Here is a 70,983-nt window from a genome sequence, read left to right on the forward strand (position 1 = left end):
TCTTTTTTAATGCCTGAATGATTGACAGGTCAGGGTAAGCGTCTAAGCAAACAAAGAGATAAACAAACTCCTTGGTAGTGGCTTAAAACTTTTTTATGTTAAATCCTGATCATAAAGCAGCCACGCTCATCTATCTCCACTTTCAGTTTGTAATAAAGACAAGTATAAGAAGCCAGAAAAAGACATCATTCAGGTTGTGTAATTTGGGTGGAGTGTCTACTTTAATAAGGCTGCAACGACTGAATGTTTTAGCAGTGTGTTAAACCATTCGGTGAACTTCCTGGTGAACGGCTCAATGAATTCTTTTGCTTGTTTGCCTATTACAGCGAGCTGAAGCCCATCCTCGCTGTCAGAGGATGGGTACAGCGGAAGCCACTTTACGCATGGACAGCATGGAGGTTAAGGACGAGTGGCAGGATGAAGACTTCCCCAGGTACGAGACAGAGAAACAAACAGTCTGTGTTTGTGCGTGCAGTTTGTCCGATTTGTGCAGAAGCTTTTTCAAAGAGATCAAGCTTCGATGGAAAGTCTGTCACATGTTGTGTGAGTGCGCGGAGGGCCGAAAGGAAGCAGGTGTGTACTTTCCATGATGTAGTCATCAGGTGTTATGTGATGAGGCTGTAGCAAGTCAGCGAACAAAATAGCAACCAGCAGATGGAAAAAGAGGAGCAGTCAAATACCTCGCAGTGTCCAAGCTATGGGAGACTAGCCACTCGCTCTACTGCTGGCCAAAATCTTTCTTTGACAGCAGGGGAAATATGCTTTTAGAAGCTGATCAGAAAAACCTTCATTACCTTCCAAAAACATCCACACACAGTACATGCAGCAAAGTCCTGTGACTGTCTGAAAAATGCTTTTGTGTCAGAATCACTAATGCGTGTGTTTAATGCATTTAACAAGGCTAAAAATATCTCAGGATGACTTCACATGAATTATGGTGGTGGAATATTAGGTAAGAGAAGTGGAATATTGTCATTCATCTGGGGGGATTTCAGACCTGGAGGTCTGCGTTAGAAGCAAATTATTTAACACTGAAAATTGTTTTTTCTTCCCTACTGCTTAATTTGCTCTTGAATACTTGTCGGTGCAGTCTTAACCTTGCTTCTACATAGCTACTGACAATTTAATAACAGCAATTATCCAGCAGCTCCATCAGTCCATACTTGTGGTGTTTCAGGGTGTGTTTGTCTGTGTATGCAAGTTTGTGTTATTGCCTGTCTGCATATGTGTGTGCACTCATAATAGGACAGCTGAAACCTCGGTGAGGGACTGAGCAGGCTAGATTAAAATCAGAGGGGAGTTGGTAATTGCTGGTGTTGCTTTCTCAAACGACAAGGTGAAATATATTTAAATCAGGTCTCGCATCGCAGCCTCTCTAAAAACAAAGGGCAAAGAGCAAAATGCTGAGACTGACTGTTAGTGGTTTCCATCATCGCAGATTATTTAGTTTAACAGTTGTGCTTATAATATACAATTATATAACAGCCAAAACAATCATTACTTGGCAGCAGGAAGACATTAAGCCAGATATAATTCCTATGTATGTACAATTATTTCCAATTTAACTGTTTATTTATGCTGCGTTCTTGTCTTTCCCTGCAGGCCACTGCCAGAGGATGGAGATGCATGTGGCCTCTCTGACAGCAGGACCAGTAAGTGGACTAAATAGACACCATTATATTTTTTATACAGACACACACATGTTTATACGTATAAGGCGTATCCATACTTTCCTAACCTTTTGTCTTAGATCCTCCCACCACTCTGAATGTCGGCGAATCCATGACCCAACGTAAGCGTCGCACGCTGGTCGCCCCCGACATGAACCTGTCTCTGGATCAGAGCGAGGGGTCGGTGCTCTCTGATGACTTCCTGGAAACGCCCGACGACCTGGACATCAATGTTGATGACATCGAGACTCCAGATGAGACTGACTCACTGGAGTTCATCAACAACGGCAACGAGCTAGAGTGGGAAGGTACGTGCATGTTCAAATTTAGCATCCAAAAACTTCTACGGGGGAAATTATTAGAACACATAATGAGGACAAATCGACAAACTGTACATAATCTTTTTGTAATGATATAGTTTTATATGGTAGTTGTAATAAACCAGAACAAAGGTAGAATAGAGGCACATTTCTTTCCGCAAGCTAAAAACAACACAATAACTATTAAACACACACAGTATAACAATAAAAACAATGACACACACTCTAAAAAAAGGGAATGCTGGGTACTGTCACAAAAGGTAAAGCATAACAATAAAACATGATATTACATTGTACTGTGTGTTGATTTAAACAAAGGAGAAAAGCCGAAGAGAGTTAAAATTAGCCTTAACACTAATTTAAGGCTGGTGGCTCTAACATTATCAATCCCAACTCTTGTGTTGCTCTGGAGCTCTGGCAGTTTTACAGTCTAGTGAGGGGTTACATTTGATCCTTCAGGTCCCAGGTATAAGGGAGGCTTTCGTGTCTGTGCACTACATGAATGTAAGCACAGTCAGTGATCAGCTCAGGTCCAGATGTTACAGCTTTTGTAAGCAGTAGTAGCTTTTCGTACCACTCTGCAGGGGCTTTGGTTAGGAGCCCTTTGGTGTATCCTTTGCTGCTTCTCATTCTTCGCATCTCTATTAGTCATTTTTCCTCTGGATTTTCTTGTTCTAAATCTGTGCTTCCAGCTTTGATGGATCGTGCTGGTTTAAAACAAATAGCTGCTGGGTCTGTGTATCCTTTTGGGATGAGGTTTTACCCAGCTGAGCAGGTTTTTTTGTTTGTTTATTAAATTTTAGCAAAGCAAGAAGGTCACATCCAAGGGGAGCAGATATTTTTGCTCTCTGGTAACATATTTTTGATCGCGTGCTTCAGCCATGCAGTGACGTCAGCGCTTTTTCTATGTTCCGTTTAAAGGCGTTGTCTCTGTCAGTTATGTTGAGTAGTTGTATTGTGCGTTGTTGTTGGTGTGGCCTCTGAGCTGTCTGAACAAGCCAATACCACATATTTAGTATAAAGGTGAGCTGAAGAGTAAGCCTGCATTGTAAATGAGGCGGAAAAATTCAGGATTTCATGATATTCAATTTTACAAAGAAGGGAAAATTTGAATTGCACCAGATTATGTGCAGTAACTTTGGCAATATTGTTGTTTACATTGACAAATATGGACCTTTTTTGCCTCTAAGGTGGAGCAGGTCAGCTACTAACTGGAAAGATGGTAGTTTGATCCGAGACAATTCCAGTCAGCCAAAGTATCCTCAGGCAAGATGCTGAACCCCCAAGTTGTTGTTTGAATGTTAGACAGAAAAATTTGAAAGAAGAAAAAGGTGCTTGTATGAATTAGACATGTTGTAAAAAGAGCTTAGAGTACATTTTACGTTTGTATGCTAAATGTCATCATAAATCATGATTTATAGCTTTGAAAAGGTTCATTTCCCTTTGCCAGCTCTGCTCATGTTGGCTACATGTGTTGTGAGCAGCTGCTTTCTGGTGTCACCTTGTTTTCAGACGACACACCTGTGGCTACTGCTAAGCGTCTCCCAGGTGAGAGCGAAGAGGAGAGAGACTCGTCAGGTCGTCTGTGGCGAACAGTGATCATTGGCGACCAGGAGCAACGGATCGATATGCAGGTCATCAGGCCATACCTGAGAGTGGTCACACATGGAGGTTAGTTAGATTCAAATAGATTCCTTAGGATGGTTATGCTATTATAAATCTTATCGGCCCACTTCCTGGTATTAAATGTAAAATGTAGGTGAAATGTAAAAGAGTATTTGAATGAGTACACATTCAAATGTCCTACCTGCTAAGTGATAATTTGCCACTACGAATGGAGCAACTGCATCTCTCTCTTCTGTCAGGATATTACGGGGAAGGTCTGAATGCCATCATCGTGTTTGCAGCCTGCTACCTTCCTGACAGCAGCTGTGACGACTACACGTACATCATGGAAAATCTCTTCCTGTAAGATCCTTTCTTTGTTATCACATGGCAACAACCTTAATTCCTTCATTTCTCACTCTACAATCCATTAAACATTTCCAATGTAGGAAGTCTCCTGTCCAATGAGGATGTAAAATAATGAATCAAATAATTCTTAAAATTAGAGTGGACCTGTTATGGTTTTTTTTTTTTTTTGTTATTTACATCCATACTGCTGTAATGGGAGAGCTTATATTAAAGTTTGAGATAGTGATCCCTGATTTCAGACTGCCCAAAATAGTCAGTTCCAAACAGCTTGTTCTACTCTTGGCGCTGTGTGATGTGAGTAAGAGAGGATATCCTTATATGGTCATCTCAGTGACGCTGCTCTGGCTTTAAGCATGGAAGCCCCGCCCCCTGACCTTAAAGGGAGCTAAAACCGTTTGTTTCTGATGAAGTACGGCTTGTTTAGAAAAATACAGACGTCATGTTGAGATCTTGAGCCAGTAAAGTGCCTGAAATCTGTGCCATTATTTCTAATAGTCAGCAGGTGGCACTCCTGAGTTCAGATTCTAGAGAAGAATCCTCTGCTCCTATGACCTCAGTAAATGCCTCCAGTACTGTGCATGAGTTTTGAGTCCTGTCTTTTCCAGCAGTGTAGAAATCAGAGTTGTTGTCTGAAGGCCATAAAATGCCAAACAGATTTACTTTCACAAGTGGAGCATTACTAGGCATTATTGGCCTGAGATGTTCTAAGAGAGGTAGAGACCTGACCTGACACACAAAGACAAACAGGACAACACAGACACAAGCATGCATTCCCACCCTCATGCACAACAACATGGAGACACAGAAATGGACGCTGTACACATACTCAAACTCCCCATACACTCCCAGGTCCTGGAACCAACAACCCGAAGAAGGGCAATCAGCCCACAGACCGAGGAGATGGTCTCCTTCACTCTGGGATGGAGACAAGTAGACTTCCCTGGCCTCTGCAGCAGCAGAGCAGCCCAACAGCCTCATATAGCCTAACCCTAACCCAGACCCTGACCAGGCAGCCAGCTCTTCCAGCCCTGGATGGCGAACAGAGAACGGGAGTGTGTGTGCTTCACTCCACCCGAACTATACCCACCCCAGCATTCAGGCAACTACCAGACTACATAAGCCAATAAAAACCAGGTTAAGGGTTAGCTAAAGAGGCCCCTCATTCCACCAATACACCCAAGCCCCCCAGGTCCAGCCAAAACCCCCACCCAGAGGTAGCACGCCCCCAGAACCCCAAGTCCCCAAGCCTGCCCCAGACCCACCCAGGAGTAATTACCAGACCGGTAACATTTGTTTGCCAGCACAGACTACCCAGCAGCGCCACACACAGACACCAGAAAACACCCCCATTGAAAAGGGGGGTTAAAGTAGGATATGGATCGGGGCAGACCGTGGGCAACATGTTTGGCTTCAAAACATCAAATGGTGATGCCAAAAATACTCAGCCTAAAGCTTCAAAACAGGGCCTCACTAATCAAAGCATGACATCCTGCAGGTACAGTTTATGAGATGAACTAGAGCTGGAAATGAGTTTAATGGATCCCCCTTTAAATGAAATATCATTTTATCTCCACAAATAAAATATCAGAACTCCTTTTAATCATAAATCAAATGAGGGGATTTTATGTGCTGTTTTCATGGACAATTGAAGGTTGTTCATGTCTGTTCTCAGGTATGTTGTGAGCAGCCTGGAGCTGCTGGTAGCAGAGGATTACATGATTGTTTACCTGAATGGAGCAACTCCTCGCAGAAAGATGCCTGGCATCAGCTGGCTGAAGAGATGCTACCAGATGATAGACAGAAAGTAAGACGAACAGTGTCAAAATAACTCGGAAAGCAATTTGAGAAATTAGAAGATAGTGAAGCTGAAGATGTTCTTGATGCTAGAGATGAAGATAATCAATATACATGGGATTTCATGCAGTTAAAAGTTATAATGGGGATTGTAATAAACTCTGTTTGTTTCCTGTAGACTGAGGAAGAATCTAAAGTGTCTCATCATCGCTCACCCAACATGGTTCATCCGCACTGTCCTGGCCATCTCAAGACCCTTCATTAGGTATATTTATGACACATCTGGCCGTGAAAGCTTGTCTCTTAACAAATCTAAAAACAAAAGAGAGAGAGGGAAAAATAGGTTGGAGCATTTTAAAGTTGTCACATCGCTACACTGAAAACATTAAAAAGAGAAAAGTGTTGCTGTTTCAAAATCAGAGTACGTATGTTGTGCTACGTGGCTGAATGCACATCTATTTTAGGATTAATTTGTGACAGTAACCCAATGTTGTTTATATTTTTTGAAGTGTGAAGTTCATGGAAAAGATCCGTTACGTTCACACCCTGAAGGAACTCGGTCAGATTATCCCCATGGAGCACGTGCAGATTCCTGAATGTGTGCTGCAGTAAGTACTCTCGGCCACCAAGGGTCCCTGTTGAGATGCTTCAAGTGTCTTTCATAGCTTATACTCTGCTTTGCAAGCTTACAGCAATATAGTCAGCTCCATAAGTATTTACTACTGAATGCAAGACTCAACTCCAGGTCTGTTATCTGCTTAATTTGTTATGGAATAAAGAGGGAAGGTCACGAAACTGTTGTTAGTCTATTGTTCAGTCACCGCTGACTCTCTGACAATTAGGGAATATATAAAAATAGTTTTTATTCCTAATCTATTTTTGCAATACTTTTGTTTAATTCCTTGAATTAAAGTTGAAAGTCTGCACTTTGGTCACATCATTAATGTTTTTTTGTGATATGATGTCCAGAGGCAAAATTACAAAACATGCATCATTGTCCAAATCCTGACATCTTGAAAGAATTCAAACAGTCCAACAAGACAGTGTTTATGGATAACTAAGACTGATGTACAGTTTTTCACATTTGTTTAAATGTCTGCTTCTCACTGTTTACTTAGATGGACTTGTGCAGACGAAACAGCAGGTGATTAAAATGATATTAATATTTAAAAAACACTTTATATATGTAGCAAAGTTACAATGTGCCTCACGGAAAGAAATTAAAAATATATCAGAAATCCAACATGAGCTTTACAACTCTGAGTAGGCATTCACTTTTAATTTTTTTGTTTATTATCTGCAAGAGTGCTCAAAACTGAATTATGGCAGGTCCAGATGGTGAGTATTCACACTGATTTTAAAACAAATTCAAAAGATGATTGAGGCTTTGGAAGAACTGCAGTGCATAGTTAAACAGAAGAAACAGAGCCAACATCAGGCAAACTTTTCCACTGTCGTGTGCAAAAGAAAGTCTCTGTGGAATCTGTGGAAAACCAAGTGCACCTTTACTGCTTCCATAGAAATTAATACATCCTGCTAATCAAATGTTAACACAACCCCACAATCTTCCCATGCAATGCTCAGAGAAACTGCAAAAAACCCAAGAGTTACATATCGGACTCTTAAGGCTTTGGTTAGCATGTTAAATTTTACCTTTCATGATAACACAAATAGAAAAAGACTAAATAAGTGTTGCTTGTTTGGAAGGATTCCAGGGGAAAGTTTCGGACAGATTAGACCAAATGGCCGTAATACACAGCACCACATTTCAATAACATCAAACACCACAAATCAACTGTCAAGCATGGTGGTGGAGGTGTGACGATTTGGGTATTTTGCACCTTGTAGCCATTAAGTCAGCTCTGTATACCAAAATATTCTAGAGTCAAATGTGAGGCCTGTCTGACTGCGAAAGCTTGGCCGAAACTGTGTCATGCAGGAGGACAGCGATCCCAAGCACAGCAGCAAATCTCCAACGCGATGGCTGAAAAAGAAAAGGATCGAGTCCAGACCTCAACCTGATAAAATGCTATGGAAGGACCATAAGAGAGCTGTGCATACACAAATGCCTTTAAACCTCAATGACATGAAGCAACACTATAAAGAAGAGTGAGCTGAAATTCCACTTCAATTATGTGGGAGGATGAGAAAGTCATACAGAAAATGATTCGCTTAAGTTATTGCTCCTAAAAGTGCTTCTACAAGTGACTGAATTTTATCTCAGGACTGCAGATTCCTTTAAAAACATTCTCTTTAACATGTCTCTGCATATGAGCTGCATCAACACAGAGCGATGAACTTTTAACTTCAGCACTGGTGAGAAGGATGTTACAGAACTCCTCATCATTCTGAATTTCTATCCCCTTTTTTTTTAAAGGTATGATGATGAGAAGATAAGAGCACAAAAGGAAAGGTGAGTCACATGTTTTCAAGTGATTTTATATTAAAATTTCTTTGTTTACACATGCTCATTTAAACATGCATGTTACTACTATGTGCCTCTCCCCCAGACTTGAGCAAGACCAGCAGCAGAGTAATTCAACACTCCCCAAAGAAAGGTGACCCAATGTTGTAGTACATACAGTCCTTCAGCGCATGCAGCTACAATATGGAAAAGTACTCATATATTGTTGCACTTAAATCCCGTGGCTGCAAGAAGCCACTGATTTTATATTTCATCTGTTAGAGCAATAAAAATAAAACAACTTCCTCCATTGGCCTGAAGAGCATATTATGTAAGAGGTCCACCAGCAAATTGATCAGTGCGTTGCTTCTCTTTAACGTGATTGTGAACGTATGAACTTCTGCAGACATATAGATTTGATTAAGCAACAAAGCCTAACATGGTTTAGACGACCAGGCAACATATTTATATTTGTTTATCGTCAATTTTAATCTGTTATTTCCAGGCCGAAGTCAATGATAGCAGAGGTTGGCCGTGACATCTGACATTAAGGTAAGGGACTCATCCATCTGAGTGTCCCTACATCAACTCTTCAGGTTGGTTTGTAATGTCAGCCCACAGTAATTAATCTTCGACATACATGGAAATGTTCTTTTCTGCACATATCTGCTTACGTGTGCTAAAGAGACACGATACAGTAAATCACATGCTGGATGATGGCCCGTCTTGGGCCCAAAGGGTCAGCTTTCTGTTCAGTGGCCGTGGGATCCAAATTTTACTATGACACAGACTCGAAGATTTCCATTTTCTTGAAACAGTGCAGTCTCTGTGCAGTGCAAAAGACAACAATCATCCGATGTATGCTCAGTTTGATGAGGTGTTGATCCTCCCAGGTTTCCAATTCTTCTCTGAGAGTGCTGGACGCTGAACAGGAACATGTCATACACTGCTGACTGACTGCTGTCACTCATCCCGTCCAACTCATTTTCATCTTTGCCAAGTCATGTTTAACTTCTTTAAATTCCGACTGTGCGTGGATCCAAGAAACGTTACTCAATTCTCAAACATCACCCCATGTTACATAAAGCACAGCTGCTTGTCTCTTCAGGCCTGCCTGTGTGCAACCAATCAATTCTATTTTTATTGGGCAAATTGATCTGCCCCATCGAGCCTGTCATAAACTGAGTGAAGTGCCCACCACAGCCAGCCGGGATGGGTTAGGGGGGGTGAAGTGGATTATTTTAGAACCTGTCCCCGGCTGCTGACTGTTCCTATAGGCCCTCATATATCAAACGAGATGCTAGCCAGTGGACTGGCTGACATCTCGGGAATGGATACGGGGACTGTCCCCTAACTAAATGCCAGCACAGGAAGCAGGGGGAAAAAATGAATGGTCAAACCTGATATGTGTCAAGTAGTTTAGATTTACTGCTGCTCACTGACACACTGCCAATTTTAACAACTGCATTACATGGGATTAAAGTGAGACTTAAACTTTCTGTATTTGCCTTGCAGAGCTTTAAACTGAAGAGCCCGAGGGGGAATCGTTAAAACAGAAGCCCACAAGCTTCTCAGCTGGGATTAAATCCCGTAAATGGATCTATTAGCCGGAGGACAATCATTCCTCAATATTCCTCTTATTTCAAGTGACACGCTTGCTTCTAACAACTTAAGGTTCAGTTACACCAAAGCATCGCAGCTTAGTTAAATCAAAAACTGTCCTGCATGTCAAGTTGACCTTTACCTAAAGCATGACTTTGCCTATGCGTGAATGAAAAGACTTGCCGGGAGCATTTTGTACATATTTGTAATATATTTTTGAGAAAAAAAGTGTTTGCACACAGACGGTGTTGGTATTGTTTGGTTTATTGGCTATTTGCTGAAAAAAAGAAGTGCAATGATATCGCTCCTCCTAAATGTTTCTGATGCAAAAAGTGTGTTTTCACGTTTTCCAGAGTTGAATATGCAGGTGGCATGCTTGTTTATATCCTTCCTGTCTTTGTTACATTTGTTAAGTTTCAAAAAGTAATTTTGCAAGATGGGAAGAAACATTGTTACAAATGAAAAGAATTCTATTTAATAAGAGAGTTAAATGAATTGCTTAGTGTTATTTATGAAAACGTGCCATTTAATGTTTGTAAAAAAAAAAACTGTAATAAATGAGTGATCTAAAGCAAGTTTTGTCATGATTATTTGTCCCCCGCATTCAGCCTTGAGTCCTAAAACAGAAGAGAACAGAAGCACATACTTGCTCATGTACGTTGCAGCTTATATTTTCATCCTTTTATTGCAGCTGCGTGTTTTCATCTTCGGTCCAGAATGTTTTTGGCAGTTGAGTTATTAACGGGGATAATCGTCAGTGGATGCTCGGTGGATGTCACCTGACCGTCCTGTGCTGCGTTTTATGGAGGTCTTAATGCCCTTGGAGTAACCCGTTTCTGTTTATGTACACAATACATAACCAATTAGAAACTGAACTTTGCCCTGCATTTTTTTTATTTTAATTATGTTCTATTGTGTAAATTCAATCATTCAGATGTGAAAGAGAAACAGCTTGAGTTAAATTATGATGTTATATTTAATTATGTACTCTTAATTGTTATTTAGTTTCAAAAGGCAGGATAAGAATAATCCTGCCTTTTGAAATATGGATTTCATTCCATGAGATTGGAATAAAGAGACGCCTGACACACAAAGGCATGGAGCCATAACACATTTAGATTTTGCATTAATACTTGAAGCACCAGGAAACAGCCTGCCTCTGTCCAAAGTTCACCACCACCTCTAAAGCTGACTGAATAACACTGCTGTATGCTAACAAATCTATACTTGGAAAGAGTTTTTGACCACTGATTTTGGGATGAAACGATTTTCCAGATCCATGTTGTCCAGAAGGAGTTATGCAACATCCTCTGAAACCACCAAATAGCATTTTTTTTTTTTTTTTTTGTACATCTTGAAACTAAACAGGCATTGCAGATCTGGTTATTTACTAATGTTGTGCAACCAGACTAGCTGCTTGTCTCTGCTGAGTTAAACTAAAATATTTATTACAGAGCTACAGACATGCAGACAAGAATCCGCCTTTTTGTCTTCCAGTGTATAAGCCCTGGTAACGAGCGTATGGACATATATTTAAAAAGCCAAATTTAGACTGAGAGCAAAGGTAAGTCTGTCTTTTGATTCCAGGATGGAAAACGTATGTGCACCACATGCTTCCCTGTGCTAGACCAGATGGTTTGAGGCCCTATATGGAACAGATTTGCACTCTCCAGGTTCTTACGTGTACGTAACATTTTCTGTTTACTAACGCCAAACTACTACACAACATCAGACCTGTCAGTAACTTAGTGTGAGGCATCACTTTTCCACTGAGACTTTCCTTGCAAAAAGACCATGTGCTCCTGTATCTCCAGGTCAGAGTTCAACTCCTTTCTACACCAACAAAGAAAAGCGCAGTAGTAACATAGATTGCTCAAATACTGTGCAAACAATATGAACGCGAGTTTATTCGGCACACATCCAGGAATGTGTGGCAATCTGAGTTGATAAGCAGCGGGCGCTTAACTTCAAAGAAATAGCTGTGGTTTATCACACCTGTGGCTCGAGACACTGTGGTCACATGGCTGGCTGCCATTTACTCCAACTAGTTGCATCAGAAATATTCGTGACGCAGCAGTCAGCCACAGCCAGTTAAATATAGTGCTCCTGGTTTTCATTTACCCAGAGCTGTCTATGCATGGAAAATTACTCCTTAAAATCACAGGTTCCACACTGTGCTGTGATGCAGATTGTTTGGAATTGTTTTGGAATTGTTTGGAATATACATATACATATACATATATATATATATGTATATATATGTATATATATATATATATATATATGTATATATATATATATATATATATATATATATATATATATATATATATATATATATATATATATATATGCACACAATATTACATTTTTAATGATTTTTACAGTCTACATCCTTGCTATATAGTTTCTTCCTTTATGAGAAATGTCCTCTGCATGTAAATCACAGCCTACTTTTAAATGGGAAAGCTTTTCAGTTGTTGCAAAAATACATCCCAAATTTTAGAACAAAACAAACAGCTTCCTGTTTGAGGCACTACATACGACCGTGGCACACACCTTAGTCTCATATTATTTTCTTTATCTTTTTAAGAAGTGTATCGGGTGTGGGATTATTCGTGCATTAGATTGCCTGGTGTTCACTGACTCCTCAGAGCAGGTGCAAATTATGGGCTTTGCCTTCACGAAGCTGTGAGGCTCCCGAGTCCTGCCCCATCATTGGTGCCATGGACTGTGAAGTGGCACCTTATTGGCTACGAGACAAAGCAGGCTGATTGGTTTGGGAGGCTGTGACACTGAAGCCAAATCCTTTAAATGCACGGCAAAGACTTTGTCTATCAATGAAGTAGTAAAAGGAGGGGACATTTGTGGAGGAGGAGAAGGGAAAGGTTTTCAGTAGAAGCCTTTGAGAGAGTGTTTGCTTTGGTTGGGTTCCCTGCTTTTACTTACTGAATTCCAGAGGTGACCAATACAAAAAAGAAATAAGAAAAAATGAAGTTCATCATTGGCATAGGAGGGTAAGTCTTTTATATATATACATATATAGATGTTTATTTATGGAAATTGAGAGAGAAAAAAACTAAGTGGCGCCCATTTCAGAGTGACCAACGGTGGGAAGACCACTCTGACAAATAGACTACTAAAGACATTACCCAACTGTTGTGTGGTGCATCAGGATGACTTTTTCAAGGTAAGATGCATGAAAGTATTTTATTTTTTTCTCATTTGAAGTAACCTTGAAAGCTAAAGTAATAATTTAATGGCATTAAAGTTGAGTTAGTGCAAGGCATTTTTATTTTTCATATGTCATTCGCTGCTTTAAAATTTGTCCTTGAAGACATTTTGTGCTCAGAAATAAACCCTCAGTCTGACCTGCAGATGTCCTGTCATGGCAGTAGCCTAGTAATGCATTTGGCTGATTGTCTCCTGGACAGCTAATGAAAGGGCTGAGCGTCCCCACTTAAAGTCAGACTTAAACCTAACTTCGAGTAAAGCCAGAAGGTCTTATATCTACCACACCCATTTTTACATGATCCACTCACAGTCAGTAAAGGATGACTGACGTCGAAAGCCTTTTTCTTAAACTTTCCCCTTAAATGTTTTTAAGCCTTTTGAAGACAAATCAGAATCTCTATTTCGCAGACTCAAGATATTCCATCTCAAAGCATGTTTCACTATCAAGATGAGGCGACAACAAGCGTTAGTACCTTTCAGAATAGTTTTAAGATTTGATGAAAAAATTGTCAGATTTTCTAAGCCTAACTTTGGGAAACGAATTCAGCCACATCGAAAGCCGCCACCGTGTGTTCACTTTTGGTGGAGACGAGTCCTTGACTTGTCCTGTCCAGGTGTGATCAGTTCCGACTGGTTACTAGGTTGCAGCAATGTTTTATTGGTGACTGTTATTTCAGAAACCCGATCAAATAGAAGTCGGGGAGGACGGCTTTAGACAGTGGGATGGTAAGAATGGATTTCGCGTAAGAAAACCATGCAGTAATGTACTCTTTCTTTCCTGCACATTTTTTTAGTTTGGTAACCAATCAATCCTAAACTTTGTGATATTCAATCAAATATTCTGTGGATGCTAGAGACATTCACTAACCGTGACTAATGTGTGTTAAAGCACATTGGTGAGGAGTGTTGGTTTCGTGTGTGGTAAAACGTGCTCTTCTCTTTTCTCTACTTGTTCTGTATCAGTGATCACCGCTCTGGACATGGAGGCTATGATCAACACTGTCAAAGGCTGGCAGGAGAACCCCGTCAAGTTTGCCCGCTCACACGGCGTGAGCCTGTCACCTGAAGCCGAAGAAGCCGGCTCTGAGGAGAAGGGGATCCACATTCTCATCGTGGAGGGGTTCCTCATCTACAACTACAAGTGGGCTTCCCAGCACCTTACTCGTTTTTTCTAAACTGTGACCTACAAACCTCCTGACCTCTAAAGCTTTTGAGTAATCTGACCTCTGCTTTCTCCGCAGGCCTCTTATTGATGTCTATGACAAATGTTTCTACATTTCCATTCCTTATGAGGAGTGCAAAAGGAGGAGAAGGTAAGAAGCTCCTGCAGTGACTTTACCAGAATCCCCTTAAGAGCTGGACACCAAAGCACAGCCTTTAATAACACAACAACCCCACACTGATCTCTTTTTCTCTGCAGTACAAGGACATACACGGTCCCTGACCCAGCCGGCCTGTTCGATGGCCACGTCTGGCCCATGTATTTGAAACACAGGAAAGAGATGGAGGACAACTGCGACAGAATAGGTTTGTAAAGCAAGTGCTTTTCCTCTTGAAATATAAATGAGACTCTACATCCCCGCATTCGTCCATAAGCCTATCCACAGATCTAAAAAACCTATTTAACCACCAACCAGTGAGCAGAAAAGTGAGCACCAACTTATACTCCTTTCATTTCTGTGCAGAGTACCTTGATGGGATGACTTCAAAGGAAGAGATTTACAACAAAGTGTATGAAACCATTAACAACTCCCTTCTAAACAGCTTATAGGTAAATAAAAAAAATCTAATCTTGGACATTTTCACTGACAGATCAGTAAAATCATTTGATTCAGTGTGACTAACTTTGCATTTCTCTCTCTCTCTTTACAGCAGAATGGGTCTGACAGCGGATTTGTGTATAAACTTGTAAATATAGAAATCTGAGTAAATGTATAACATCAGTTCAGTAGCTCTAAGCCTGATTTGTAAATAGATTATCATGTAAGATATGAAGAACTAATGGCAGAAGTGCTGCCTTTTGTATAATCCTCTGTAACTGTTGTTTTTCTAACAAAGATAAGCCACCTCTGGACCGCCCAGTGTTTAAACACCAGTAACTTTGGTCTTGCTGTATTTAAAAAAAAATAAAAACAAAGTCTCACTGTTTGGAAGGATTTTTGTCTCCTGATTTAAAACCCCACAGAAACCACTTCATGATTCCTGTTTTTCTTCCTTCTGTATCTCATGAAACAAACACACATCCACGTAGTTCCTCTTTAGAGGCACAAACCTAACATTTGTACGACTGACTGAAGGTGACCGATAACATCTGGCTGCACTTGAATGAGCCTTCTTATCATATAGATAAGATTTAGTGCTCCACAATAGTAGGAGTGGCTGATTCCCCTTTGAAAGACAGGAATTTAAATATTTCAGGGAAAAGTTATTTATTAGACCTGCCTCCTTTTTGTCTCAAAACTTCTGATAAAGCAATATATTAAATGTACTTGGAGCATTCATGCATTTGAGAACAGGGTGAAAAAACATATATAATATAATAAACTCAGTCATACTCATTAAAGGTCTTTTACTTTTAATCGTCTGTTTGTGTAACTAAGCTGAATGATTTGTCCCACACACGTTGCTCATTTTTCATAGTGTGTATAATTTTGATGATTAATATAGAAAATAATAATTAACACAGAGTCCTTCAGACATTCTCAGGTTTATTCAGAGAGTCATTCTGATCCTCATTCAGAGTAACCTGCACACCATCTTCTTCTACTGCTTATAACAACAAATGCTTTATGTAGTCTTGGAGAGAAGAAGAGGCAGCTTCAACCAGTGAGCACTTAACAAGACACAGTGTCTCCCTCTAAGGCTCTTGTGAAATTAACAGCGTGATATTTCTGTAAGCTCTGATGGGGAAATGATTTTCTCACTTTCACTTTTATTGATATTTTAATATCAAGCACCAAAATGAATTATATGGTTACAATAAGGGGTTTTAATTACTCCAGCTGATGACACAGAATCATTTTTAAACCATTAAACAGACAATTTCTGCTGTAAGGGGCCAGTGACAACCATAGCAATACTCAGTTCAATAGCTCAGTGTTGGATAAAGGTTTTGGTCATAAAGGTTTACTCATACTGTACATTACTGTGAGAAAAGTCCGGCCAGCTCTGTCCCTGGACTTGGCAGAGCCACACAGGGTGTGTCGGGGAGAGTTCAGGGTCTTGTGATTCGTTTCTTGGAGTCTTCACATGCCAGCGGTTGGCCTGCAGCAGGGGGTAGCTGCTCTGTTAGTTTATATTTAGGCTAAGTGCCTGAGGTGTCAGGGGAATAGGTTTAGCATGCCTACAGAAATCGCTTATTGCCACACACCCACTCGAGGCTCCGCAGCCCAGTCTGACTCAGGGACAATCTGCCTACATGCAACCACCCAGTAAGGTGAGAACCTCGATACGTGGCATGTGCTCCCACGTCACCCCAACACCATGGAAACCCCCAAATAAAGAGCCGGGGTGTCCATATTAGGGTGGAGAGGCAGTGACACAGGAGATGACTGGCTGTCACAAGCTCAGCAGAGCCTCTGTATGAGAGAACGAGGACCCCTGAGGTATGTGAACAGTTGTGGTTTCACCAGTGAATGAATGACAGGAAAATTTATGGTGGCTCACTGAGACAAACATGTATGAACAACTGAATCAGTTCTGGTCTATCATATGACTTACACGTGTAACAATAAGCAGGGATTAAAACATTTCAAATATTTTCAAATAACTTTTAAGCTGCTTTAAATTAATAAACCCACTTCCATACTTACTTATGGATCCCACAAGGTTGAATTGTAGGTGATAAACAAACAAATTGTTGTGCGTTACTATAAAATATTAAATGTTTAATTGGAGATCTTCAACTGATTTGTCATTTTTGTAATAGCCGATAACATGAAGAACTGCAGACACAGCAAGTATTAAAGGGTAATGTTAAATATCTCTATTAAAAGATGATGAATTAATAAAGATTTAGGCTTTTTGTGCTGAAAGTGCATGTTAGCTTAATCTGCATGACTTCTTCTGCCAGTCAAACACATGACTGACCATAATAGAGTCATATGCGTATTTTGGTCTTAGGCCAAAATACACACATGACTGTATTCTGGTCCTGTCCTCCAGCAGTATGTGTTATTGACAGCAACTATTAGAAACTCGACCCACCTGATACCAACAAATGATCCTGGCAACAGAAGATAATTAACTCAAGTGAGGAGGAAAAACAGTCGTGTAAAAGAAAGTTTCGCAGGACTTTATGCAGTTGTGTGAAAAACTAACCATACCCTATTATTCAGTCACGCGTAGAACAAACTTTAACAACAATAACTTGAAGTAAAACTTCATTAACTTGAAGTAGTGACTTTCTGTTTGTCTGAATTTTGGTTCACTGTTCTTTCCTTCAGTTCATTGAGGTTTGCAGGTATTTGTTTATGCACAGGTCCCATCACAGCATGTCAGTCAGGTTGAGGTCTGGATTTTAACCAGGCCATTGTAACCCCTTAATTCCTCTCTTTTTCATCCATCCTGTTGTAGATTTTATGCTGTGCTTGGGAGTTTCAGTCAGTCTTTAGATGTGAGACAGACACCTGCACATCGACTCTAGAATACTTTGGTATACAGAAGAGTTCATGGTCGACTCAATTACTGCAAGATGCCCCAGTCATGTGACTGCAATACAAGCTGAAATCATCAACCACTGCTCCGCTTGGTTTTTGCCAAACATGGTGCTTTGCATTTTGCCCAAGCATCTCCGATGTTGTCTCATCTGCCCAAAGGACATCGTCCCAGAATTCTTGTGGTTTGTTCAGATGCAACTTTGAAATCTAAACTGTTGTGCCATATTCATTTTAGAGAGAAGACGCTTTCACCTAGAAAATCTTCCAAACAAACAACAGCTGTTCACTCTTTTTCTAATTTTTCCATTGTGAACTTTAACATTTGACATGCTAACTGAAGCCTGTAGAGTCTGAGTTCTTGTTCTTTGGGCTTTTTTGGCTTGTAATGAATTTGTTGGGATGTCCACTCCTGAGAAAAGATGTCCACTGCCAAACCTCTGCTTTCATAGAGATGCTCAGAGTTCCTGATGAATATTAATCGAGTGCATTTGATTAGCAGCACCTGGCTGCTACTTACCCTCTTAATTCCTATGGAAGAAGTAAGGGTGTACTTAGTTTGGGGTTTTTTTTGACACGACTGCACTGAGTCCTGCGAAAACATTTTTTTTTTCACATGATTGTACACTCCATGAATTAATGACTGACAGTTGCTATTAGAAACTGCACAATTAGTGCAAATTTACCCTCCCAGCAGAGGAGTACTCCACCTACTCAGCAGCAGACACATTGTTTAGTTAACATAAACAGGCTAAAATTCAATAGTTTAGTCTTTAATACTTAACAAGTACCACACAAGAGAGATTTAATGTAGTTTTGGATTTTCATTGACTTGCTCATTGTTAATTATTTGAAACAATACACCACATGGCTGATCGTTTATTTTTACAAGTAAACACAAGATTCATCTATTAATATATTTTTTAAAAATGTGATTTGATCATCAAACATAAAAATGTGTAACAGCGCTCAACCTTTAAGTACTTTGGTATACTACAGTGTGGTTTCGGAAACTTTTCTTAAAAGTACAGAAGTTTCAGCACCAAGTTAAAAAACATGCTTATCATATAGATTAGCCCATAATAAATCAATATATAATATATATGTATTAGATAAAAGGCATGTATATTATTTATTGGCTGTAATGTTGCAGCTTGTTTTTGCTGCTTTTATAGAGTTTTGTTTAATTTATTACAACACATCACACTGAATATTTTAACAAATGATCCAAATGTGGAAAATTATTCACATCTAAAGTTTTAAATGAAACAAAGTTGAGTAAAACTGTAAAAATGGAACCACTCAGTAAAGTGAAAGGACTCTGACAAGCTTAACCTTGAAAACACAAAGTTTTTGGCCCGGGGTCACATTAAGGCAGTTTTTAATAGGTTACATATAAAAAGTTCACCAGACTAATTGGCCACATGTGAATGAATGAATGAAAACGTGACGATGGACGCAGCAGCATGTGTCTCACTGATGAAATGTGAGGAGCGCTGACGGGCTGATTTGTGCCAAGGGTTAATCGAAGATAAGCAAGAAGCGTTTCACAAGAAAGCTGACGCTCTGCCGCCCCGACAGCCTATAATTAATCTTCCACTAGACATTCAAGCATTTTATTTCAGGTTACACTAAAAAAGGAACTTGTTTTATTTAAAGCTTTTTGCTTTAACAGGCATTAAACATCCACATGAGCGCAGAACCCAAAACAGTTTACTAACAAATGTCATTTTTCAAGCATTTTTTTTTCCAGTATCTCACCTGTATTGTCTCCCCATGATCTGTGGTAAACCCTCTGGATCTATCATTATACTCCTCAAAGTGGCAGTGTGAGGCCTCAGGGGAAAGCAACAGGTATATTCCATGTAGGGGAAGTTTCTTGTGGTAAAACCATTTTAAGACCATCATCTTCCTTAACAAGAAGCAAAGCTGTGAGCAGCCCTGGATACCTAGATTCACGGGATAAGATATATTCAGTGTAAAAGAATTAGTCACCCGGGGAAGGATCTGCTGCTGCTGCTGTAGGTGTACCATGAAAACAACCAGAAACTGTTTATTTTTATTTCCAAGCACTCCCAATTCACAGTCACAGATTAGTTTTTGTGGCAGCATTTGTCGTGATTTGTTTACTTTCAGTTCAGACACACAAGAAAGACTTAATTCAACATTAATACTTACTGGCTACATTTTGTGGGTTACTTGTCCTGCTCGGGAAGTCTTGTGCCAAACCAGTGCCGAGGATCTGCGTCTCTTATAAATCTAGATGCAGGGGCGGTGCCAGACTTTGGAAGAGAGAAGGTTTCTCCAGCTAAGAATAGAAAAGCATGAAGGCTCACCATCTCAATGCCCTTTTTGGCAGAGGAAAGATACTGCGACACTTCAGCAGCACTTCTCCATATGTCAGTGTCTTTTAACCTGTTCGTGACCCATATCTAACTCATACCTTACCTGAAAAAAAGATCCTGCTGATGTTAATCAAACTCTCAGCTAATTTTCAGGTTTAAAACTTAAGACACGCAGTAAAAGAAAGTATCAAAGTATATTTGTTTGTCACAATGAAGTATTATCTGTATTTATGTCCCTGTTTTTCTTTAATGTTTGAAAGTACTGTGCTCTCCCTTTTTCTGTCACAATATTACAAAAAACAATAAAGTTCTAATATTGGGTAGACATAAAGGAACTTCTTGTGAGCCAAAAACTTCACACCTTCTGTTTGCATGGGACAGCCAATCAGAAAACATCTGGCTTAAAGGGAACTGACACAGCAGCACAAACGTCCATTATAAGATTTGTATGTCTGTTGCTTTTGTTGTGCTTTTTCTTGTTTTTGGTTCTCTAATTTCTTCCCACTTTCTGTGTTGCTGAGAGATTTTTCTTACTGTAGTTTAAAAAATAGGGAGCTTGAAACGGGACATTTTAATATATTGGACTTGTCTGGAATAAGACAGTGTTTCGTTATTGTGCATAGTCACTGCGTCTTGTAATTGCTGATGTTTAAGACACCTGTTGAGCTCCTAATAGCAGACTGATGTTTTTCTTTCAGTACTTACTGCAGATCCTCTCACAAGGTTCCGTTATAGCAGTTCATACAATGTGATTAGGACATACTAGCTCATCATAACAATCTTAACATTGTGCCTTGAGCTTTGACCTGCTTACCTTCAGGCTCTGCTGTTGTGTAGCTGGCAGAGAGCATCGTGGGGCAGAAAGTCCAGAGCAGCAGTGGGAGACGCCAGCATTTCTGGCACACTTAGTTAAAAAAAAAGGTATAATAGTATACACCAAATGTGTGTTTGAGCTTGAACCCAAGCAGCTTGTGTGTCGAACACAGCTACTATCAGGTCCAACTGCAGCCTTGCAGACCCATCGAGCCAACTTCGCACTGTTACACAACACCCCGCTCCATCTTAAACCTAACTTTAACCCCTTGCGATAAAATCCCCACCTCACTTCATTCAAATACCATTTGGTGCAGTTTCAGCTAAATATACATGATACTGTTCTACTCCAGATAAGGGCGAATGAACTGTATTCTGTTTTTAAAGAGTGGATTAAAAATGTGTAAAGACAGATCGCAGTCTTAGCTGTAATAAAACAGAAAAGATGCAAAATATATTTATATTATGTAGGATTTAAATCTGGAATCAGATTAAACATAATAGCTTGCTTGTATTATTTATTTGGTAATATATTGATTTAAAAAAAAAGGTATAGCTGAACAATGAAGGCACTGACCATTGTTAGGCTTTGAAAAGAAATCCTCAAAGAAACACCTTTGAGCATAACAAACAGAAGCTGTTTAAAAGCTGTGCAGCTAGCCTTAAAAAAGAGTTATAGTCATAAATGACAGAAGAAAAGATGGACATATTTTATGGGAACGGGCTCCCTCCGTGAAAGCTGTTAGGGCACTGCAAACTGGGATGGTCTGATACAGATGCAAAGTGCCACCTTGTGGTCAATAAGACTATTTACGCAATGTGAAGTTTTTCCAGGTTGTTGGATGTCTTCATGTTTCATTTGAAACTGTCAGCTGTTATCGTTGTTTTCTTGTTGTTTTCTTGTTCGTTTGTTTTTTTAGCTTGATAAACTGGTCGTGGTGACTTTTTAACTCCATATAAAGATATATTTAGCTCTAAAGGGGCATTTTAGCCGTGATCAACGTGTCAAATAACAAGGAGTGATATTGAAATGAAAAAGTAAGTTCTGCTCAACAAAAAATATTACTTAAACAACAACAACAACAACAACAACAATCTTTATTTATAGAGCACATTTAAAAACCAGCGGTATACCAAAGTGCTTAACATAAGAGACAGAGAAGTAACACGAGTATTATAAGGCCTTAGCAAAGTATCAAATATACTCACAGGTCAATGCCACTAATACACAGGGGTAATATAAAATGCATATCAAATAAAAACATAATAAAAGCACAAGCCATAAAAAATATGTATAAGGAAAAGTAGAGTAAGTCTAAGAGTCAGGTGCCAGCATTAACAAGCAGGAAAGGCGAGATTAAACAAATAGGTTTTTAACCGTGATTTAAAACACAACAACTCATATCCTTTTGTGTTCTTTAGTGTTCCCTGAGCTTCACCAGCTCGAGGTGATGCATTTGGCTGAGTTAAGTTTACACCCGCGCGTGAAATTTACTCAGCAAACATACTTGTCTAACCGCACGTAACCACAGCAAGGGATGGGTTAAATTCTTTAGAAGCTTGACTTAGTGAAAGTAACTGGACTGAATTCGACAAACGAGCCGGGAAAAAAGGATTCAGCCCTCCTCTCCTCTCCATCTCTCAGTCCTCCTGAGAAGTGCTATGTTGTTTTGTGTCAGAGCTGAAACTGGAAGCGCACTGCCGATTTTAATCCATTCTCCACGAAGCTTCAACGTCTGTGCACGCAAACTTACGTGATGTTTGCTAACTTACACGTGGGCTTTAATTTATTAAGTTTAATTGCCATGGCTAAACGGTCACTTTTATTTTTATATATTTTCCAAGGACTACTCCCCCTCAGCTTTGGGCAGCAGCGCACGGTTGGCCCCTGGCGGCACCGGATTCAATGGGAGAACAACGGACAGGTTTACAGTTTAATGAGCACTGGGCTGGAGTACCAGGCTCCGTATCGGTCCACCAGCCAGTCGAGGGTTTACGTGAGCAGTCGGAGGGATGGTACCGGGAGCCAGATGTCTGGAGCGCGCAGAAGAATGACGCTTGTGAGAACCGGACCAACTGACTCCAGACAGTTCAGGACTGATAACAGTGCACAATCGGGACTTCTCACACCTGGACACGATGTTAGACCGTATGCGCCCGTGAATCGTCACGCGTCAGGGTTCAGACAGCGACTTGAACGCCCTACACCAGCAGTTGTAAGACATCCAGGCGCACGCCATTTTAATGGTGAATTCACCAGAACCACGAACGCCTCTTCACCGGGGAGTTCAGCAGATTTTTCTGGCGGTAATGGAGGTTCTGTCACTGTGGATAATACCGCACTACATACTAGAATAGGTGAATCCGGACCTGGTGCGCAAAACCAACAGTTACGCGCGGGGCCGGAGGTGACGCCCGTCTCCAGGCAACCTGCTCAGACTGATCGCTCCATCTCAGCACACCCGTCAGGTCTGGAAAATGAGTCTGAGGCACCGGCTGTATTTCCTGCACTTACTGAGGAAAACAGCAATGGAGAGGACATGGTCAATGACGACCCTCGAAACCCGCTTAAAAACCACAGGAATTCTGTTTTCTACAACATGTATCCGACCAGAGGGAGGTCAGCGGCCCGCACCCTCCGTCCGCCTGGCACAGGGTACGGCACAGGATATTTCCAAAACGGTAGGTCAAGTGTTCCATTTATATAATATTAGAGAAGTCAGATTATGTAGATCAGGGGTGTCAGACATAAGGCCTCTGTCTGGCCCACGGGACAGTGTAAAGGATAGTTCAGATTTTGAACTTTTAAGAGTAATTTATTAAGTTTTACAGTTTTTGCTATTGATCCATTCATACTACATAAAAGTACATTTTCTGTGAATTAATGAAAACTTTATATTCTAAATTTATGATAACAAGACAGAGCCTTTACACCTTAATCATTTCGTTTCACTGATCAGGCCCATTTCACATGAACGTCCACGATGTAAAAGGAGTTTGACATCCCTGATATTTATTAGCTGTTCTTCAAATTTTATATTTTATATAGTTAGCCAAATGGATAGATTTGCAATGTAAATTATTGAAATTAAGAGTGGATTAAGAAACTGTGTCTGTGATCAATATTTTAAAATAATATAATTCCAGCAAGCAAAACCTGTTTTAGTGTTAATTTGGCCAGTACTTTAAAACAGCTTTTTATCCCTTATTTGGCACAAATATTACTGGCTTTACATTCATGTAATGGTTCTGTGGACACACAAAAACACTGTTATATTTAAAATTATGTGCTTGTTTGATTATTTAAGGACAATTTTCATAACTTTATGTCTCACTTTAAACAAAAAGCCAAGGAGCGAGAGAAAAAAAAGTCTTATTTGGCTTTTGGAGCTGTAAGGAATGTGAAACATGTTAAATTATGCCAACAAACACAAAGCAGTTTACATTTTCAGGGTGTCTATTTCTGTGGATTATGCTCAGCATGAATAAGTTGGGAACATTAAGATGTAAGGAGGAAAAAAAAAACTTGGACTGTCCATTTAATCTCCTCCCAACAGGACTGCCAGACCTTGTGCCAGACCCATATGCCATCCAAGCAGGTACCTATGTCCAGCGCATGCAGATGTATGCGCTTCGCTGTGCGGCTGAGGAGAACTGTCTGGCCAGGTAATCTGAGGTGCCAGAAGTGATTCACTTCTTCAGTATGAACAGAGCAGCACGTAGACACTGAGGCAGACACACATACTCATGTCCTTTGTTTTGTTTTTTTCTCAGTGGGGAATCGTTTTACATGCTTAAGAACAACTTTTAGTTGTTTTAGGGTTGCATTCAATTATGCCAGTGTAAGCTGTTAAGCATGCTGGGATAACTGTTTTGTTAGGCGAGTTACAAAAGCATTTGATCATATTACGTAGCAATGATTGTCCAACATGATTGTCCAACATCATGTCCTGCCAAGACATAAATGTTCTGGTTTGGTTTTCCCAAAAGCATTAAGCACAATGGAACAAACCCTTTGCGCTCTGTTACTTTTAAGAAAACTAGACCTGGGAGCTCAGCCAGTAGCACTTTTCCAATGCAGCTTACGCCTTTTTCTCCTGTGATCCATCCAAGATCGGCTTATGGACCCGCTGTGCGAGACATCGACTTCAGAGTCCTCCTGCGGTTTCCACAGAAAGTGAAGAACCAAGGCACCGCTGACTTCCTCCCTTTCAAGCCCAGATATCAGTGGGACTGGCACAGCTGTCACCAGTGAGTTTGATGACTCCTAAATCCTTTTTCTTAAAAATATATTTTTTTAAAGTGATTAGCCATTCAGATATGACGAACTAGGAAGAACACCAAACCCTCAAAATTCACTTAAGACAATAAAACTGCAGGTTTTTTAGACATTCCTGAGCCATAACCAAATATCCGCTATTGATTTTTTTTCCATCTCTTTTGCACCCACAGACACTACCACAGCATGGACGCCTTCAGCAACTACGATCTGCTGGATTTTATCACAGGACGTAAAGTGGCCGAGGGACACAAGGCCAGTTTCTGTCTGGAGGACACCAACTGTGATCCTGGATTCAGGCGACGCTACGCCTGTACAGCTCATACGCAGGTAACACACCATCATATGTTATGTGATATAATGTGATATAAATTTAAAGCTACTGCTATCGCTGACCTATGCACCTCAGGTGAAGCATGGAGGCTGAAGTCTACTTTGCTTCAGGCTATTTCCTGGGTGTTGTTCCCCCACTCTCTGCTCTCTGAACTACCCTGTAAAGTAAAGACTAAAACAGCAGTAGAGACTTGCTATATATTAACCTTCACCACCTTTGTGCCAAACTCAAGCAGTATTTGACTAAATAAACACATTTTTTGCATTGGACTCTCCAGGATTCTGGTATATTTGAGGTCTTCAAGTTCATGGTGAGATCAGCTTAATCAGACAAGCCGGGTGTAAAATGATTTATTACAGCAGCAGAAAAATATACTCTCCCTGCAAATCTGTTACATGTAAAAACCTGGAAGTGATGAGTAATGCAGGAATTATGGCTTCACTTGTCTGTGAAACATCCATCCAAAGCTCTAGCTTCACACAATTCAGCCAGCAAAGAGACTACACAGACACATTTATGCGAAGTCCTCCAGAAAACCAATGGCTTGCAGCCCGAAGATGATGTCGCTAACCGTAGGTAGAAAGCTGATTGGCTAAATAAACTGAAGGAGAAACAAGAAAAAAAAACCATCATGGATAAATATAAATAAATAAAATAAAATAATAGATAAAAACTAGACTTTTGAAAAATGTAGAGAAAACATCATTAGTTTTAGTATCTGTTACTTTGATTAATGCCTGAAGAGGCATTAATGGGCATTTACTGAGGCTCTGAATGTCTACAAGACTATGAGTCAGTATTTGTATTTCATTGATTTTCCTAAATATTGCCTCTCTCCATGCAATGAAAATTAAAAAACAAAACTAGAACTATGACTGAAATTAATAAAAACTAAACTAAAACTAAAATTTTACAAACTAAAATGCAATATGAAAACTCACTCTGTAAAGAAACTGGGGAAAAAACATATCAAATCAAAATAAAAATAAAAAACAAATTTAGAAAACTACAGTAACTCCGGTACAGACACATTCTTTGTATACTATGACTGCATCAGGCCCAACAGCAAAAACACGTAAAGTAGCTCACCGGTTCCTCTACAGAGTTTTAACCCTGCCCTCTGACAATGTGGATCTGTAAAGCTGTGCACAGCACTGACACACTTCCGGCACACTACCATGCCTGATACTTAAATATGCACAGGCAGATTTTAAGGAAGTGGAAGGAACAGCAGTGCAGGACAGAGATTGCAAATTATGAAGCTTAAACAAACCACCAAATTGGGAGGGTGATGTGAAGAAAGTGAGACATGTCACGTGTGTCTGAAGCAATGCTGCTTGAGTTGACTGAACTGGCTCGCAGGCTTCTCGCCATTTATTTCACAAAGCTCCTTCAGAGCCACAGACGACATTAAACAGCTGTGTTCACAGCCACTCACCATGATGAGTAAATATACTTGAGCTGTAAAATCAGTGGAGACCCACTTTAAATAGCAAATAATAGCTAAACAACAAAAGTAAGAATGGGTAAGACTTTTTAAAGTAGTTCAATAGGAAAACAACTGCAAGTGTTCATTTGCATTATTCTGAAGGCTCAGATACTTTTATGAAGAGCTTTAGGAGAAAATACGAGTCTTTATTGAGGTAAAAGGTGATGAATCCAGACAGACAAAAGCACGAGGAGTAGACTAAACCAGATACCAGGAAACAGAACTGGGTAGAAAACACAAGGTAGCGCTCATTAAGAGCATGCTGGAACGCAAAGTGCACACTAAGACAGTCTGGAAGGGAAAAAAGGGAAGACATACAGCTTAAATACACAGGGAAGACAGTTAGAGGCAGTGGGACGCATTAGGGCGGAGCACGCAATCAAACAGGAGAAATGGGAGGAGGTATTTGAAATGAGAGGCTGAGTAATAAAATAACACGCACAGAAAAAAAAAGAAAAATATGTAACAATGGAAAAAAGTTTATAAGCTATTCACCAAACTTCTGATCCTTCTGTTTAGTTTATCACATTAGAAATAAAGATACTTGTTTTTTGTCTTTTGCAAATCCTCCAAATCCACTTCAGAGAAATGTTTTTCTAACTAGAACATTGGTTTATTCCAATAAAGCTAAACATCCTGTTGCCACAGGAATATCTATCGTATCTTTTGTATGAGCTCTGTGATTCTGACTCTATATAATGTTTAAGGTTAATGCTTTCTTATGACAGATATGCGTGCACCTGTACAAGTTATAAAACCTCACTGAGGTGACTGTGTTTTGTAGGGTCTGAGCCCAGGTTGCCATGACCTCTACGCTGCCAACATCGACTGTCAGTGGATTGACATCACTGATGTGCCTCCAGGAAACTACATCTTGAAGGTGTGTCACATGTTCATTCTCTGTATGTGTATTTCACAACACAGAAATAAATGTTTATAACCTCCTGCTACAGAATTTATTCATGATTTATTAATTTTTTTTGTCAGGTTACAGTCAATCCCAATTTCCACATCCTGGAGTCAGACTTCAACAACAACGTAGTGAGATGTGATATTACTTACACAGGCGTTTATGTTCAGACACGCAACTGTCGAATAACGAGGTATTATAAGAGGGTTTCTCTGAGCATGATCGTAGCATAGATTCGAGTGAAAAACAATGCTTTTTAGAGGGCTCAGTGCAGTCCTGTGAAAAACCAAGTCCACCCTGTTTTCATAGGAATTAGGAAGGTAAGTAGCAGCTAAAGTGCTGCTAATCGAATAGATTTGATTAACTGATCAACAGCAAGTGTAAGCAAGCAGAAGCTTTGTCAGTTTGTTGGTCTGTGTTAACCCAGTGCCACAATCTTCCTAGGAGTTGACATCTCAGCAAATTCAAGGTCAGATTGCAATTCTCAGAGAAACAGCAAAATAACAGACAGCTGCATCTCCAACTCTACAGGCTGCACTTAGCATTTAAAAGGTTAAAGTTCACAACAACACTTTGAAAAAAGATTGAACATGGTTTATTTGGAAGGGCTAACAGGAGAAAGTCTCTTCTTTCTTAAACAAAAGAAGAAGAAGAAACCAAAAAGAAAAAAAGATGAAAGCACATCTTAGGTTTGTATCTTTGGTTTTCACAGGACTGCACTGAGTACTGCAAACACTTTCCTTTTTATGTGACTGTAGGCTGTGTTTTTTTACTCTGGACATTTTAAACACCACATTCCCTTTATTGAACTGGAATGAATGATTCATTTGGTAAATATTTCAGATTAAGTCAACACGAGATGTCTCTTTATATATGTTATCCAAATTAGTTTAAATTAGTGGTTCCAAAAATCTGGGACATTTCCCAGAAATGTTTTAGTGAAAACTATCAGGTTGTTGCATCAAAGCTGTATCAAATATATTTTATTCTAATTCCTAATGCTTAATGATTTTCTCTTTATCTGTTTTCAGGGGTTGAAAGATAATTTTTTCTGGAAACATGCAGAAGTTTGGCAGTAAGACCCCGTCTGTACTGCACAGGCTCAACGACATCAGTGAAAAAAGGTTTATGCAATTGGTAAAATTTTGTATTGTAATGGTGAGCTACATTCCTGCTATGAAGTCTTGGGGTTGCATTTATTCAGAATAAATGCAAAATTAGTTTACACAAACTTTGTATATGGAACTAGTGATACATCAGAATTACTTGATTGTGCATTTCTAGAAATGTGCTACGATTGGTTACAAATTATGTTTTGGTTTGTTTTTCTTAACAAATACAAGTACTGTTCGTAGACACGTTTTTTCCTTTAAGTGCTACTTACTCGCTTGAAATGTGTGTATTGTTTGTCATTTGATGTCGTTGTTAATGTTTTTTTTCTGATTTTTGTTACTATTATGTGCACATTATTAACATCTAGAGTTTTATTTAACCTTATAACATCCACTCTTTTGGGGAAACTCTTTTAGGGATAAGGTTTAATGTTGCTCATTGTCAGCTCCATAATTTGTTCTTCCTCTCTACTAGAGGAGTTTTGTGTGATTACCAGTTCAAAACAAGGTCCCCTGGTTTTCAGCAGTGATTGGCTGCACTTCCTTAAACATCATGTTGGATCGGGCTGGTCTGCTCACACCCAGAGCCTGATATATTAGGCGCGACCATATTAGGGGAAAAGAAACTGACCACGCATTTAGAGCAGTCTGATGCCTGATCTTGTGGATCACAGGGAGTACTGTACTTCCACATACAGTGACATTATTATTTGAAACTTTGGTCATATGAATATCAACCACTGTAAAACTGTACATGAGATATGATCAAATGCTCTGCAAATGAGGCTTGAAAAAACATGGCAACCAAAACACTAAAGTTGACGCTTCAGAGCCAACAGGCAAAGTAGTGATGTTTTATAACGTCTGTCGTCGTCCAGCAGACAACTTAGGATGTTACTGTAGAACTCCATGTTGATAGTCTGGTCATGACGGGTGAATTCACCCTCCAAACCCCCTCCAAAAACTCCTCATCACACTCCCGACCTGAAGTGTTGCCATCGGGCTTGGAAACTTAGGACGCTTCAACTGAAAACTGCTGGGTCATAGCTGGAGGTCCAATTCTAATTACCAGCAAGTACCACCAAGGAAGTCGGTCTTCAATTTTAAATTAAATCAGGTATGTTTTTGTGTTTGTTTGTTTTGTTTTGTTATTTTATGATAGTGTTCCTGGAGCTTTTTGACCATACCTTGTATATAAGAAAAAATAAGAAAAAGGTTATCTCCTCTTATAATAGAGGAGCTACATTAGTTATAATAGAAGGTCCGAACACATGTATGAAACCACATCTTATAGGTTACTGATAGAATCTGAAACCTGCTTTATTAGCCTGTGGCTCAGAGACATCCTAAACATAACCCTAAACAGATCACCATCCAATCTGGTGGATGTTAAGAGGTTTTTACATAAAAGATATTCTAGATTGTTGCTACTGTCAACAATTCTCATGAAAAAACATCTAAACCAGAACTGAGAAGAAGATCCACAACACGTGGTGGAAGGTTTTACAAATACAAAGAGAAGTTGTATTCTCCAATAGGTCACTACAAAACACCCCATGGGTTAAAGCAGCCCATTTTTAGTCCCAGGACTGAGCTCTTACTGGGTGACTCTTGTGTAGTGTGATCCTGGCCTTCTATAGGATCACACTGCATATGTATGATATATGTGGCTTTAAAAAATAACATAATTTTCTAAAACTGCAGCATACTAAGTAAGCGAACACTACTCAAACAGCAGTATTTATGGCAGCCGGATAGTGAATGGAGACTCCAGTAAAAATAAACCACAGCATCCATGTTGATAAAAGAAGAAATAAGTCAGCCGGTTAAAGAGTGTGACTCAGAATATTTTTCAGTGGAGCTCTTGGGAGCAGATGAATAACATGCATCAGGTGTTGAATAAACACAGACAAAGCCTAGTAGAAATCATTCATTTTGATCTTTTCAGGGGATCTGTTGACAACAGGAAACAAATAAAACCACATCCAGCTCATCCTTTCACCTGGACATATTAGAAAACTGCAAATACTCGTTTTATGTTAAAATATCAAGGATGTATGTTATGAGTATGTTTCTACAAGTGTGTGTTAGTGTATAACTGAGTGAATGGAAATGTTGACATGATAAAACAGTGTTGAAAATATAGTCTGATGTGTTGATGCATTACATTACAAATCAAAGTTTCATGTTAGAAAATGCCAAAATATGTTTGGATTTTTTTCAAGATTGTCTGTTGATTTAATATAAGAAAAGTAGTATAAATTATACTTTTGACAGTTTCAGATCTTACATCACAGTTGGACAACAGCTGTGATGTAAGATCTGAAATAACTCATAAGCACACAGCAAGATTAAAGCAGTTTCTATCCTCAGTGTGCGCCCTCAAAGACAAACAGACCTGCAGGCAGACGCTGGCGGCATGTTTGCTGACAGACCTCTGTGAAGACACAAGATCTTCTGCATCCTTGCCATATCTACTAAAACACAGTCAGAGCATGATGAATGGAGGCCTTTTCCAATACTCTTCTTCGATGCATATTTTTAAAAAGGGTTGTAAAATCCTTCTTGGCTCAGAATTCACCACATTTTGGTTTGACTCACATGCGCGGGGGCTTGTCCGGGATGAGGTGTTTTTAATAGCTCTGGGATATTTTGTCTGAGTGGGAGGATTGACACATCACGCCAGGGACGATGTCCAGCGTGTTGCTGAACTTTTTTTTTTTTACTAAAGACAACCGTGTTTTTGCAGCAAGCAGTAGACAGCTTCAAACAGCAATGAATGACGGAAGAAAAAAAAAAGCAAACCTGCTCCAATCACATTTGCTTTGAGTGGATGATGGTTTGTCTGATTCAAAGATGTTTTTACTTACTCGTGCAGGTTTTGTACATTATGAAGTGGTTTTGAGTGATGCACTGGAAAACAGATGTTTTTACAGACAATGTATGCGCCGTTAAATGCACAGATGTTGGGTATTTGCAACGGAACAGAGCTCAGCCTCGGCTTAAAAAAGAAGCAAACCGGGGAGATTAGACACAATTGAAATGGTTTGGAAGTTGCCAAGGTGCTTCCCTGCCAGAATAGATTGTCTATGTTATTGAAAGTGTCTGGAAAAAATCCCCCCTGCTCCTATTAAGTCGACTCCATTTCAGTCTGTCCAGGAATTTTGGAGACAATATTTACAGACTGTGACTATTTCAGCAGAGGATATCTGCAGCAGAGATTTAAACGTCTCAGCATGCTCACAGACAAAAATAAATGAAGACTAAGAGTCCGTGGCCATGGTTGTATTAAGTGCAGGGGTTCAAAGTCTCACAATCTGATTTACATTGTTCATTTATTTAGTCATATTCTTTACACAGCATAATTTTAGTGTTGGTGATAGCACTGCATTAAAAGTGAATGTATTTTAATGTCTGTATTTTTATAACAAAAAGGCCATCTAACTTGTGCTACAACTGGAAATGTCAAGGATGATAGATGATAACACTTAAACTGGTAACTGATATGAACCTGAATTGCTAGAGGTGTTGGATAAAAACACATTAGAGTCATCTTAACCCAGATTTCATCTTCTTAATATTTCACAAGGTATTTTGCTAAAAACATAATGTCAAAATCATTGTGAAATCTGAGGGGGAAAAAGCAAAGATGAACACATTTTCTACTATTATTACTAAATTATTTCACTAGTAGTATTTTTATTATATTTAAATTTGACTAATGAATACACTAATGTTTGAAAGGGTCGTTTTTGTTTTAAGGGTTTATGATAAAAGGTTAACCTGTGATATCAAAAAACTGTCTACACTGTTTAATATGTGACACTATTATACATTAACTGACGTATAATCAGCATGGAAGATTTATGAGGTTAAAGTCTACACCATCATTAAATAAACAAATGTATGTATTTATCTTCATATTTCACCACTGAAGTTAACATTTGAGTTTTGCCCACTTGTAGGTCAGGCTAACTTTACCATCTCTGCAGTTAAGATGTTAACCTTCAACTCTGTCAGATTTCAGCTGGTCTTTTTGGCCCAGCATGTCATTTTAATCATGTCATGCTGTAGAGAAGACAGTGGCTGTTTGCTCAGCTGTGTAGCTTCACACCAACATCTGGACAGGTTCTCGAGTTAGGCTTACACAAGCCTGACGAAGCCAAAGGAAAAAAAAAAAAAAGAGTTTGGCACTACTTTTCACTCAGGCTCAGCAAATATAATCAAGCGCACAGGTAGGTTAGGTGTGGAAGGGACTGGTCTGCCATGTGCCTGCAGCCTGCTGTGGCAAGGAGAGACATTTTCCGGATGCATCTGCACGTAGGTGGACAGTGTTTGGAGACGTTACTAAGGGCAGGGTTTGGTATTTGAAGGTCATATTTCAACAAAGCGGGGCCATGTGAGAGTCGGCAGGGACGTAACTGAGGAACGTGCTGAGCCTAAAGAGAGCATCCTGGCAGGTTGGTTTAGGCACAGAGCAGAGAAATTCCTCACTCAGCAGCTCTGTCATCCTGCCGAGATCAAGAACAGAGCTGAGGTCAGCTGAAGACCAGCAAGGGTGTGCAGGGTAGACGCACTGGGCTACTTCCTCTTACTTCCTTGGGGGGGGGGGGGGGGGGGGGCAGTTACACAACCAGCAGACTCACTGTAGTAAATTTGGCCAATGAAAACTACACAGAGCTCAGAGACAAAACACAGCGGAGTCAAACTGATGATGAATTCTGTTTCTCTTTCAAGCTGGGTGGTACTTTGACTTGGGTGGTATTTGGAGGGATGGCTCAAAGGATTTGCTGTTCTCTGATTGTTGATCCACTGCACCGTCTATAAGCTCTTCATCTCTTACTTCAAACACTTGTATTAATTTTTCTCTGAAGCAATCTGTTTAGTGCAAATTCATTTACCAAAAGGAATCTCCCAATGATGAATGAAATGACAAAACAGTGTTTTGATTTTGAGCTGAGAGGGATTATTAGAAAATGAATTCCTGGTATGTTTGGCTTCTGACGGAAAAAAAAAAAACACCCTGCTTTCATGCTGCTCTGCTAAACTCTGAAAATGTTTTTTTAGTTCTGGTTTCTAGTATGAGAAACAAGAAAGGGTATACGATGGAAATTAACTTATATAAGCTCACATATAATGAAAATGTATAATTCATAAGTAACCCTGTTTAAACAATGGACTGTATATAAAAGATGGATGTAGCCACAGACTTCACCCAGTCCTTGCTTAGGTGCTCTAATAAAAAGCCTCAAGCTGAGAGTCCATTGGGGTCTTGGAGTTTTGAAACTGAACATGATGGTTGCAGTGCAGCTTTGATTCAAGGTAGACCCATGCTAAACCAAACCCTGCATTTTTCTCCCTTTGGACTTGGATATAGGCCATAATTTAGAAAAATAACATCACGCTGTCAGTCAATAAACCAATCAGTGAGATTGAAATTAGTGACTAAGATCATAAAGCTGCCAGGAAAGTATTAGTAAGGTCATAAATGATTTGAAAGGTTTTTATTCCAAAGACTTCTATACAACCAGAGAAGTCGCCCCCTGCTGGTCATTAAAAACTTTTCAGATCCAGAAACTATATCCATCTTTCATATACAGTTAGTGTTTTCAACATTACCTAACAACGTATGACACCTGTGGACTTTGTAGACATCAGAATTAAAGCTTTGCAAAAATTTATTTCCATTAATGTTTTCAAATCTTTCCTATGATTTCATCAGTAGGAGGTGGCAACAGTAAGCCACCAACTTTCAGTTTTATCTTCCTTTTTTTCCCTTTGTCTCCTTCTTGGCCTAGTTCAAACACTTTTTAAAGCTTCCTTTTTTTTTGCTAAGTCTGCCATTTCAACTTTCTGGGAAACATACCAAGAGCTACCACACAAAGCAGAATCATCAGAAACTCACTCTTCATTTTTGCAGCAGATTTTGTGTCCAATGGAAGACAGAAATGCACAGCTCGAGTAATTCCTAATGTCCTAACGTGATACACGCCACCCAAAAAAAGCACAATCACTGAAAAAGGAGTAGCGTTACAGCAGTAAAAGGATTGTAAAGACCTTAATTTTTAATTCATCAGACTTACATTTGTCATTTGTATACTGACCTTTGCTGTAACTGCTGAACTTGAGATTATGGTCATCAAGCTATAGAAAGAATTTAAGATGATGATTTTTAGCAGTGCCTAAAAACTGCTTTTTGAACGTGTATACACTGATATATATATTGACAAGAAGGCAAAATTAAAATAAAATACTATGTTTAATGCTAATATTTGCCATTATGTTGTGAATGTAAATTATTTAGCCTGGTCTCATTTAAAAAAAATCAAAATCAAAATGAATTAAATTGAATTAAAAAACTCTGATACACTGATAATGTATCTTGTTGGCCCAAATCTGATTAGTGTGCATTTTCATCTCACTATATTTCTTGTTTTCTTGCATTTCTTGTCTTTATTTGAACCCTGCTCTGCTCTTTCCTCCTTTGGCTCTGTGTTTCGGGGGGCTGGTTAGACCCATTAGCACCTAGCTGTTGTAGCAGCCTCTGAGATAAACGCAGTTGTTCGTCATGCTGTATTTTTCCATCCAGAACCTAAACAGATCAGGAAACAATACTCCATCAGACAAGCACTGAGCACCTCTGGCATTAACTGCATCCTACTCATGTATTATTTTTGGTAGGACTAGACAAACTGGAGGTGGCAATACTTGCAGACGGTGTTGTTCTTGGTTTGAATCTGTGTCTGACATTCCAAACTCACTCCAGGATTTACAACAGCGGCACAGCCAACAGCTCAGCCAGTGCACTTTTGGTCTGACAAGATTCATAGACAGGATGTGCAGAAAGGCCAAGACTTGGACAGCAGGCTGAGACATGGCCTTTGTCAAAGTCCACTGGGCTTCAGGTTCTGCAGACATTAGCTAACATCCAGCCTAGCAGACTCTAAAATGAGTGCCCAGAGGATTGAAGGCAGTTTCCTTGTCCTAACATATTTGGCTTACAAGTTATATTTCAGTCAAGAATAACAGCTGAAAACAAAATAAGCTTTTACTTTCTTGCCCAGCCCTTTGAGAAAGCAGGGTGATCCTGTATCTTCATTAAGAAAATATTCTGACAGTTACAGGCTGGAAAGAGTTAGTATTCACTCCTTCAGCATATTATTGAATCTAGAGGAGTAAATCATGCAATGATGAATATATGACTTGCAGTTCAAAGTGCTCACTCAGTTAGTGGACCATGAATGTGTCAAGTGATAGAAACGAATAACTTTTCTAAAGAAAAACAAATGTCTTCATTTTTCTGAACAGGAAGGAAGTGCTGCTTTTTCCTGTTAACCCTGCAACGCCACGCGTATCATGTTTGCTATATGTGTTTTTGAGCCTTCTACACCATCAGTGTACTTTTTCTCCCCAAAAAACTAAATAAATTGCACAAATTGATGAATTATTTCATGGATCAGCCTCTACAATGTTAGATTACATTTTAAAATTAAGGTTAATTAAGGTTAATCTCTTAACCTCAAGAGACCCGAGCTATTGTTTAACAAAGTATGAAGCATCTCATAGAGCAGAAGTATAAGGTACAGAAAAGTTTAAATGTGATGTCCCCCATGTAAGGACAGACAATTTTAGGGAGAAAATTGTGCTATTGCTTTTCTTTTTCTGCAACTTTTTAATTATTTTGGGTTTAAAGCATTTTTTAAATAATGGAAATAATTGAACAAACCTTAAATCTTCTTCAAACCCAGCTGACTTTAATAGTTAAGTAGTTCATTCTGTTTTGAGCTAAAGACATCATATGGCCTCAACACCTTGAACTCTTAAAGCTGTATTAAGTTCAAATCTTTGGGGGGGTTTTAAATGATGATAGCTTAAGTTTCATGTCAATTTCAGCATGAGTTTTTAATGTATTTCCACAAAGAGCAGTTAGAGTGGGTGACATCAGCAATGAACATTTTCAGCTCTTTCATTTTACAAACTTTTTCTACTTCAGCTCTTTTTACTCCTACATTTTTAATCCACCTACACATTTGCCCTTCAAATAGTAGACATTTTGCTGCTCTCTTTGTGCTCTTTCACAAAATGTCCTTTAAAAGATACAATGACTTATAATGTTTCCTCCATATTCACTCAAATTCACTCCAAAGTTAACTTGTTTCCTCTCTTTTTAGAAAAAACTGAAGTGGAGGCACTTTTAAAACAGCAATTTCTGTGCCATTTTTAGTGTTATTAACACTAAAAAAAGAAAGTGTATGGACTACCTCAGTAACACATCCTTGTGCTCATAATGGCAAAAAATGTTTTCACTAAGAGCTGCTGTCTTTGTCTAGCAAGGAGCTATTCTAGGATCCTTCAGCAGGATTTTCTGTGCATTTCTGTCTCCCACTCTATTTGATGGAGAGAAGTAAACACAGCCATCACTGAGAAACAAACTGTGACCAGATTACCAACATGCTTTCACGTTGATTGACTTATTAGGTACTCCTGTGGCCACTCTGTGAAGTGCACTTTGGCCATTTTATTAGATACACTGGTGGTAATAAAATGTCCCAACTTTTTTTTGAGACATGGCAGTTCAGCTCCATGGTCCAGAGAAAATCATTTAGATACAAAACCGTTTAGCCTTTTATGCACTTCGACTCCTTGATATGATTTACATTTTCTCTAAGCTGCATTTTGAAGCTAACCGGCTTCAAAATGCAGAAATCCAAAACCATTGGATGATCGCACAGTAGCTACAAACATATTTATGCCGTCTCTGAATTTTTGCATGGAAGCGATGGTGTAAAAAAAACCTGTTTCCAGTACCAGGCATTTGCTGCTTTGATTGTAGCTGTGTCTTTTTAAAGTCTGGTAACGCATTGTGTCATGTGCTATTTAAGATAAATAAGCCCCCCCAGAAATAATCAGCAGCCATTTTTGGTTTCTCAATTCATGTGCAGAATATCTTCGAGCTAAGTTTTTCAAAACTCCCAGTGTACACTACAGCCCATGGGCTCACACCAAATATTTGAACTCTTCAGGAAAGAATCACTTGGCAATAGGATTAGGATCGGATTTTTTTCATAGCAAGTAATCCAAACCATGCAGCAACATATTAATAACTAACCTCGACCTGAGCATGGATCATCTCAGACGCTCTCCTGTCTGAAGTTTGGTCTCTTTTCAGCATCTTCTTCCTTCCACATGATGTTTGTCTCAGGCAGTTCAGGCTCTCAACATAAACTTTGGTTACTAACAATTCAACCCTCATACTAGATCTTCACTGTGCTCATTTTTTATATTAGCCTAACCGTAGCTCCGTAGCTAGCCACCAGGTAGCATGTCATTACTAAGGTTTTTAACACGACATCATGCAACAGTGGTTATTTGTGAAGAAGGTGCTACGCTAAAAAGCTTAGAGTTCTTCATGTTTCTCTGTAAATATTCACCAACTTCCTGTACTGTGTACATTTGAAAAAGTGCGATGGAAATTAGAAATGCAGACTAGCTGCACCCTTTTTAACATGTTGCTTTATTTGCCTGCAGTTTGTCTGAAAATGCTCACTAAAAACGAGCTGAGTGGTAACACTACTTGAAAAAGTGTGACGCAAACCAAAGAAAATAAAAGTTAAAGTTGTTCCTCAGAACTGCAGTGAACATGTTTCAAAGGGTGTTGGTAGTTAGCAAGAATTATCACGAACTGGCTCAAATTATGTAACAAGGAAGAGTCCACACAAATTGGTAAAATAATTTAGAAAACACAATCTAACCAAGGCACAAAGGTCACTAATGGGTTGATGTCAGGAGGAGTACAAGAGACAAACTGAACAGTTCATCTGGACACGCTTTATAGGCTGTAAGACACTTACCTGCATTAGCTGATAATCCTCCCACGCCAGGCAATCAACAGCAGGTCATGGCTTTCATGAGTCTGGGTTGTAACAGGATTTTTACAGACAAACATGAAAAACTACAGACAACCATGGCAATCTGCCAGTAGCCGAAACAATCACTCAGAGGCTTTTGCCAACCAGACCCTAGCAACAGGTGGTTGTCAGATGGTTGTTGGCCTGTGCCACTTGATTATAAATTATCGTCACGTTTGTCACCAGTGTTGGTCAAGTTACTTACTGATTACGTCCTGGAAAAAGTAATCCTGTTACTTTACTGATTACTTATTTTCAAAAGTAATTAGTTACTTAGTTACTTAGTTTACTTTTTAAGACATGATTTATCCCCTGAATAGGTGATAAAGCAATCGATCTTTCAGCCCAATTCGACTTTTTCTGCATAATCCTTCATATAAAATTAATCAAATGAAAAAGTCTCTTTTTAAAACTTGTTTTATTAGTTTTAATCTTTTAACTTTACAAAAAAAATTTTTTTTAAATTAATTTAATTTAAAAAAATTAAATTATATGCAACATTCTCTGACTGGAAGAAATTTGTTTAACATTTAAACCCATTTTCTGCAGCACATAAAATATTTTTTTGTGTTTACACTCACTCTGTCAAATAGATGCACGTAAAACACAGCAGAAAATAAATAAAATCAAAGACTAGCGGTCCTGTTGCTCTATTTTCACCTGTATAGCAGGGGTGGGGCAGGCGGAGGTTTGCCCTGGTGCAGGTGTGCCGCAGTGGTTGGCGGAAGGATATGTCAGTTTCTCTGTGAATTTCACATTCCAGCAGCGTATTTGGTGCTTGCTCGGACGTTTAGGGGGTTTTTTTGCTGTAAAAAGAAGTTTTCTTCCCATGCAGTGAGCAGCGGACGCTAATGTTTTTGTCACTTTTTATGGAATCAAACTCAAAGTAAGGTCAGTACTTCCACGCTTTAAACGCTGCACTCGATTTATTATCCATTTTTGATCTGCACACAGCTGTTGCCACGAACATCGCACTCGCTTATGTCATTGTCATGAGACACTTGCAGAAAAAATCCCGGCAGCGTGCTGCGTAATCTAATTACCTTTTTTGCAATAGTAATCCCTTTACTCGTTACTCGAAAAAAGTAATCGGATTACAGTAACGCTTCACTGCCCATCTCTGATTGTCACACATCCAAAATGGTGGTCTGTTGAATAAAAAATGACTGTTGGAAACATGTATGTAAATGTTTTCTACAGTCAGGGGCGATTTTAGCCCATTTTTGGGGGTGCTTCAGCAAATGAATCAAAGCACCCCCAAAGATTTCTTACTTTTTTTGACAATATTTGTTGTTTGTGTGACACACTATTAAAAATATAAAAAGCATACAGTACTTAATTGAGACGGAACATTTTAACAGCAAAAGTTTAGATAACCCCTCCAGAGCGCAGCGGAGCGGAGGGGGAAGTGCCTGGCTTAAAACAGGACATATTAGCTGCATTTAACCTTCATTTACTCTTTATATAGTTGGTAGGAGTCAGACCATGTTTCTTTTTAGCTGAAAAACATTACACCAGGTAACCTGCAGTGTTGAAAATGTCTTTTCCGACGATGTTTGCTACCCTACAATCCGTCCTGCTCTGTAGTAAAATCAGTGATATTTGACCGTCCCGTTGCTCCCATTGAAATTTATACAGCCTATTTAAAATCTAAAACTTAACATTATCTTGCCTGCTGTTGTTACCACTGTCCTGTTTGAAATGTAATGAGAGAAACTGGTTATTTTGTCATATGTGCATGTGCCGATATTGAACCCAAGTTACTAACTAGCTAACTGACTGGATGCAGTACAGAGAGGCAGCCTCTCTGTACTGCATACTCATTATGAGCATCATTCATTATTCTCCCGCAGTAATTAAGGTTAGGATATGGGTTTTTTTTATTTATTCCAATCCATTCTTCTTTTGCAGCATTTAAATAACCTTGATCAGATTTGATGGTTTTGTTACAGACTTTTCAAAAAAGTGTTTTGCTTTTCTTTCACAAATGTGGGGATTAAATTGTGTTAAAATGTACAAAACAGTGATGTCATCTTTTGTGACGAGGAACCAGGCACAGAGAGACTTGATGAATTTAAGAATCTTATGATTTAATAAAGAAATTTGCAGACTTGCACAGAGAGGCTTAAATTTTGATGACTGATAATGGAGATGAAGTCAGCAGACGATGAGGACAGGGAGGAACAGGGGTTTAAATGCACCAAGGAGACAGTCAGAGGGAACTCGGGACAACTGGAGACATTTAAGGACGCAGGGACTGACAGAGACGGGGAAGACGTCTCATTGTGACGAGTAAAGTTTATCTTGCCTGGATGGGCAGCTCTCTGGGTGCTCAGCACCCCCAAAGCTCTGATCCTAGAATCGCCCCTGAGGTGCAGTAAGCTGAAGACAGCCAGTGTTGCCAACTTAGCAACTTTCTCGCTATATTTAGCGAGTTTTCAGACCCTCTTAGCGACTTTTTTTTCTAAAAAGCATCAAATCTGGCGACACTTTCTGGTGTTATTGGAGACTTATTTATGTCGACTTTTTGATGTGAAAGCGCGTATCGCTCTTACTCTCAACAAGCAGCGGTGCTTTGGCACGGTGCACCTCACCCGTGCCAAAGCGCTCACGGGCGGAGGACAGTCCTCCCCCAGCTGCTATCAGGGCAGGAGATGTTCACACCTATGCGTCCAAACTGCAAATGAATCGCGCATGAGTGAAGCCGCTGCTCCCGCACTGACTGTAACGCAGTCAGATCTTATTTTACTGTTATGCTGTTTTGTGGATCACAACTTTTAAAACTACTAATAAACACACACACACACACACACACAAAGTAACTCTCCCAGAGTGCCAATTTCGGGTCACTTTTGTCGGTCCAAGCCCGGGTAAAGGATCAGGGTTGGAATTGTGACATTAAAAAACAATAATTGCTAAAAGAAATTTAATTTGTAGTTCTAATTCTAAATGCATTTAGGACGTTTTTTTACTCACTTTATGTCTCTTCCACGATGTTATTTCTCTCTCCAACAACGTAGGTTACAATTACATTAGCATGGCCAATTATTCAAATTAGGCGATGACATCATTTAGTGACTTCTAGCGACTTTTAGGACAACCAATAGCGATTTTCCCTACTGAGGAGTTGGCAACACTGAAGACAGGTTCAACCGTCTGTTTGTTGAAAAATAGTAACGCAACCGCTCCGCATTTTCTTGGTAGAAACGGTAACGGCGTTGTAACGATAGGAATAGTAATTAGTTAGATTACTTGTTACTGAAAAAGGTAACGCAGTTAGTAACGCCGTTGCTTGTAACGCCGTTGCTTGTAACGCCATTTCAAGACGGTTACAAGAAGGATCTCAGTGCCTTTAAACTTTAATGCTAAGAGAACCATCTCACCCTCAATGTCACAAAAACAGAAGAGATGATAGTGGACTTCTGGAGGTGTAGTAAAGCACATACCCACATCACCATCAACGGCGCTGCTGTAGAAAGAGTGAATAATTTCCATTTCCTAGCTGTACATCTGGCAGAGGATCTCAAATGGTCAGTTCACACGAACAACATACCCCTTCATAGACGGCGCAGTGTGACGAGAGTGGCAAACCGCGCTAGCCGTTAAACTGCGCTACCTGTGAAACTGCGCTGCCTGTGAAAATGCCAGTTAAACCACGCAGGCAGCACAGTCTGGTGGGTGTGACGGGCAGTGTGACGGGCAGTGTGACGGCAGCGCGTTTCTAATCTGTGTGACTGATGTGACGTCATACAACCTTCGCAGGCAGCAGCGAGGTGCGACTGGTGTGACAGCAGCGCGGTGTGGCCAGTGTGGCGTGGTGTAACGTCAAGCAGCCTTCGTAGACGGCAGCGTGGTGTTACGTCAGGGGTGTATATTGAACTCTACACCTATGACTGCACGGCAACTAGTATCTCCAATTTCATTGTGAAGTTTGCGGACAATACAACAGTGGTGGGTTTAATACCCCGGTGTGACCGATGTGACGGCAGCAAGATGTGACCTGTGTATCCGATGTCACTGGTGTGACGTTACGCAGCCTTTGTAGACGGAAGTGTGGTGTTACGTCAGAGGTGTATACTTTCATGTACTCACACTACACCTACGACTGCACAGCCACTAGTATCTCCAATATTAATGTGAAGTTGGCGGACAATACAACAGTGGTGGGTCTTATCACCAAAGGTGAAACCCGGATGTGACAGCAGCACGGTGCGACCTGTGTGACCGGTGTGGCGCGGTGTAACATCATGCAGCCTTCACAGACGGCAGCGTGGTGTTACGTCAGGGGTGTATACTGAACTCTCATGTACTCACTCTACACCTTTGACTTCACGGCCACTAGTATCTCCAATTTCATTTTGATGTTTGCGGATGACACAATAGTGAGGGTGATGTTACAAGAAGGATCTCAGTGCCTTTAAACTTTAATGTGAACCATCTCACCCTCAATGTCAGAAAAACAGAAGAGATGACGGTGGACTTCTGGAGGTGTAGTAAAGCACATACCCCGATTACCATCAACGGCGCTGCTGTGGAAAGAGTGAATCGCTTCCGTTTCCTAGCCGTACATCTGGCGGAGAATCTCAAATGGTCAGTTCACACAAAAAACATACTTCCATACCCTTCAATGACAGCGCAGTGTGACAAACCACGCTAGCCGTGAAACTGTGGTACCCGTGAAATCTTGCTACCCGATAAACCGCGCTACCCGATAAACCGCGCTACCCGATAAACCGCGCTACCCGTGAAACCGCGCTACCCGTGAAACCGCGCTACCCGATAAACCGCGCTACCCGTGAAACCGCGCTACCCGATAAACCGCGCTACCCGTTAAACCGCGCTACCCGATAAACCGCGCTACCCGATAAACCGCGCTACCCGATAAACCGCGCTACCCGTTAAACCGCGCTACCTGTGAAACCTTGCTGCCCGTGAAACCGCGCTACCCATTAAACCACGCTGCCAGTTAAGCCACGCAGGCAGCACGGTGTGATGGGTGTGATGGCAGCGCAGTGTGACTTGTGTGACTGGTGTGACCTGTGTGGCCAGTGTGGCGTGGTGTAACATCATGCAGCCTTCGCAGACGGCAGCGTGGCGTTACGTCAGGGGTGTATATTGAACTCTAATGTACTCACTCTACACCTACGACTGCACGACCACTAGTATCTCCTATTTCATCTTGAAGTTTGTGCATGAGACAATAGTGGTGGGCATTGTTGAGCAAGTTACTTTGAAAAAGTAATTTATTTTAGTTACTAGTTACTTCTTCAAAAAAGTAACTGAGTTAGTAACCGAGTTACAAGATTCTAAAAGTAATTAATTACTTGAAAAGTAACTATTGCATTACTTAGGAAAAAAATTAATCCTTTGGGGTCCAGGGTGTAATTGGCCATTTTTCACTACATTTGGTTTTACCTCATTTCACCGTTAAAAACTATTTACTTTACCCTGTTTGGTATCATTCTTTTCAGCACAACCTCACATGTCTGAATTTATATTTATATTTTCATTTTGACATACTGTATTAACACAATTGATCTAAAATCAGACGAAAAACCACAAACATGTTTACTGAATCATATTTCATGACTTTAAATGCAAATATAAGATGCCACACAAATTATTTGTGCCACGCCAAAAAAAAAAATTTCTGTCCACTATAAAGGAGAACATCACAAGCCTGACACCTGCAGAAAACTATCTACAACACTACACACTAACTACACAAGACAACACATTAACTACACACTCCAAAGATGCTAAACATCACAAATCTCTCACATCTCAAAACTTGCTCTCTCTCTCTTTTTCTGCTCTCTCTCTCTCACTGTCACTCCTAAAACTTACCCCTCTTTCTAAACAACCAAATGTCATGTTGCCATATCATTTTTTGTTTGGTCGACATGGTGCATTTTTCCACCAACATGAAAGGGGTGGGTTTTTTTTGTTTGTTTGTTTGTTTGGTGTTTTTTGGTCATAGCAGAGAGTGCTTGCTAGTGCTGTCCTTACACAGTAAACATGACGAAAATATTGAGGAAAAACACTACATATATATTGTTTATCATGACTTTGGTTTTATGTGGCCTATCAACACAATTAAAAGACTGGTTTAAATATCACCTTGTTGCTTTGTCATCTTGAAGTGGTCATGTGATTGGCTTACCACGACTACTTTATTCTTCCTCAGGCAAACAGCAACACTCATGCCATTGTTTTGCCCCCTAGTTCCAGGTGTTGTGCTAGAAAGTGATCGTCTGGCAGAAAGTGATTGCCGTCCACGGGAGCTACTTAAAGCTGTAGCGCCCAGATTATGTAGAGCTACTTCTGTGCAACTGATATAAGGTGCAGTAAGCTGAAGACAGCCAGTGTTGCCAACTTAGCGACTTTGTCGCTATATTTAGCGAGTTCTCAGACCCTCTTAGCGACTTTTTTCTCTAAAAAGCTACAAATCTGGCGACACTTTCTGGTGTTATTGGAGACTTATTTATGTCGACTTTTTGATGTGAAAGCGCGTATCGCTCTTACTCTCAACAAGCAGCGGTGCTTTGGCACGGTGCACCTCACCCGTGCCAAAGCGCTCACGGGCGGAGGATAGTCCTCCCCCAGCTGCTATCAGGGCAGGAGATGTTCACACCTACGGGTCCAAACTGCAAATGAATCGCGCATGAGTGAAGCCGCTGCTCCCGCACTGACTGTAACGCAGTCAGATCTTATTTTACTGTTATGCTGTTTTGTGGATCACAACTTTTAAAACTACTAATAAACACACACACACACACACACACACACACACACACACACACAAAGTAACTCTCCCAGAGTGCCAATTTCGGGTCACTTTTGTCGGTCCAAGCCCGGGTAAAGGATCAGGGTTGGAATTGTGACATTAAAAAACAATAATTGCTAAAAGAAATTTAATTTGTAGTTCTAATTCTAAATGCATTTAGGACGTTTTTTTACTCACTTTATGTCTCTTCCACGATGTTATTTCTCTCTCCAACAACGTAGGTTACAATTACATTAGCATGGCCAATTATTCAAATTAGGCGATGACATCATTTAGTGACTTCTAGCGACTTTTAGGACAACCAATAGCGATTTTCCCTACTGAGGAGTTGGCAACACTGAAGACAGGTTCAACCGTCTGTTTGTTGAAAAATAGTAACGCAACCGCTCCGCATTTTCTTGGTAGAAACGGTAACGGCGTTGTAACGATAGGAATAGTTATTAGTTAGATTACTTGTTACTGAAAAAGGTAACGCAGTTAGTAACGCCGTTGCTTGTAACGCCGTTGCTTGTAACGCCATTTCAAGACGGTTACAAGAAGGATCTCAGTGCCTTTAAACTTTAATGCTAAGAGAACCATCTCACCCTCAATGTCACAAAAACAGAAGAGATGATAGTGGACTTCTGGAGGTGTAGTAAAGCACATACCCACATCACCATCAACGGCGCTGCTGTAGAAAGAGTGAATAATTTCCGTTTCCTAGCTGTACATCTGGCAGAGGATCTCAAATGGTCAGTTCACACGAACAACATACCCCTTCATAGACGGCGCAGTGTGACGAGAGTGGCAAACCGCGCTAGCCGTTAAACTGCGCTACCTGTGAAACTGCGCTGCCTGTGAAAATGCCAGTTAAACCACGCAGGCAGCACAGTCTGGTGGGTGTGACGGGCAGTGTGACGGGCAGTGTGACGGCAGCGCGTTTCTAATCTGTGTGACTGATGTGACGTCATACAACCTTCGCAGGCAGCAGCGAGGTGCGACTGGTGTGACGGCAGCGCGGTGTGGCCAGTGTGGCGTGGTGTAACGTCAAGCAGCCTTCGTAGACGGCAGCGTGGTGTTACGTCAGGGGTGTATATTGAACTCTACACCTACGACTGCACGGCAACTAGTATCTTCAATTTCATTGTGAAGTTTGCGGACAATACAACAGTGATGGGTTTAATACCCCGGTGTGACCGATGTGACGGCAGCAAGATGTGACCTGTGTATCCGATGTCACTGGTGTGACGTTACGCAGCCTTTGTAGATGGAAGTGTGGTGTTACATCAGAGGTGTATACTTTCATGTACTCACACTACACCTACGACTGCACAGCCACTAGTATCTCCAATATTAATGTGAAGTTGGCGGACAATACAACAGTGGTGGGTCTTATCACCAAAGGTGAAACCCGGATGTGACGGCAGCACGGTGCGACCTGTGTGACCGGTGTGGTGCGGTGTAACATCATGCAGCCTTCACAGACGGCAGCGTGGTGTTACGTCAGGGGTGTATACTGAACTCTCATGTACTCACTCTACACCTTTGACTTCACGGCCACTAGTATCTCCAATTTCATTTTGATGTTTGCGGATGACACAATAGTGAGGGTGATGTTACAAGAAGGATCTCAGTGCCTTTAAACTTTAATGCGAACCATCTCACCCTCAATGTCAGAAAAACAGAAGAGATGACGGTGGACTTCTGGAGGTGTAGTAAAGCACATACCCCGATTACCATCAACGGCGCTGCTGTGGAAAGAGTGAATCGCTTCCGTTTCCTAGCCGTACATCTGGCAGAGAATCTCAAATGGTCAGTTCACACAAAAAACATACTTCCATACCCTTCAATGACAGCGCAGTGTGACAAACCACGCTAGCCGTGAAACTGTGGTACCCGTGAAATCTTGCTGCCCGTTAAACCGCGCTACCCGATAAACCGCGCTACCTGTGAAACCGCGCGACCCGATAAACCGCGCTACCCGATAAACCGCGCTACCCGATAAACCGCGCTACCCGTTAAACCGCGCTACCCGATAAACCGCGCTACCCGATAAACCGCGCTACCTGTGAAACCGCGCTACCCGATAAACCGCGCTACCCGATAAACCGCGCTACCCGATAAACCGCGCTACCCGTTAAACCGCGCTACCTGTGAAACCTTGCTGCCCGTGAAACCGCGCTACCCATTAAACCACGCTGCCAGTTAAGCCACGCAGGCAGCACGGTGTGATGGGTGTGACGGGCAGTGTGATGGCAGCGCAGTGTGACTTGTGTGACTGGTGTGACCTGTGTGGCCAGTGTGGCGTGGTGTAACATCATGCAGCCTTCGCAGACGGCAGCGTGGCGTTACGTCAGGGGTGTATATTGAACTCTAATGTACTCACTCTACACCTACGACTGCACGACCACTAGTATCTCCTATTTCATCTTGAAGTTTGTGCATGAGACAATAGTGGTGGGCATTGTTGAGCAAGTTACTTTGAAAAAGTAATTTATTTTAGTTACTAGTTACTTCTTCAAAAAAGTAACTGAGTTAGTAACCGAGTTACAAGATTCTAAAAGTAATTAATTACTTGAAAAGTAACTATTGCATTACTTAGGAAAAAAATTTATCCTTTGGGGTCCAGGGTGTAATTGGCCATTTTTCACTACATTTGGTTTTACCTCATTTCACCGTTAAAAACTATTTACTTTACCCTGTTTGGTATCATTCTTTTCAGCACAACCTCACATGTCTGAATTTATATTTATATTTTCATTTTGACATACTGTATTAACACAATTGATCTAAAATCAGACGAAAAACCACAAACATGTTTACTGAATCATATTTCATGACTTTAAATGCAAATATAAGATGCCACACAAATTATTTGTGCCACGCCAAAAAAAAAAATTTCTGTCCACTATAAAGGAGAACATCACAAGCCTGACACCTGCAGAAAACTATCTACAACACTACACACTAACTACACAAGACAACACATTAACTACACACTCCAAAGATGCTAAACATCACAAATCTCTCACATCTCAAAACTTGCTCTCTCTCTCTTTTTCTGCTCTCTCTCTCTCACTCCTAAAACTTACCCCTCTTTCTAAACAACCAAATGTCATGTTGCCATATCATTTTTTGTTTGGTCGACATGGTGCATTTTTCCACCAACATGAAAGGGGTGGGTTTTTTTTATTTGTTTGTTTGTTTGGTGTTTTTTGGTCATAGCAGAGAGTGCTTGCTAGTGCTGTCCTTACACAGTAAACATGACGAAAATATTGAGGAAAAACACTACATATATATTGTTTATCATGACTCTGGTTTTATGTGGCCTATCAACACAATTAAAAGACTGGTTTAAATATCACCTTGTTGCTTTGTCATCTTGAAGTGGTCATGTGATTGGCTTACCACGACTACTTTATTCTTCCTCAGGCAAACAGCAACACTCATGCCATTGTTTTGCCCCCTAGTTCCAGGTGTTGTGCTAGAAAGTGATCGTCTGGCAGAAAGTGATTGCCGTCCGCGGGAGCTACTTAAAGCTGTAGCGCCCAGATTATGTAGAGCTACTTCTGTGCAACTGATATAAGGTGCAGCAGGGGCGATTTTAGCCCATTTTTGGGGGTGCTTCAGCACCCCCAAAGATTTCTTACTTTTTTTGACAATATTTGTTGTTTGTGTGACACACTATTAAAAATATAAAAAGCATACAGTACTTAATTGAGACGGAACATTGTAACAGCAAAAGTTTAGATAACCCCTCCCCCCTCCCAAAATGGTTTGTTCCAGCTCGGCTCTCCCTTGCTCTGCAGCGCCGTTGCTGCAGTGTTGCCAACTTAGCGACTTTGTCGCTATATTTAGCGAGTTTTCAGACCCCCTAGCGACTTTTTTTCTAAAAAATAGTCGCTAAAAAAAAGACGTAAAAGCGCATATCGCTTTTACTCTCAACAAGCAGCGGGTGCTGTAACGCAGTCAGTTCTTCTTTTACTCTTTTACTCTTTTGCTGTTTTGTGGATCACAAGGTTTAAAACTACTTATAAACACACACACACACACACAAAGTAACTCCACCAGAGTGCCTATTTCGGGTCACTTTTGCCGGTCCAAGCCCGGATAAAGGAGCAGGGTTGGAATTGTGACATTAAAAAAACCAATAATTGCTAAAAGAAATTTAATTTGTAGTTCTAAATAAACTCTAAATGCATTTAGGACGTTTTTTACTCACTTTATGTCTCTTCCACGATGTTATTTCTCTCTCCAACAAGCTAGGTTACAATTACATTAGCATGACCAATTATGCAAATTAGGCGATGACGTCATTTAGCGACTTCTAGCGACTTTTAGGACAACCAATAGCGATTTTCCTTACTGAGGAGTTGGCAACACTGCGTTGCTGCCAGAGCGATAGTGCAGCGGAGCGGAGGGGGAAGTGCCTGGCTTAAAACAGGACATATTAGCTGCATTTAACCTTCATTTACTCTTTATATAGTTGGTAGGAGTCAGACCATGTTTCTTTTTAGCTGAAAAACATTACACCAGGTAACCTGCAGTGTTGAAAATGTCTTTTCCGACGATGTTTGCTACCCTACAATCCGTCCTGCTCTGTAGTAAAATCAGTGATATTTGACCGTCCCGTTGCTCCCATTGAAATTTATACAGCCTATTTAAAATCTAAAACTTAACATTATCTTGCCTGCTGTTGTTACCACTGTCCTGTTTGAAATGTAATGAGAGAAACTGGTTATTTTGTCATATGTGCATGTGCCGATATTGAACCCAAGTTACTAACTAGCTAACTGACTGGATGCAGTACAGAGAGGCAGCCTCTCTGTACTGCATACTCACTATGAGCATCATTATGAGCATCATTCATTATTCTCCCGCAGTAATTAAGGTTAGGATATGGGTTTTTTAAATTTATTCCAATCCATTCTTCTTTTGCAGCATTTAAATAACCTTGATCAGATTTGATGGTTTTGTTACAGACTTTTCAAAAAAGTGTTTTGCTTTTCTTTCACAAATGTGGGGATTAAATTGTGTTAAAATGTACAAAACAGTGATGTCATCTTTTGTGACGAGGAACCAGGCACAGAGAGACTTGATGAATTTAAGAATCTTATGATTTAATAAAGAAATTTGCCGACTTGCACAGAGAGGCTTAAATTTTGATGACTGATAATGGAGATGAAGTCAGCAGACGATGAGGACAGGGAGGAACAGGGGTTTAAATGCACCAAGGAGACAGTCAGAGGGAACTCGGGACAACTGGAGACATTTAAGGATGCAGGGACTGACAGAGACGGGGAAGACGTCTCATCGTGACGAGTAAAGTTTATCTTGCCTGGATGGGCAGCTCTCTGGGTGCTCAGCACCCCCAAAGCTCTGATCCTAGAATCGCCCCTGTCTACAGTCATTGGTTCAGCTATTCTAGCTAGCCTAACTTCACTATCCCTGAAAAGATTCCTGCTAATTAGCTTTCCATGTTTATATCCAAAGTTATAGCGGTGCTGTGTTTTAGAAATTCCTAAGTTAGAACGTGGTTGTTCATTTTTAGACATAAACTGGTCTGCTCACTCCTCTGCTAAACCTTGTAAATCCTTATTTACATGCATGCCTGGATTTTGAACTTTATCGTAACACCTTGATGAAGTTTTGAAGGAATCTGTTTAACTCTCAGTGCTAATGGCTGAAATCCTCAGAGGCATTAGCTTTAAACCTGGAGATGGTGCTTTAATCAATCTCATCAACTTAAAAAATGATCTCGTTCAGCTAATCAACATGGCCAGAACTGAGGAGTGCATTTTCCTCTGTGTGTAAATCAACATTCAGAACCAGTTGTTTAAAAATTACTGTGGCATTTGAGTGTTAAATCCACTGCCTAAAGTGCTGAACTGGAGAGCTTGACAGACAGCTAGAGTTGGGTTAGTATATTCAACTGTAATGATTTTTGGCTTAACACTGAGCTGTTGAGGTGTGATAGGAATTTATCATTATTTTTCTTTGTTTATTTGCAAACTTAAGAAACACTTCAGATCAGATCAGATTATAAAACCCATAATTTAAAAAAATCTTTAGCTGCAGCGTTAGTCTGTATTGTTACCAGACAATGGTGCAATACTAGGCCCTGCTTGAGGGGCCAAAAAATATTTTTAATTTTTAATGTTGACAAGTTAATAACAGCCTCTGGCACATGACCTTCCCCATCTATCCACAGCAGCTTATCAACTCTTTACAACCTTGCCTCCCAGTCACACAGCACAATTACTTACACCGCTTCAGGCTGCAGACAGTGAGTGACAAAACACCCAGGACAGTTAACAGTTTGCATGCTCCATCTGTCACTGTAGCTTTCCATCAGCGATACGGGCACGGAAAGAGGCCAAGAAACTGGGATATTTTGTAAGGGAGTTGGATTGTAGTGGCTCTCAGAGGAAGCAACAAGCGCTTGGATAGCAGCAGGCGCTTGTGAGAGGAGAGTGGTGAAATTCTCAGACAAGATTTAAACAAACAGAGACACAGACGCTGGCATTGCTGGCCATGGATACAGCCTCAAGCGCGCTGACAGAATAAGGCCATGAGAGATCACACACTGCCATCTCCAGATCAGGCCCAGAAGTATTCCTACAACAGCTCCTCTCACTTCAGTCAGGCTCAGCGAGTGTATAAATCATTTCTCAGAGGCAGGGGTAATAAAATGCTGGTGTCATTTCTTTTATTTCATATTTAATATTTAGTGGGACATTCAGCAGTCAGTGAAACTTATCAAGAATCAGATGATTAAGATGTTGGATTTATTTGCATGAGGAAAGTGCAGGAAAATCAAACGTATTGCCATTTAATTTTAGCTTCCTCTATCCTCACTTTCTTTCCTCTTGTACTTTAAAAGCCATGTTACAGAGAGAAATAGTTGATATGGAAAATATCTTCACCATAGTTTATATGATATAAATCTTAATATAGTACAGGTAGTATCCAGACTAGTATAAGCTGCCTGAAAATAGATAATCTTTTTCAATATAAAAATAGTAGAAATAAATACTGTCATGAAAAGCTACCTTTATGTTTCAATTCAATTTCAGGTTGATGGTTGTTGAGAATAAGTTTGCAGTTTATCCTTCTCATAATTTTCTCACACATTTAAATTCTCAGACGGTTCGACTGCCTCTCCTCCACACTTGTGCGCTCACGTGACGTGCAGTCACAGGTCGACTCTCGGGGAGCTTTCCCTTTGGAAATAACCCCACCTTCAGGCCGTGCTCTGTTTCCACCAGCTGACAGCTCGTCTCAGTGGCATCAGCTCCTGCTGGAAACATCACATCAGAGAAGAGGGGAAAAAATTATTTAAATGCAGAACTCAGCACCTCAGTGAGCTCAGGCTTGGTGCCGCCTGCCCTTCCAGTGAAACACAGTACATTCATATTAACTGTGCTTCTTCTCAAGGCTTTTCGTGCCGCATCACTCATTGGTGGAGCCATGGAAACAGAGCGTTAGTCTGTGCTGTACTGACAGTGAGGCAGTGCGTGTAGTGTCGTGTGTGTGTGTCCTTGTGAGTCATGTTGCTGACTTGTAAAGAAGCACCTCAAATGTGGCTTTTATCAAACTTGTGAGAAGAGTTTTGTGTGTTTGTCTGTTCTTCTACGTCTGTTTCAGAGAAAGCCGCGGTAGGTTTCTGGCTTTCAGAGGAACGATATTTCTGCCATGGAGTGGGTTTTTTTGGAAGTGGTCACGGTCGAGTTTATAAAGGATGCTCCTGATCTGACTCCCTTCTTTTATTTGTAACCAAGGCAGCAGTGAAAGGATAAAATACAAACAGCATAGACTAAACACTAAACACACAGAACATGAGGTGCACATTTTTAAAGTTAAACTTTTAATAGAAAAAGTGTTTCAGGACTTAATCAGATCTATTTACTTCCTGCACAGACTGTACTCATTTTAAATTTCCATCCTTTTTTAAATGTAAACTGGAAAAGAAAATCTACAGTCCAGACTCAGTAAACTGTAACAACAAATAGGCACAATCTCATCGTCAAAGAAGCCAGCCACAGATGCTTTGTTTTACTAGCTTTACCCTTTTATTTCTGTTTGGTTTTTATGCAAAACTTTCCCTTTGCCTTCTTGTTGGTCTTTAATCCTTTCTGTTCCTCCCAGTTTTATTTTGAAAGTTACCTAATGTGGCTCTACGTGTTCTTAATGGTTAAATCCTTTAGGAAGGAAGGAAGTGTCACTGAGCTCAAGAGCTCTCTTTCAACCGTGGACAAAAAGCACACACAAAACTTGAGACAGACACACCAAAAAACAACCCATTATGCATCACTGCAAATTAAGAAAAAAATGTGCAGTAGTTACAAATAAATAAATATAACTTTTTAAAATGTTCCAGTGAAATTGGAGAATCTAGCTATATAATTTTTTTTAACCTTCTCCTACTTATGGGTAGCAGTTTTTAAAAATTCAGGGTGAATCAGAGGTACAGCTAATGACCAGAGACTGTAAGTACTGTGTTTCAGTTCAATCAGAGAGCAGAGGGAAGCGATCCATCTTTGCAGCAGGGCCTTGTAAATAAACATCATATTTCATGATAATGCTGCTCTCTTTGATTCTCCAGTGGGCCCACCTCACTTTTTAATACAAGATGCAATGATGAGTAAGAAAAGAAACGCCTGTGATAAATTTGGGCCTTTGTTTTCTTCCCGCTGATTGAGTTCACCTGTGCTTTATCGCCCTTCTCCCTGGTGTGCGCTTAGCCTTTGGGCTTTTCTCATTTCACTAATTTGTGCCTCCTCCTTTCCTCCATATTCCCGCCTATGACAATCAATCTCAGTGCGCCGTACTGAAGGATGTCTCAATTCCTAAAATGCATCATAGCCAAGCTAAGCCAAGCCAACTTTATTTATATGGTACTTTTTTTAAAAAAAAGAAAAAAGCATGTGCTGATCAAAGTGCTTAAAAATAAAATAAAAGACAAAAGTAAATAAATAGATAATTAATATTAATAATAAATAAATAAATATATTTAAAAACGGAAAAGTACCGGCAAAAGCACCTACAAACCGATGATAGGAGAGGGACTTTTTATACAACTCATCTTTTTCATTCAGTTTGTTTAAGTTATTTAAGATGATCAAACTTTCTGCCCTTCATTCTTCTCTGTGAGATTAAAAAAAGGTTTAATAACTTGTCAGATTTCTCCATGTTGTGAATTTAAAAGTGTTGCTAAATATAAAACATGAGCACTCTTAAACCTGAGACCATAAAATACAGCAGTAGTTGGACTATAACAAAATAATTTATGATGCAATTGTGCCATGAAGTTGCTTTAAAGGCAGTGATGACTCATTTTGTTAAATGTTTGCTCCTTTAACTCCTCTTTCCTCTGGTCTCTTCCTTGTCCCCTCCACTGGCAGGAGAGGTAAGGAGGTAAGGTAAGGAAATAATTAAAGGAATCGAGGATCATCGCCTCTTCTATGTCCTTTTTATGCTTCTGCTCCCTTTTTTTCCCCTTGTATCCTTTTTATACTTTTTTTTTTGATGTCTTGAAAACTTTTTTTTTTCACCTGTAAGTTAGAATTATTTTTTTGGATCACCTGCCTCCAGTTTATGTCAGCTGTTGCGTCCATTTTTGAGCTTACCTTTAACCTCTTAAACGTTTTAAACCCTTGTAAAGAAAATATAATCTGATATTTTTATTAAATTATGTATATTTACAATATTATTAACCGAATTGACGTAAATGAGCTTTGAGGATGCAGGACAGTTTCCTGCTTCTTTGGGACTGTAGGTCAGAATTGGTTCGAAAGCCTGACCAATTTATCAACGGGACGATATTATCAGCCGATATTAGCTATTTGCTAATCTATGTGTTTTGGTATTTGTAACAGTAAATATGTAAATTAAAATTAAAATCAAGTAAGCAACCATTGCCGTTGCATAGTTTGTCCCCTAGAGGGCATTGATATTGATATTAAAATATAAGATTTTTATATAGCCAATAATAAGTATCGGTAAAAAGCCTATATCAGTAGGGCTTTAATTGGTTCTATTACATATGTACACCATTATAGTGGTTTACACATTTGCCTAACAACCAAGAGATCCCGGGTTTAATTCCAAGAGGAGTTGACTTTGGGGTGGCTTTAGGAAAGACATCCAGTATAAAACCAAATCAAATATGCAGCTCAACCTGCTGTAGTGACCTCTTACAAGTAAGGGAGCAGCTTATTCATAATGAATTACCTCAGCTAAAACCACTATTTGTAAATGTACAACTTTATCACTCATTATCTGTTCGAATGACCTGTGGTTTGTTTAAAGCCAGTTCAACCAGTTCAACTAGCTAATAGTGAATATCAATAAAATATATCAATACGCATCATTCTTGTTAAATATTAATAAATAAACATCATTAATAATTAAAAAAAACTAAAGCGTAAACCCTAATTGAAGTTAGACATAATGCTGTATATAACACATTCACCTATGAGTCCTCGCAAAGATACAACCAGGCAACTGTCCTCACTGGCCAGGTTGTAATTTTTTCTTGCCGGCACTTTTACAAAAAAATCCAGTGATCAACGTCATGGGAACTGATCACATTAAAGGAAGCTAATTGAAAATCTTTTAGCGATAAATAAAAGGAGTCAAGGAAAAACTTATGGAGGCACAGAATGTCTTGTGCTTGTCATTTTGACACTGAACCTGCTCTAGATGACTAATTCAGATGACTCAGACCTTTAAAATGTCAACAGCAACGATGCTTTGAAAAACTGTGAAAGGACAGTGTTGAGCGGACGAGCTATGTTACACTTACACCCTCATCTCATTCAACTGAAAGAATGTTCAAAGGCGCACGCCTTGCCGACCCTTTTCATCTGCCTGTCAGATCCGACCTAAAGCTGCAGCCTTGGATGTACACCTCTTCCTGCAGCAGTGGATGTGGAGCGCTTCTGTTTATATGGACATCACAAATAAACCCAAAGTTTGCCTCATTTTGTTTTGGCACATGGCCGGGGGGTGGGGTGGTGGGGGTTTATGATTAAAACCAGACTGTGCTTGCCCGACTCGAAGCCAGAAAAATAGATTGTAGTTACGCATACTCTGCACAAGAGGGAAGTACAGAAACACGCACGTGTCTTCAGCATCTGCAAAGGTGGACTCTTAAAACCAGTGCTTAACTCTATATCTGCTGTCTAATTTTCCGCCTCTGCTACAGGGACTTTTTCACAGAGTCATCTTGTTATTAAGTCTGGCTCTGTGATGATACATCTGTCTGTGGCATGAGAAGAAAGGCTCAGTCCCACCTCATCAGCCCATAACAGTAAATTATGCCAGCTCTGAGGCACAGCTATGATCTTCCTGTAAATCTAATGACGACTTTTTTTTGTCACATGGTTGCAGTCAGGCGGCTGTGGGGTCTTCTTTTGCCAGTAACGGCTGAGCTCCTGCCAAGTTCAAGTTCCCTCGAAGTTATGACTAAGGTACACTGCAAAAAAAAAGTCTCAAGATTTAAGGCCGTCACATTCAATATATTAAAGTGCTTTTTTAAGCCAAAATAACAGCAATGAGTAATAATCAGCAGCTAATTGCATTTAGCAACATCAGAAATTTCTCAAATCTACTCATAAAAGAAGAATTTTACTTCAGCGAATGAAATTTTCTCACCCTGTTGACTAATTGCAACCACATGTGTAACCAGACTCAAGAATGAACTCTAATTTCTCATTTCACTTGCCAAGACAGACACGTTTTGCAGTGTAGTGAAGACTGGGAAATCATGTGACATCAACAAAAGCAGACGCATAACAATCCCTTTGCTGCCGCCCACACACAGACACCGCGCACTCGCGCGTGCACAAAAAAACACATATATCAAACACATACATCCTTTTTTGTAAAAAGGGAGGAACGCTGCAATTCATTTACTGCCTTTAAACCCTGCGCTGCCAGTAAACAGAGCCAACGTAATCAGCAGTGAGCCCGGACAGAAACATCAACATTGTAAAAGAAGAGCAAGAGAGAGAGAGACAGGGAGAAAAAAAAAAGTTCCTCTAAACTTACCATTAATTGTTCCCCTGCCTGGTCCCTTTTTGACCTCCAGTCACTACAGCAGGGTCTCATGTTTCAGGCCCCCATGGCACTGGAGGACACCACCCCCCTCCTTCACACCATGCTGGTGCTCTGGCGACCTTTACTAGGGTAGGCAGGGGTCCTCACAGGCTTGGGAGGTGGGTATGGGCCCTTCCCGCAGCGGCCGTTTTGGGGGTAAGGCGGAGGCTTTTGAGTTCTTAGATTGGAGGTGCTGTTCCCTATGATGACCTTAGGGTCTAGGGTCTGCGGGTGGGGTTCGGGACGAGCTTGGCCTGTGTGGTTGGAGTCTTTTGAGGGGTACAGGTGAGGCGGGTGGCCGTTCAAACCTGGCTTTTCGTGGTCCTTAATTAGATTGGGCGGGGTGAAGCGGCTGGTCTTCACTACCGACGCCATGTGGACAGGAGAAGGAGAGTTAGATCTGAGGATGATGCGGTCTTCATCAACGTGCTGTGATGCCTGAACTGAAGCTGGCTTGTGATTGGGCAGCATGGCGACCCTGAGGTCTCCTGAATGCGTTGAGTCGTGAAAGTTATTGGATGACCCCTGAGCAATGCAGGGCGGCTCCTCACTGAGGTCGATATTCGCTGTGAGACGATCAATCTGCTCAACCACCTGAATGAAAATAGAGAGAAATACATATGAACAAACTGCAGTGGAATTTCAGTTACAGTACTTTGTGTACTTCCATTTTTATTCGACTTTCTGCTGCAGTTTGCTGGTCTGTAGCATTCATGTGTCAACACAATGCCACAATCATCCCAGGAGTGAACATCCGAACAAGGTCAAACTGTGTAATGCTCAGAGAAGTTTAAAACAACCCAATCTCTGCACCTACAGACCTCAGTTAGCATGTTGAATATAATATTAAACTTCATGAAGGTACAATTGCTATAAGACTGAACAAATATGGCTTCTGTGGAAGAGTTTAGGAGAAAGACTTCGCTTTTCAGCATGATTTAAGTTCAAGACTCCACACCTCTGGCCAGATGACACCAAAGTTGAGACGTCATAATTCACAGCACCAGAGTTGGAGAAAACCAAACACAGCATATCAACACAACCTCACGTCAAGCACGATGGTGGGGAGGTGATGAGTTGGACTTGTTTTACAGCCACAGGACCTGGGCACCTTTTACCATCAAATCGACCACGAACTCCTCTGTATCCCAAAGTACTTTAGAGCCAAATATGAGGACATCTGTCAGACAGATAAAGCTTGACCGAAATTGGGTCATACAACATGACGATGATCCCCACAGCACAGCTGCAAATCTACAGCAGGATGGCTAAAAAAGTAAAGAATCAAGGTGTTGCAATGGCCCAGTCAGAGTCCAGACCTCAACCTGCTGTGTCAAAATGCTGAAGTGGTATTTTAAGAAAGCTGTGCATAAACAAATGCCCGCAAACCTCAATGACTTGAAGCAACGTTGTAGATTTTGCCAAAATTCCTCCACAACAACAAGTGAGACTGAAAAGTCACGCAGAACACTATCACTTCAAGTTACTGCCGCTAAAAGTGCTTCTACAAGTGACTGAATAATGGTTTACACTTCATGTTTCGTGTGAAAACTTTAAAAACGTAAAAAATCTCAATTTTTTTTTTTTATTTCTTCCTAACCTATTGCTCCACCTTAATACCAGTCACATGCTACATACATCAGTATTAGCACATGCTGTTGATAGCTGTAGCTCTTCGAGGCCATAACACTTTAGTTTGGAAACTTTTGTGGGCTTTTAAATGCAGGAATTTGTTTTTACGTTATGGTATTTGTACTGAAGTAATGGATCTGAAAGCTTCTTCCTCCGCTGCCAAACTCTATTTCTAACTACAACAGACTGAGACAATTTAACCAATTAGTCAAATTAAAGCTCTTTTTTGTCTCTGGATCTCTTTTGTTTACAACTGTCTCAGTTCACTATTATGGCGGTTTTTATTTGTAACAGCAAAATGCCAGACCTTGCACCAACGCAGTCAGCTGTGAATCAATGCCATTTTACAGCTGCATGCAAAATGGATACTGTAAGAGCAGGGCATAATTTAGTAACTGTCTCAAGCCAGGCTTTTTAATGTGCTGCCCGGAATGCTGCCAATTTCGGCAGCATTTTTCAAAAGGTCAGAGCAAATCGTTCTCAATCACTGCTTCGGTAGGAGATGATGACTGAGTTGCAAACAATGCAGTCAGCATGCATACACACACACACATACACACGTATACACAAGGACACATATAATGACATGCTCTTCATGAACGTGCACTCAGAGATACACGACCTGTGTCAATCTGTTCTGCACAGTGGATTGTTATGTCAGCATCTGAGCTTTGTGTTAATCCTTTTAAATGTCACAGTTTCCAGGAGAGAATTGATGAAAGACTGGGTCATCTGCACCAGACGCAGGTTTTTCTATATTAGACACCTGATGTACACGTAAGGATTATACAGTTATAATAATAGACCCTCCTACCTCTTTCATCTCGACGTGAACTTGCTTCAAACCCCCCAACACATCCTCCAGATCTGTCACCACTTGTCGAATTTGATCCCTCACCAAATCCTGCCGTCTCTTTTGCTTTGTCACCTCCAAACCCTGGAGCTGGTGGTTGTTTCCGGATGGTGATTTTGAGGTTTCTGGACTGGGGATGTCGGAGGGAGGGATGTAGGACCCCTTCCGTCTGCTTTGGTTCAAATTCTTTTGTGGGACCTCAGTGGGGAAAAAGCCACCACATCCATTCAAACCCTCCTCTGATCCACCCTTCAGTCTCCCTGGGTCCTGATGGCTATCTCCTTCCTCCCCTCCCTCGGTGAACACAGGCCTCGGTCTACAGTGGCCATTTGGCATGTGCAAATGGCCCAGTTGGGGATTGTATAGGTCCAAATGATGGTTCTCAAAGTTGCATCCATCACTTTCCTCCTCATCCACAGAGACGTACCTGACAGTCCTCCTGTGTCTGTACCCCTGACCTTTGACCTGAAGATGAGGGAGAGGATGTGGTATCCCAGCGTTAAAGGGGTGTGCCCTGCTGTTGCTGCGCACCACACAGCCACACTGTTCTCTGACAGATGAATAGTGTCTCACCCCAGGCTCCAGTGGGTAGTTCCACTGGGCAGCGTTCAACTCCCAGGGGAAGACTTGGCTCAAGTCATCTGACTGGCTATAAGGGCCCTGCCCTGCAAACACAGTCCTCCTCTGTGGGCTGTGATGACCACTTTTCTCAACTCTGTCCACCACGAAAGCTCTACCTCCTACATCTTTAACCCGAGGAGCCCGGGTGTCTCTCCTGAAGTCCAGCGATGGGTGGTCTGTCTGTCTGGGTGATGCTGGTTGATATCCCAGTCCACCGTGATGGCCGTACGGCTCATAGTGGATGCAGTGCTGGCAGGGGCATGGGGCAGGATTGTTGCTGTGCTGAAGAAATCGTTGGTGTCCCGTTGCTTGTGCGCCTTCTGTGTACATGTCCGAAGAAGTCCAAAGACTTGCGTTGAAAACGACTTAGAAAACAACTGGTTTCCTCCCCTCCCAGCTCTCTCCAGCCCAGTCATTCACTCGCTCTGTTTTCCTCATCTGCGTCTTCCCACAAGAAAACTTTTCACCAGCTCTTTTTTTTCAACTCTCTACCCAAGACTCCCTCCCCTTCCTTCCTGCCTGTTGTTTCCTTTCGTCTTCACTTCTGTAGTTAGTAATCTTTGAGTAGGTACTTTCCCTATACCCTCTTTCTCCTACTTCTCGTAACTTTTTCTTACTCCTTCTTCTTCCTCACCCTGTAGCCCTCTCTCCTGCACGGGGCCCCTCTCCACCTCCCTCCCTCTCTCTCTGTCTCTCGTTCTACCTCTCCCGCCTCGTTGTTCTGTCTCATTTGCTGCTGCAGGCTTTCAGTCTCTCTCTCTCTCTCTCTCTCTCTCACTCTGGCAGTGTATTTCCCGTTTCCTCCCCTCTCCCGCTCTCTTCTCTTTCTCCACCTCTTACTCCGTCTCTTGCCTCTGGTATATTCTCTCACTTCGTCGGCTGTACCTGAATTTGAGAATTTCTTCTTCACCCACCACCTGAAATCCTGCAGCTTTGCGAGGCTCCTCCGTTAAAGGACTCCATGGATCTCTGTCTCTGAGAGAAGCGCGTGAAAAAGTCCCAGCTCCGGTGCTGAGCTCATTAGACCAACTAAAGCCTTTGCACTCTGCAATTAAACGCTGCCTGGGATTCCTCGGCCAGAGACTGAGAGAGAAGGGGAGGGGTGGAGAGAAGCACTTGGGGGAGGTGGGGTTTCTAACATATACACACAAGGGAGTAGACAGCTCTCTGAGTCAAGGAGACAGAGCCACTGCCTTTGTACAAGGGGAGCATTTTTCACTTTTTTCTACCTCTCTCCACACCAATTTCTTTTCCTCCTCGTCCTTTGCCTCTCCTATCATCTGCACTCTGTCACTGTCTCAGTTAAAGTGACTTCACCTCAACAGTTGTGCAAAACTTCCTTCTCCTGAGGCAAGCACAGGCAGGATACCTTTGCTCCCTCAAATCCATACATTGGGATTTGAATGCCACTTAAACAACACACTGTTAAATGTTTGCAAGCCATGTTAATTTCATCATCTGTTTGATTGGGTTTCTTCTCTCTTCAGATAAGATAATCTCCAGATGAATGGAGCAAAAAAAAAAAAAACAGAATTAGATAAGCATGATGAGTAATCAAGATCGCTCTCTGTCTCTCTCTTTTTCTCTCCCTCCAAAATAGCACAGTGCGTCAGTATTGCAGCTCTTTGTCCACAGCGGCTGAGGACGGCAAGGCGTTTATTTTCAAAGAAAATAACTGGAGCTTTGAAAACAATGGGTTGTAAAAAAGAACTACTGAGAATAACAGCAGAGGAAGATGAAGGGGATTCATCCATCGCAGCATGAGGATGAGCAGTGCAGCTGCAGCCGCTGGAAAAGATTGGTGTAACACAGCCGGAGGAATTTATATATCTGTGTGCAGTTTATGTATGTGGGCACAGATATGCATATTTAAATATACAAAGGTAAAGTTGTTCAGATTGAGTGTGTGGTGATTCTTAAAATCTGCAATAACTCAATTTTCATCCACTTGCATTCTGTGGGAACAAGCTGTGATCGGTCATCGGTATATAAATTAAGTAGAAACTTCCAATGCTGAACATGCACCAACACGACCTGTTGACACATTCAGATGTTACAGAGCAACATGTGTCTGGTCACTAGATGACCATAAGTCCAATAATAATTCCTCTCCTAGCCGTGTTTTAGTCTCCACCATCTCCTGGGGGAAATATCTGCCACTGTAGATGCTGAATGCTTTAGCAGCTTCACTAGTTGATAACTTTTTTTATTTGGTATGCAGGTGGCTACAGTCGGCATTTAAAGCTTTTTGAAAGCAGTGAGGTTAAACTCAGACAGCAAAGCTGCAAAACAGACAGCTAAAAAAAGATCTGAAGAATGTCAAAGACTCTATAGTGCTGAAGGAAACTGACGGTTTAAAATTTCTGTGGGTTAATCACCATGAAACGCCATTTACACAACCTAGGAGTCATATGACCCTGATAAAGTAAAAATATTAATTACAGCTGCTTTAAAGAATAATTTCTGTCAGGGTATTTGTCGGCTACAGTAGCAAATAACTGTGTACATTATTTAGTATGCAAGCAGCTACAGCTGGGTTTTTTAAAGCAGTGAGGGTGGACCTAAAAGGTAGAACTGCTGCACTGAAAGCTAAACAAAGATCTGAAGGAAGCCGTGAGGCTCTATATCCCTAAAGGGAACCAACAAGTGGTTTGAATTTTGTTTGGGTTAATCTCTATGAGCAGCCATTTTAGGCTTGCTTCTAGTCACATGACTGTTAGCAATCCTGACAGGAGTGATTGATCCCCATTTCCAGCCAGAGATATTAAAGGGATAGATGCCTTATTTAAATGTTATGACAAAATGCCCCATTGTTATCTGTCTATAGAGAACAACAAACCAGACTGAGTACATTTTGACTGCTTTTATTAGCACAATCCTGCCGATACTAAAGAGTCAGTTAGCTGAGAGGGAGGGGAAAAAGCAGTCATCAGTCACATTTGAACACTTTCTCTGTGCCATTTTAAACCCATGAATATAAGTCCTGCGCTCCAGCCATCTCGCTCTCATACATATAAATTCATTCAATCCAGACAGACAGACGAGAAAGTCGATAAGAGAAGACAGAGCAACACCTCAGCCTGTCATCGGGTTCTCGGTGATTCTCAGGAGGGTTTTCTGAGCCAGATCCTTGTCTGCGAGGTAAAAGGAATATCAAAGGTTATCATTATCACACGGTCTGTGCCCATACATATAGATGGGTGCAGTATATGTGTGCATGTTGCCTCAGAAAGTTCCCAGCTTGTGCAGTTCTTACATCACACTGTTTTTTGTCAGCCGGCCCGCTTCACTGCACGACTGGAGGGGAAGCACCGAGTAGAAAATAGGAGCCACACTTCACCACTCTGAACTCTTTTATTCCTCGCCATGGTCAAGATGACCTAATTAGCACATATGGATATTTCGAACTGAGTCCTTAACAAGAGCTCAATATGGTGTCTGGAATGTCCTGGATGGCATGTGGCCTATTTACCCACCTGCAGATGTACAGACTTACTGTGGATAATTCAATATGTAGTGTTTGAGTATGTTTTGTCTGTATTATACTGTTTATTGTCATAATATATAGGCTAGTTTTAGCCTCTCTGAACTAGCTACTAACTTGTATAAATATATAGGTTTATTTTTATTACCTCAGAATACACTGCTGAATATTTCAAGTCATGTTGTCCCTCAATAAGTCTGCAAGCATCAGAATATGATCAAATACTCCAACTAACCCAGTGACTGAACCTAAATGTGAAACAGAAGGGCTTTTGTAAATCTGCTCCAACAAATTAGAATCAGTTTGACCCTTTTCTGTTGCTGAATTCAAATTTACAGACTCTTCTCATGCTACAAAATGAAAGAAAGAAAGAAAGAAAGAAAGAAAGAAAGAAAGAAAGAAAGAAAGAAAGAAAGAAAGAGAAGAGAGCTTAGTCCTTTTATCATGAGCCTTATAATAAAAAGAAAAAAGCTTTCTAACTTGACCTCTAAATCCATTCCTGAGTTTATGGGCCCTGAGTTTTGCCCTTTTATTTTGAAATCTTCTGTAGAATACCTATATCCTCCTTTGTTCTTGTTACTCTATGTTTATTGATTTATCCCCTAAACACTCATCCCTTTTCATCACAATTAAATATACCAAAGTTGTCTCCATTAGAAATAACCTCTTTATGGATTGAAATAGAGTGTATGTAAGTCTGCTTCACAGCATATTTCAAATGTGTGGATCTGTAGACTGGTATGCACTCCCTCCATTTCAATCTTCCACTCTTAGTGTGCAATTGTGGGCAAGCTTGGCCCCAGCTGCTCACAACTTCTCTTGCTAGGTTCCCACTTGTGCGTTTAGTTCAGCAAAAGGAGGAAAACACATTCCTTCACTGTTTCCCCCATAAAGACAACGTTTAACGGCCTTTCCTGTATCATTAATGATGATACAATACAATTACAATAGCTTCTGGATTTTTCCATGGGTAGCTCTAGAAAAGGCAGTGATCTGGAGGCAGACCTGAAACATGACAAAACCCGCTCAGTCCAGAAAAGAAAAACAAGGGTCACCCCAAGCAGGCGTCCAAGGGGGAAAGGTCATTATTCTAGCATGTCAGGGGGGTCGGCTCGAAATATCCAGTGACTGCATCTATTAAACAAAACTGTCATCAAAAACAACACATTTACACAGATTAATGCTTCCTGGGCCTCGGAAATTAAATTACAGTAACATAAATTTTTGTTAGCTAACTCAGAAACTATAAAACATGGGCGTTGCCTTCACGTCGAACAAAATTAGCCAATGTGGAAATGCCTGAAAACCTTCATCTGAAGTCCACAAGACGGTGATAGCTGTAGTTGCTTCAAGTGGTCCTTGAAGAAACAACTTTTTTGACTTTACCTCCATTGCAGAGTTTATGGGTTCAGCCACTCGTTTAAGCCTATTTTTTTTTATCTTGGTCATACCATGTTTAAATATTGCAGATTATCCTTGGTGTGTAAGCGGTTTCACAGTCTGTCCCAACCCTCAAATGGCGGCGGTGAAAATGCTAATGTTGAGCCTTCAGAAACAAATGGATGTCAGGGTAGCTGCGTTCTTTTATTATGCTGTCTAATTAGTATCACAGGGCTTCTCTAATACTTTAAGTGCACTCGTTTCATTTCAGCGTAGTGCGAGTCCCATTGTTTTTCCTGTCATTTATATTGCTGGTAGACCTTCTGTTGTCCTCTCCTGTTTCACCGTGTGCATGTGTATCAGTTTCACCACTCCATGCAAACACAACAAGAAACATCTGACTGATGATTATCCTTGTGATATGTAATCCAGCATATAAAAAAACACATTTTTCCAAAAGTTAAAGTACTGATTTTAATCTGCAGTGGTCCTTAAGGTTTCTGTGCCTTTGCACAATCTTTGAAATGTGCCATTCATTGTAAGTATTCAGCATTTCTGACTTAAAAGTCACTTATTATTCAAAATCCACAGTTTAATTCCTTCTTCACAACTCAACCCCTGTGCTTTCTGCCCATATTTCCTGTTTATCCCTACTGTAACTGTAACATAATATAAAATCAAGTACACAACATGAATGTAGTATACTATTAGTCCAGACTTGGATAAAAACAAAGAAAATGTCAGACTGCATGACTGAGCGACCAACCACAATAAAAACAAAAATGCATATCCTCAATGTGTCTAGGCATTGTTTGAAATTGTTCACTGTTAATGATGACCACTCTATTTGGGAGAATTTCTGGATCACATCACATGGTCATCACGAGCAGATGTAGTTTCCCCAGTTGTTGTTATCACAAAAATTTAGATTACAGAGGGAAATGGAAATGCGAACATCCTCAATTCCACGAGAAGGGGGCAAACTCCATCTGCTCAAGCTTCAGATGCAAGTCGACGGGCCATGTGGTGATATTGTCTTCTCGACTCCAGGTTCCACAGTCACGAATGAACTATCTTCTTTCCACTTCATACTCCAATAAAACAAATATTTTTTCTACTATACAGCAAAGAAAAGCCATAGTTCTCAAGTGTTTTCAAAACACATGCTGTCAGGCAAGCATTATAGTAAACAAAACACTATAAGATGGGCAAACTATGTCTTCAAGCAGAAATGTGATCAAACTACATGTAAGAAAAAGCTTCAGTTAAAGCTTCTGATGTTCAGCAGTTGTCATAATTCAAAAAAAATAAAGTAATAGTAAAACTCTTGAAAAAAGAAGAGAGTTGTGAGACTTTGACAACAAAATGTAAAAACATGACTCCCACATCGTACTGTGCTGGTATCTTGACGGCACACAGATCAGAGCACACGATCTCCGTACAGTATGGATCTTACACGGTGTGAAAGTGGCTACAGCAACAGCTGACTACTATTTTAATTAGTTATTCGCAAGAATTTGTCTTCTATAATATAACCTTATTAGGTACACCTGTTCAATGGGTTATTAGCACTAATATTGAAACAGCCATTCATGTGGCAGTAACTCAGTGCATTTAGGCATGTAGACATGCTGAAGACGTCCTCCTAAACATCAAACAGACTATCAAAACAGAAAGGAGAATTTTATTTTACATTGTGCCAAATCACAACAACACTTGCCTCAAGGCACTTTGTATTGTAAAGTAAGGACCCTACAATGATACAATAATATGAATGTGGCATGATTGTTGAAGCTAGACAGGCTGATCTGGGTATTTGCAAAACTACTTAACTCTCTGAGCTTTGCAGAAAATGCTTTGACAAAGAGGAGATATCCAGTGAGTTCTCTGGATGAAAAAGTCTTATCAATTCAAAGGTCAAATGAGAATGGCCACACTGCTTTAAGCTGGTAGGATGGCAACAGTAACTCAATAACCAGCATTAAAACAAACGTATTCAGGAGAGCAACTCTGAACTTACATGTCAAACCTTGAAGAAGATGGGCTCCAAGAATCCACACCTGTTGCCACTCTTGTCAGCTAAGAGCAGTAAAAACCAAGGCTACAATTCAAACAAATCACCAAAGTTGGACAACAGAAGAAAAACACTGTCTGGTTCGATGAATCTCAATTTCTGTCGCAACATTCAGATATTATGGCCACGTTTGGTGTAAACAACAAGAAAGTATGGGCTTATCCTGCCTTGGTTCAGTGGTTCAGGGTAGTGGCAGTTGAACATCATTTAAACACCACAGCCTACCTGAACATTGTTGCCAACACGTTCTCACTCCCAAGCGTAATATTTTACGCTAGGTGACAAATTGTCAACATATTACGCTTCCGGGCACCCAACACGTCCCTAAATGAAGAGATCGGAAAAATTGAGAAACATGAGAACTGTGTGGAATCAATCTACACATGTTCGTTCATTTTACTTAAATCGCTTTGGAAAACACTATTTAACGTCATTAAGGTGCTGGTTAAGGTTAGGGGTAAGGTTATGGTTATGGCACCTTTCGAGTCCCTCAGGAACGCCGCGGCACGTGACAAATCGTCACGTTACGCCTCGGGAGTGAGAATGGGCTGTTGTTGCTGACTATGTCCAACACTACTGGCTAATGGCTGCTTCCAGTAGAAGAAGGGACCATGTTATAAAGTTCACATCATTGCGAACTGCTTTCTCAAACTCACGACACTGAGTTCTCTTTACTCAAACGGCCTCTACAGTCACAGGGGCTCAATCCAGGTGAGCACTTTTGGGATGTGGCGTAACAGGAGGATTGGCTTTGTCATGTTATGCGGATATAGATCTCTCTGGGGAGTTTTCACAGTTTGTTGTTTTTTTTCTGTCAAACTTCTCTTAAAGTGCTACACGTTTTACAGAGAGAAGTTTTCTAACTCTGACATGACCGAGAAATAGCCCTAAACCTACGTAAGGCAAAATAATTTTTATTTTATTATATTTCCTATGATTGTATTGACACGGGAGAACAATTTTTCAAAACCTAAATATCACATATTCTGATACAATAGGGCTTAAAGGTATTCAGACATCACAGTGTTAATAAATCTGGGACAAAAAAAAGGACTTTACCTGTTTTCATGTTATTTGTCGAGTACACAACAGGGTGAGCCCTCCGACTGCTTTAATGAGGATGAAGAGCTCCTGTATCTGTAGATGAGGTCAATGTAATTTCACTCCAAACTGATCTCCCATTGAGAGGAGATTATTGGATTTCATGAGAAGCCCCCATCACGGTAAAAAAGGAAGCAAAAAAATTTCATCTACTCTTGAAATGAGATTACATTTCTTTAATAATACGTGAACAACTCTGTGTGTGAAACATCAAAAACTGACAAGATTCATACTTAATCATGCAGATTTCTGCTTACTAGAGGTGTTTGAAAGGCTTTGAAGCAGGATTTAACTTACTCCGACAAAAGAGATGGGCTAAAAATAAAAAAAAGAAAGAAAAAGCTGCAGACAGAAGCAATATCTCCTGTGTGGGATAGTGACTTGTGTCAAGCCTCACTGATAAAGGACCGCGTTAGATCAAACGCACAGGGAGGTCTTATCTTCTATCAGGGTTCAATGTGCTTGTGCATGTCCTGCTTTAAGGGAGCACAATGGTTAGGTTGTTCCAAAGAGGATTTACAAAACAATTCCCATTTCCAAGCCAGGAAACTCAATTGCATCATAGTGCCACAGAAAATGCTGCGTCATGCATTTCATTCACAAGTTATTCTTGGTTGGGAGCTCAGAGACGCTGTGCTTTTGTTTTAAAGGTCTCAAAAGCACATTAAAAAAAAGGTTTATTTTATAACTCTTTGTGCAAGGCTTTAAAAAACCATTCTTCAGAAGACAGAAAATATTCATGCATTTAAATGTACTTTACATGAATTCAAATCAAATTTATTGCATTAAGTTCTTGACATGAGTTAACGTGGTGAATCAATCACATGCGACTCCTTTCACAATACATGCAGAGAGTGAATCTGCAAAGACCTCCAATGACCTCAGGGCGCTGTTGTTAATTCGTCTTTATATGACCAGCACCAAGGACACCACGTGGCAGCCAGCTGTTAAGAAAAGGCCTGAAATCCAAATGACCATGGCAAAAAGCACTAATGGACAGCATAATGACAGGAGAGAGAGTGTTGCCTTGAGAAGCACAGCTGAGATGGCTCACAGAAAGCTGTTTGCCATGGCTAACAGTAAGAAAATGGGAATGAAATGATTCATTTTTCCCTGTTAGCATAGGATTGCACTTGCCATGGGGACAAAGTGCAGAGAAGAGAACAAAAAACAGCTTGTGTTTACGCGGCTCCTGAATGATGACAAGAGGGAAGGAGAAGAGATAGATGGTGGGCACAGGAGCCCAGTTTTATCAGCTCTGCACTGACAGCACAAAAGGGACACATTACAGCAAATGCAGGTGCAGGGCTGCAGTTAAGGCCTCCTCAGATCAAGGCAATTCTAAGACCACATCTATGTGTGAAATATTGAAGAGAAATTTTTTTTCATGAGCCCACGCCAAGACAGAAAGGAGTGCAATTTTTGTCTTCTTCTTCAGGATTAAACCCTCTATTTGTATTGTTTCTGATGTGAAATTGTTTAGGGTGGGATACAGATCAGTCATTAGAGTTTAAAGCGTTGTTAAAGCAATGTTAGGATATTGTTGAAGTTGCATTTTAGTGTAGTGAGTGTTTATGTTTGCCATGTTACCTGCTCAGTTTAATGTATCAGCGTTAGTATTAGCCAATCAGCATTAAATATCTGTTATCTGAAGGTTTCTTTACAATTTAAAATGCTGATCTTATTGTGAGGCTCGGGGAAAAGAAACATGGGCACAGAACTGAACAAATTTATCTTGAGAGGGACATGAATTTTTCTCCCATCTCCAAATATATTCAAACGTGCATTCTTTCAAACTGTCAGCAGGGGGCCGAACCCCAGGGTGCAACAAGAAAATGTGTGGAAAAAACTGTGGAAGTTTGTTTCCATCACTGCAAACAAAACTTTTTGCCAAATCAAACCATTTGGATTATGTTTCTCCAAATTTCAACTTACCAGCTCAAACGTCTGAGAAAATAACTTAAACATGAAAAATAACTGGAGAAAATAAAACTTCCAAGAACAAAGTCTCTCAAGGCTAAGCTCATAACATAGTGTAGCCAGAACACAAAGACTAAAGCTCCAAATTGTGGAATCAAAAAACAATGGGAGGTCTTTGCTTCCGTCTATACTCAGTGCCTTTATATT

The 70,983-nt window shown here is 40.5% G+C and overlaps 4 protein-coding genes and 1 long non-coding RNA gene across 8 annotated transcripts; 3 read left to right on the top strand and 2 right to left on the bottom strand.

The window, feature by feature from the left end:
- The first annotated feature begins 332 nt into the window (after nucleotides 1-332).
- Nucleotides 333-10,339, top strand: atcayb (ATCAY kinesin light chain interacting caytaxin b). Its single transcript, XM_085139888.1, has 12 exons — nucleotides 333-433; nucleotides 1,603-1,652; nucleotides 1,751-1,978; nucleotides 3,503-3,661; nucleotides 3,856-3,958; nucleotides 5,637-5,768; nucleotides 5,937-6,023; nucleotides 6,268-6,366; nucleotides 8,136-8,171; nucleotides 8,269-8,316; nucleotides 8,668-8,714; nucleotides 9,678-10,339. Exons 1-11 carry the CDS (start codon nucleotides 357-359, stop codon nucleotides 8,705-8,707), a joined length of 1,059 nt encoding a protein of 352 aa, XP_084996014.1. The 5' UTR covers nucleotides 333-356; the 3' UTR covers nucleotides 8,708-8,714; nucleotides 9,678-10,339.
- Nucleotides 2,067-21,183, bottom strand: LOC146497468 (uncharacterized). The gene is made up of 2 exons (XR_014870533.1): nucleotides 19,415-21,183; nucleotides 2,067-6,070 (listed from the first exon to the last, which is right to left on the bottom strand). It is a non-coding gene; the product is annotated as an uncharacterized LOC146497468 (long non-coding RNA).
- On the top strand, nucleotides 12,595-15,189 carry LOC146497469 (nicotinamide riboside kinase 2-like). 2 transcript variants are annotated; one of them, XM_085139890.1, is made up of 8 exons: nucleotides 12,595-12,781; nucleotides 12,864-12,954; nucleotides 13,676-13,724; nucleotides 13,962-14,139; nucleotides 14,240-14,311; nucleotides 14,419-14,525; nucleotides 14,684-14,769; nucleotides 14,871-15,189. In XM_085139890.1, exons 1-7 carry the CDS (start codon nucleotides 12,756-12,758, stop codon nucleotides 14,767-14,769), a joined length of 609 nt encoding a protein of 202 aa, XP_084996016.1. In that variant the 5' UTR covers nucleotides 12,595-12,755; the 3' UTR covers nucleotides 14,871-15,189. The 2 variants fall into 2 exon arrangements, with proteins under 2 accessions (XP_084996016.1, XP_084996017.1); XM_085139891.1 differs by having other exon boundaries at nucleotides 14,874-15,189.
- Nucleotides 21,184-21,718: 535 nt separating the features above from the next.
- On the top strand, nucleotides 21,719-29,054 carry LOC146497470 (protein-lysine 6-oxidase-like). 2 transcript variants are annotated; one of them, XM_085139886.1, is made up of 7 exons: nucleotides 21,720-23,493; nucleotides 24,369-24,477; nucleotides 24,925-25,062; nucleotides 25,264-25,420; nucleotides 27,698-27,793; nucleotides 27,901-28,016; nucleotides 28,855-29,054. In XM_085139886.1, the coding sequence occupies exons 1-7, from the start codon at nucleotides 22,569-22,571 to the stop codon at nucleotides 28,859-28,861; spliced, it is 1,548 nt and encodes a 515-aa protein (XP_084996012.1). In that variant the 5' UTR covers nucleotides 21,720-22,568; the 3' UTR covers nucleotides 28,862-29,054. The 2 variants fall into 2 exon arrangements, with proteins under 2 accessions (XP_084996011.1, XP_084996012.1); XM_085139885.1 differs by lacking the exon at nucleotides 28,855-29,054 and having other exon boundaries at nucleotides 21,719-23,493; nucleotides 27,901-28,848.
- An 11,628-nt stretch (nucleotides 29,055-40,682) lies between these two features.
- Nucleotides 40,683-62,062, bottom strand: LOC146497471 (uncharacterized). 2 transcript variants are annotated; one of them, XM_085141429.1, is made up of 3 exons: nucleotides 60,158-62,062; nucleotides 57,664-58,305; nucleotides 40,683-52,906 (listed from the first exon to the last, which is right to left on the bottom strand). In XM_085141429.1, exons 1-2 carry the CDS (start codon nucleotides 61,145-61,147, stop codon nucleotides 57,766-57,768), a joined length of 1,530 nt encoding a protein of 509 aa, XP_084997555.1. In that variant the 5' UTR covers nucleotides 61,148-62,062; the 3' UTR covers nucleotides 40,683-52,906; nucleotides 57,664-57,765. The 2 variants fall into 2 exon arrangements, with proteins under 2 accessions (XP_084997555.1, XP_084997554.1); XM_085141428.1 differs by having other exon boundaries at nucleotides 40,683-52,909.
- Nucleotides 62,063-70,983: the final 8,921 nt, after the last annotated feature.

This window comes from Neolamprologus multifasciatus, chromosome 18, assembly GCF_963576455.1.
Source record: "Neolamprologus multifasciatus chromosome 18, fNeoMul1.2, whole genome shotgun sequence".
Lineage (NCBI taxonomy): Eukaryota > Metazoa > Chordata > Actinopteri > Cichliformes > Cichlidae > Neolamprologus > Neolamprologus multifasciatus.

What these genes read in the sequence shown, in the direction of transcription:
- atcayb (XM_085139888.1), top strand. Translation starts at nt 357, where the DNA reads ATGGGTACAGCGGAAGCCACTTTACGCATGGACAGCATGGAGGTTAAG. An exon ending in CAGGATGAAGACTTCCCCAG is followed by an intron (nt 434 to 1,602) that starts GTACGAGACAGA and finishes CTTTCCCTGCAG; the next exon opens with GCCACTGCCAGAGGATGGAG. An exon ending in TACCAGATGATAGACAGAAA is followed by an intron (nt 5,769 to 5,936) that starts GTAAGACGAACA and finishes TGTTTCCTGTAG; the next exon opens with ACTGAGGAAGAATCTAAAGT.
- LOC146497469 (XM_085139890.1), top strand. Translation starts at nt 12,756, where the DNA reads ATGAAGTTCATCATTGGCATAGGAGG. An exon ending in TTCCTCATCTACAACTACAA is followed by an intron (nt 14,140 to 14,239) that starts GTGGGCTTCCCA and finishes CTTTCTCCGCAG; the next exon opens with GCCTCTTATTGATGTCTATG. An exon ending in GAGTGCAAAAGGAGGAGAAG is followed by an intron (nt 14,312 to 14,418) that starts GTAAGAAGCTCC and finishes TTTTCTCTGCAG; the next exon opens with TACAAGGACATACACGGTCC.
- LOC146497470 (XM_085139885.1), top strand. Translation starts at nt 22,569, where the DNA reads ATGTTTGCTAACTTACACGTGGGCTTTAATTTATTAAGTTTAATTGCC. An exon ending in CACAGGATATTTCCAAAACG is followed by an intron (nt 23,494 to 24,368) that starts GTAGGTCAAGTG and finishes TCCTCCCAACAG; the next exon opens with GACTGCCAGACCTTGTGCCA. An exon ending in GAGGAGAACTGTCTGGCCAG is followed by an intron (nt 24,478 to 24,924) that starts GTAATCTGAGGT and finishes GATCCATCCAAG; the next exon opens with ATCGGCTTATGGACCCGCTG.
- LOC146497471 (XM_085141429.1), bottom strand. Translation starts at nt 61,147, where the DNA reads ATGTACACAGAAGGCGCACAAGCAACGGGACACCAACGATTTCTTCAG. An exon ending in TTCACGTCGAGATGAAAGAG is followed by an intron (nt 58,306 to 60,157) that starts GTAGGAGGGTCT and finishes ATTTTCATTCAG; the next exon opens with GTGGTTGAGCAGATTGATCG.